The 59,073-nt window shown below is 47.4% G+C and overlaps 1 protein-coding gene across 1 annotated transcript; it reads right to left on the reverse strand.

The window, feature by feature from the left end:
- Positions 1-14,003: 14,003 nt before the first annotated feature.
- Positions 14,004-36,037, reverse strand: LOC142582209 (carboxypeptidase inhibitor-like). The gene is made up of 3 exons (XM_075691628.1): positions 35,884-36,037; positions 19,155-19,271; positions 14,004-14,279 (listed from the first exon to the last, which is right to left on the reverse strand). Exons 1-3 carry the CDS (start codon positions 35,924-35,926, stop codon positions 14,155-14,157), a joined length of 285 nt encoding a protein of 94 aa, XP_075547743.1. The 5' UTR covers positions 35,927-36,037; the 3' UTR covers positions 14,004-14,154.
- Positions 36,038-59,073: the final 23,036 nt, after the last annotated feature.

The following is a 59,073-nucleotide window of genomic DNA, read 5'->3' on the forward strand; positions in this document are numbered from 1 at the left end:
CTGATAGGTCAAAGCGGCTTGCCACTTCCCTCATGCTTGCTTTATTGGCTGCATACCAGCAAATATTCAGCAAAATAAATGAATTTGCAGGGAATAATAGAACGCCGGACTAAATTACGATGCTTTTGCTATGCAGTCTATTAACGCGGAATGAATTTTCGATCTTTTCACTCTGCTTTGCGAGGCTAAACTCTTCAACGTTTGATATTCCAATTGTGCAGCTTCTGTGAACAGTAACGTAGACATTACGGGAATGGCATACACGTTAACAATATTTCCACCCTGCTTCAATGTACAAGTGATTACGCAATAAGCGTGAAAAATACTCGAAGAGAAAGTAACTGCGAAACTAGCGTGAGCGGCATTAGCGCAAGCGGCCGGGACGCTTCGTTACAGCGGGACCATTGTTTCGCGGCTACAAGGCGGATGGGCTGCAGCCTAATCTACGTCCCATCATGGCGACAGACCTGGACCGTAGACCACTGCGCCTCGGCCGCCTCACAACACTAGTAAGCACATTCTCGACGAGAAGCAGCGCGTTTATGCCTCGCCTCCCGAGTGCGCCGGATGGCGACCTCCGCGATCAGGCAATAAACCTTTTTTCAATCAATGAACAGCGCGAGAATTGGGCACAAGTACGTAAACATAAGTGAACTCACCATATGAAAGTCAGCACGTGAGTTTCTGCAGACTTTGCGGGCACTCCGCCGCGGCTGCTTGACGGGCACGCCGGCGAAGCAGCAAATCTCGCACTCAGTTGCTCCGCTACTGAGTGCGAAACTAGGAACTAGGGAAAAAGATAACATTGCACGAAAAGGTTTTTTTTTGTTGTTCAGACTAGTACGACTTTGAACTGTACGGCACCTCGTCGTCCGAATATCGCCGAACGACGTCCTCAACGAAGCCAATCACTTTAGGCCTCTTTGCAAGCAGGCGGAGCATCACATAAAATGCCCGTTGTCACACAGCAGCGTCACACTCACTATCTTTGTCGGAAGAATCATCACTGGATTTGGAAATTGTAGAGACTGAGTCGGAGCTGTCACTATCTAGGAGCACGAACAAAAGCGCACGGCGCGACACAGCTTTCATGTTTTCCATGTTGTCTACAGGTGCTCGCGACCGGAAACTGGCGACCTTGACAGGAAACAGAGGCAGGTGAAAGAAATGCGTCAAGCAGACTTCCGGTAAAATCTGCTGGTTTCGGTGGAGCAAATATTTTTGCTCCACGGAGCGATCCAGGACCGACGGCTGGCCGCCGTCTTGTACACGTTCGAAAAGCCGACGTTCGATTTCGCCACAGCCTGGACGCCATTGTCCAGGCTGTGCCGATATCGCGGCCTAGGCCAATCTGGTCCAATCGCGTGAGGCGAAATCGAACGTCGGCTTTTCGAACGTGTACAAGATGGCGGCCCTGGTCCCAATCTGTCATTGGAACACACAACTCACGCTCCCATTCTGCAATCGGAATAGGATTGCTCCATACAGAGCAGAAAAACTTGATCTGGATCTGCCATTGAAATTGAACATAATCTAGAATTCCAATGGCAGATCGCAGTAAACCACGACATGTGAACAGCGAAGGGCGGTAGGAAAAAGCAAAAAATATCGGAGCAACCAAAGGCATTACAAACAGACAAGAAAATAATAATAATAATAATGATAATAATAATAATAATAATAATAATAATAATAATAATAATAATAATAATAATAATAATAATAATAATAATAGTTTAAAATTATAATATTATATTATATAGCAATAATAATAATTATTAGTATTATTAAACTATAATAGCGCGGCGGGGGCATGGAAAAACGAAAAGGTAAGAAGTAAAACAAGCATAACTGCGAGTCGGCCTAGTTGGAACATATTCATATTTATACTTTTTGTGCGCAAACAAACAGGGACGAAGAATAGGTCCTTGTGTTGTCCTTGTGTTGCCCCTATTCTTCGTCCCTGTTTGTTTGCGCACAAAAAGTATAAATATGAAGTAAAACAAGTACCACCAAAAGCTATGGGATAGAAGAAAGATAAAATGAAAAGAAAAAGTTGATAAACAGCTACACAATGAGCGACAATAAACGACACAAAATTGAGAGACGTAGTACATGTACGGAAGGAGAGAGAAGACAGGAAAGGAGTGCCGCTAGAAAGACGGCTCAAGACAAAGTGCGAAGCTCGAAACAAAATGAAAACAACACGTTTTGAAAGTCATCAAGATGGAGTAAGTGACTGTCGTAAACAATGCATTCTGTGAAGAGGCGAGTGTTTGCAGAAAGAAGCAGGAACCTGAGAGGGTCCACGTTTCCTGGTAGTCTCCTGCGAAACCCGCACAGAAACAGAAGCTAGCAGTTCTGAATATGTAATAACTCCATCAATGATTTTGTATAAAAAGAGGACGTCGGTACGACTACGTCTGCATCTAAATTCTTGAAGTGGAGCCTGTATGACTGGCAAAGAGAGAGTAAGAGAAATTACTTTATTTAAAGTCCGAGTAAGACCTTTAAGGTGCTGCTCCGCTTAGCGGATAAGAGCTAAGTCGCCGAGGTGAGCCGCAGAGGCCAGCCGCGCCTGCCAGTGCGTAGGAGGTGTATTTGGGTAGCGGGGAGATCTGATGACTGTGGGGCCGATGAACAAAAGATGTTCCTCGGCCGCGTAGGGGTAGGGACAATTGAGGCAGTGCGGGTGAGAATGGAAGCGGAACAGGAAGATTCGGGCCGTGGTGATGGACGCATTCAGTTGTATGGCTCTTAGTTTACGTGTGTGAGGTAGTTAGTTGGTCGGAGAGGGAGGCGGTGAAGGTAGTCTCTAAATTGAGTGTTGAAGGTGGACGTAATGTTGTTTGAGTATCTTCTTGTAAAGGTACGCCTTGTCTGCCATGGAAGGCCAGGAGATTCTCGGCGCACGAATACGAGTGGCGCGGACAACCTGATTAGTCAATTCATTACCGGCAGTCCCTGCGTGACCTGCAACCCACACCACCGTAACCTAGGCAGGAAAAACTTGTGAAAGGGCAGAGGAACGGTCATTGCGCAGATTTTGGGGAAAGCGGCACGCGCGGTATGCCCTAATCACCTCCAATAAATTGGAGCAAATGCGCACACGCACACACGCGCGCACACACACACACACACACACACACACACACACACACACACACACACACACACACACACACACACACACACACACACACACACACACACACACACACACACACACGCACACACACAAACACTCACATACACACACACACACACCCGCGCGCGCGCACGCACGCACGCACACGCACGCACGCACGCACGCACGCACGCGACCTCCCTACATTAGCCTTTTGAAAGCTGCAATTATCCGTGTGCGACACTACGGGAGCGATCACACGTCAAGTCAACACTTCTGTGCTCGCCGCGATACCTTTGCGGCTATGACATTGCTCGAGGTCGCGGGTTTGACCCAGATCGCGGCAGCTGCGTTTCGACGGGGGCGAAATAAGAAACGCTGGTGTACTTAGATTCAGGGACAGGTTAAAAAACACCACGGTGCCCAAATTAATTCGTAGTTCGCCACTACGGCGTGCCTCATGATCCGATTGTGGCTTTGGCACGTACAGCCCCATAATTCAGTTGATGTTTAATATTTCTGCGAATATACAATACAATATACAATGTGCCATGTGAGGCAATGAATATGCTCAACCCTCTTAGAGGTTAAGTATGGCGCACAACAATGCCTCAAGCAAACACGCCTCCCTGTGTATTCTGTGTACTGCGCAGACAAACAGCAGTGGCGCACGCAAGGTAACGTTTAACATCAACTCATCACTCTTGTGTTGGACGCTGAAGAAATTAAACATTGGGCGTCAACATCATCGCTAATTATCGTCAAGCAAACAGCCCAGAAAGCTTCGCTTAAATCGATTCCCACATGATCCGCATTTTTTTTTACCGTGCCTTTGAGCCGATAACAAAACTCACAATAAAACAGGGAAGCAATTATTCTTTCGTTGTACAGGTCATCTCGTTGTAGAAGCGTTCGTTGTAGAGACGGTCGACTATATATAGTCCGAAATCGTCAATTCTGTAAAGGCCATGTAATAGGTGCAACATCCAAACGGCAGAGTGACGATGAAGTCGCCGTAAAGGTAACAGAGGTCTTTATCCTCAATTTCGGTTTCGAACCATACGCCCCATCCCGTTCCCGCCCTCAGAATTCATTCTGAATGCATAACGCCAATGACCGCAAGGCTTCTCACATGTTATGGAACCGGCGCCATCTACTTACTCTGTGTAGGAGAAGCGCAGCTTCCTTTACCTAGATACTTCTGCCAGCGGCAAAGCATGGTGACCCAATTAGATGCGGACAACCTTTTCCGGCCGGCGCCTATCGGGGCAGTGAAATCTTCTTATACGCATGCTGAATCAGCGCGCCTTGAAGAAGTGTACACCGACGCACATGCCTCGAGACGGAAAGCGGGTAAGAAGAAGAAGAAGAAGCCATGGGCCGCAGGAGAAAGCTGGCCGACCTGTCGCCGCAGCCCGTGTACTGGGACCCCCGGTACCAGCGCTTCTTCTACGCGGGCCTGCTGCCCCCGTGGCCGCAGGAGACCCCGGTGTCCCCGAGAGTGGAGCTGGATCCGATGAAGCGCACCCGCCGACCCTCGATCCTCGTCACCGGAGGCGACCAAACGCCCGGGTCAGTGCGTGTCCTTGCGAAAGTTTGGCTGGCGCGAGAAGCGTAACTCAGATGCCTGTCGAGCGTTGCACGCAAAGCACAGAACAAATTGTTAACGCAGACGAACATGAAGTGATAACGTCAAGGATCGCTTAGTCCTAATGCGCGCGTACACACTGCTTACAGGTATCGATATTATAGTTAATACAGAGGCGAAATACAAATAATGCTTTTTACGAGTGTGTGCACACGCCAATGCACATGCATGTGCAGGTGGAACGTACCTGAGATGGCAAAAGACAAACAACAAAACAAAGAAAGATTGAAAAACGACAGAACAAAAGGGAAACACTCGCGTCAAAAAACAATTGACCGGGTGTCCCAACCATCATGCAGCACGATTCAAGTATATGCAAATGCCATGCAGCTGGACAGAACCAAGGTAACGTTGTTTGCCGTCGCTTGGAGATACTCAGGTTATTCTCTTTTTTTTTTTGCATTCCGCCATATAGTTAGATGATTGGTCTTAATTAATTATTCAACTTCTCAAATAATATAATTATTTAAAAAGTGTCCATGACAAAATTGTAGAGCAACATGAAAGACTCCCGACACAGTTTTCTGTTGCTTAATACGCGCTAAATCAAAGTGTTTTTCCGAGCGTGAAAGAAGACCGCGAACACACCCAAAATGCCGCGCGACGGGCCTCTCGAGGCACTTTCGCACAGTATGCGAAACGTTGCACATCCGTTAGATAAATGCAGAGGAAATCGCGTAGCCATGTGCTGTGGTTGTAAAGGGTTCTTAGCAACGTACGCCTGCTCGCACCAAAGTTATGAAGCGTCGTGGGAGCTATATATAGGGCACAGGTGCTAACTTGTTTCGCAGATATAGAAACGACCTTTCTAATTAGAGTAATTACAGTACGCGTTAGCCAGGCGCTGATCAATCGCACCTGTAAGTTCTGCATGCGAACTTTCTTGCGAATTAATCAGAAATGGGCCTTTATTTAAGTATTTATGCCTCGCTATCGTGCTTCTCTTCCTGGCATAAGCGCGATGAGCCATCGTAGCGGTGATCGGTAAACAACAGCTTCAGATTTCGCGGCGGCACCCGGTCGTGCACTTGGTCCCCCGGCCACAACATATTACCGACCGTGAAATCTGAGAAAAAGTTGTATATCTCTGCAACCTCACAACGCAGCCTGGTGTTTGCGCTTTGGGCCTCGACTAGAATATGCTAACAGCATTGTCGATATTTATTTATTTATTTATTCATTTAAAATACTTTCAAGGTCGGAGGCCATTATAGAAAGGAGTTGGTGAACGTAAAAAAGATTGTGCAAGATACAAAGACATAATCAACGGGGTGTTTCATGAATGGTGGTATTGAAAACGTCGGTATCCAGGATGGCTGCAACGGTGGCGGGAAGGCGGTTCCAATCTTTGCTTGTGCTAGGGATGAATGCATTGCTACAAAGTTTAGTACGTGAAGACGGCACACCAACTTTGAAACTGTGGTCAGAGCGAGATGATATGTATGATGGTTGGGTGATAAGCAGTTCTTTCAACAAAGGGTTGTGGCAGTAGATTTTATGGAAGAGCGAAAGGCGGAATCATCTACGACGAAAAGAAAGTTCTGGCAAGTTATTTTCATTGAGGTAACGCTAGCATATCGGGAGTAGTTTAATAAGATGAAACGCGCTCCGCGATTTTGAATGGCTTCTGTGCTTTTTGAGTGTAATGTTAGCCGGGTCCCGAATGGCGCATGCGTATTCTAGTTTGAAGCGAACTAATGTTTTGTAGAGAGTTAGTTTCGCCAAGTTCTACTGGCTACTGCTACGGGCTGCTGGGGAAACGTTGTCTGAGATCCCGTGGTCCATAAACGTGGCCGGGTGTACCTAAATGGCATTACCTATATGGTGACTCATCTGTGCGTCTCACGGTCGCTGCTACTTATAGGGCTTGTTGCATCTGGGTCGCAAGCCCCAAGGGTAGCGTTGGCCTGGCGGCCTGGGGCACAACTGGAAGCATCCGAAGGTCCTGGCAAAGCACGAGTCGACTGCTAACAGAACAACTTGTTTATTCTAGCATCGCAAAAGAGCGGCCGGTCAGGTCGACCGAAGTGGAGAGACGGGAGAGCACGTTACTCGACGGAAGAATTCGGAGCCTCTCTCTTGGCGTCAGAGGGCAGCTGCTTTTATACTCTCGGAGCTGAGGCCAAGAAGGAACGGCTCTGGATGGGGCGCACGTGACGGCGGGGCACGGACACGCTGAGAGACACGTTGAGACAAGAAGTGACGCATCCGCCGGGCCGGCGCCGCTCAGACCTCCTCGCTTCACAGTTGGGGAGCTCCTCTCCCCGGCTGCCGCGCTTTGACAAGCGTGGGCACCAACATGCACACACACTCACACACACACACGAAGACACGTGGCATTGAAACATGCCTGGACGCGCTTGGCAGGAAGCGTTACGGCAGCGCTGAACGGGCCAAAATGTCCGCCGCTTTGAACGAAGCCCCGGCGTCCGTTGCATCCGCGCCGGCTATACCGCGCGTCGTAGGCGAAACGTAACAGGCTGCTGTAATCAGCGCTGGTTAAACTTGAGTGTCGTTCCACCAATCGTGCAGGCGCGAGGAGCGGCGAGAACGCCACATCTCGTGGAGTTCCCTGGACGACGACGACGAAGGAGCGGCCGAGGACGACCCGCGAGGCGCCGGCGTAGCTCCTGCGTGGCGCCCCGTCGCTGGCGCCATGAGCCTGCTGGTGGTCCTCTCGCTGCTGTCGCTGCTCGCTGTCGCTGCCACGCTGTGGGCCACGGGCTCACTCGAGTACGCAGGGCGCGGTGCGCAAACCACCGGGCAGGACGTCACCGCGACGACGCCGATGTTCGGAACGACCGCTCCAGGGTCAGCCGCCGAGGCATCCGTCCGGGATCGCGCAGACTTCGAGACTGGCGCACGGGCGCCCGCTGGAAAAGCAGGAAAACCAGCCAGAAACGCCGGCGCGCCCACGACGACGCTGACCGGCGACGCGGAGGCGTACACAGACACAAAGGCCGGCACGACGCGAAGTCGCGAACGGCGGTGGACCTATCGGCGCAGCTCTCGTAGAGAAACGCTCAGGACGACTCGAGTGGCGACAGAAAGTGCCAAGCGGAGACGCGCGCCTCGCGACAAGCAAGGCGACCGCGTTGCGTCGCTCTCATCCACGACGCCTTACCGCGATTTACGACGACGGCGGCGACCACCAGACGTAATTTCATCGAACAAACGACCTCACAAGAGAAAGGGCTGACTCGTTTAGCAGGTCTACTAATCAGTCTGCGCTTAAGTAAAGCAACCTGTATCCGCGTCGTGTCTGCGTATTCCGTGCAGGAAACAGTCGCGTTTCATCTGCACCATAATCGCCACCCGTTGCATACGCAGGTTATTTTTTTTCGAAGCGTCCTCGCTACCTTTCGAGGCTCCGGAGCAGTTTGCCGGCCGTAAGCATAAGAAGTAAAAGGCCTTGTCACAACAAAACGACATTTAATCAATAAGCTTTCAAATAGTTACATACGTAACAACTTTGAGTATGGAATAAACGCAAAGGCAGGCAACTTTATTCCTCAGCGCGGCACATTGACAGGTCATCTTCATATTGCACGCCACGTGGCTTTAGACGTTACAGTTGGGAAATGTTTCACAAAAGCGTCAACGCTTTTCTGAAGAAGCGCGAACGCCTAACAATGTATTGCTCTGAATCGTGCATGTGGAAATTTCTTTGAAGTAATGCATGTAGTTCCCGGAACTTCTACCTCTAATTAAGCGTACCATAGCCACGTATACGAGTTCACTTTTAATTCAGTGGTGTCCGCACTTGCACTGGTAGTTTCCTATATGTTTAAAATCTTCGTATACCTTTGAGGCAGTTGCCATTCTCGGCAGTGATGTCGGTTATTCGTGAATGTATGGTCACACTGGTGAGGCGCACCGCTTTTTCGAGTGTGGCTCCTCTTACTCAGACACCACCAGGACACGATACGCCCATATTTATCTGATGTTTAAAGCAACTTGGGTACTTTCTTACTGCGATTAACGTTATTTTCCTACTTCGGGCGTCTGGAGCTTATCCTTTGAACTTTAGCCGTGCCATCTGTAAAGTTAAATAGAGGGTATGGTATGGTACGGTAAAACTTTACTCTGGTCCTTTGGAACGCGCGTCAGCACGTAGCAGGCCGCTCTCACGTCGGTACAGGAAGGCCGAGCCTCTCTGCTACGTCGCGGGCCCGATGAACAGAAAGTGAGAGAGGCAGAATGAAGAGATGCCTCAACCTGGCCCGATGGACAGCCGATAACTGCGCTTTAAGATCGGAGTGCTTAGGGCAGCCTCCCATTTGGACGACGTGACGCCGTCGCGTAACGCGGGGCACCGCCAGAACACGTGTTCTAAGTTAGCTACGTCTGAGCATAGCTCGCAAATATTGGTTGATTGTATCTACGGGCAGATTCCGTGTAACAGTGTGGAGTTAGAGCATGTCCATACCAGGAGTAACCTGAGTGTTAAAGCATGTGGCGGAGGATATCGTCTCCATCCCATGTAAAAATGTTTGGTAAGTTCGTTACATGAGGAGGGAGGGTGCTGATTGTCCATAACCTCAGTGCAGCGCCATCCGGTAGCTACGCGGTCGACGACTCCTTGTGCAGCTCTGTGGGCCGACTCGTTGAGGTTTGGTGGTGCGCCCTCGACTTGCCCCATGTGTGCGAGGAACCAGATAATCGTGTGGGACTTGATGTCCTTGTCCCACAGAATCCCAGGACCTGCTCCGAAACGGTGCCTTTGGCGAACGCTCAGACAGCCGTCTTCGAGTCGTTGTACATCGTGGTCCTTCTGTCGTCCAGCAGGGTCAGTGCTATTGCCACCTGCTCCGCCACCTAGGCCACCTAGTTCGTGATTTTCCCATCGTGATCGATGCCCTCCGCTACGAACGCCGTCCCGTCGGAGTACCGGGCAGCATCGACAAAACAACAATCCCGAGCCTGTTTGTGAGCCTCGACCAGTAGAGCCTTGGCCCTAGCTCGTCTCCGAACAACGTTATGTTCGGGATGCACGTCGCGTGGAATTGGGGCGACGACGATGCGTTTCGGCTGTTCCCGAGGGAGACCGCAAAAGCGAGAGTCTATTTCCGCCGGAGGAACCTCCAGCTCCCGCAGGATGCTCCTAACCGCTTCGGTGGTGGACAGACAGCCTAGCGTATTGGGCTCTCTCGTACGCTTCCACAACCTCTTTCAGCATGTTGTGCATGCCGAGACGCATTCGTCTCTCCGAGCTTGTGTACATGGGGAGCCCGAGGGCACTCTTGATAGTCTTCCTGATCAATGTGTTGAGCTTGACTCTCTCCGATCTTTGCCAATTGTGCATGGCCGCCACGTAGGTACAATGACACATCACAAAGGCGTGCATCAGTCTCACGTGATTGTCCTCTGCAAGACGCTGCTGCCAGTTGGCAACTCTCCGTACGAGTCTGATGACATTATCCGTTTTCTTGGCTAGTTTAGCTGCCATAAGTTTATTGGAGCCGTTCGATTCGATCGTCCTACCCAGGACCTGGAGGAAGTCGACCCTGTGGATGACACCGCCTTCACTTGTCCGTAGAGTGATGTGGACGTCCTCTACCAGCTTCCCACCCTTCTGTTTCGGCCCCTGCGTCTGGGTCTGTAAAGTTCTCATCTCCGCGGTGAACACCGAAGACCGGTAGGCTTGAGATATTCTTCCGTGATCTCGATGGCTTCCCGAAACGCAGCCTCCACCCGTCCGTCACTGCCTGCGGTACACCAAATGGTGATGTCTTCCGCATATATTGTGTGATTAATGCCGTCGATTTCGGAGTGTCTCCTCGACTGAGCGATCATGGCAAGGTTATAGAACATTGGGGATAGGACAGACCCCTGTGGCGTCCCTCTGCAACCCAGCTAAGAGTCCGAGACGAGGTCTCTCGCCCTGAGAGTGGCTTCTCCGTTCGCAAAGAGCGATCTCGTGTAGTCATGGAAGTGCTAGCTCAATCCGAGGTTGGAGATTTGGTTCAAGACAAAGGAGTCGAGAACGTTATCAAAGGCCTTCTCCAGGTCTAATCCGAGTATGGCTCTCGAGTCCCTGGTGTTACGGTCAATGACTTGATCTTTGATCAGCTTCATGGCATCGTGCGTTGAGAGTCCAGGCCGAAAGCCTATGATACTGTGTGGGTAAATATCCCGGTCTTTCAGGTATTGCGTGACCCTGTTTAGGATTGCGTCTTCGGGCACCTTGCCAATGGACGAATTTAGTGAAATCGGTCGGAGGTTGGGGGGTCGAGACTGGGGGGCTTGCCCGGCTTGGGCATGAGGATGGTGGCAGCCCTCTTCCACATTTCCGGCACTTTTCCGTATTTCCACATCTGGTTGATGACGTCAGTCAGATACTCCACCGACTTTTCATCCAAGTTGCTGAATGCCTTGTTTGTAACTGAATCCGGATCCGGGGCCGACCTGCCGTTTAAATCTTGCAGGACCCGCCGAATCTCCTCGACACCAAACTCCGCATCCAGCTCCGGATACACAACGCCTCCCTATTCTAGGACGGGGGACGCCGTACGGAGGCTACCGGTAAATACTTCTCGATCAACCTTGCCGTCACCTCTTCGTCCGAGGATTCTTGCCTGGCCCTGTGCAGCACTCTTCCCAGCATGCTCCGCTGGTTCGACTTGGTGTTGGTCTCATCCAGCAGATGTTTGAGGAGGTTCCAAGACCCCGCTCCGCATATGGCCGTCAATCGAGTTACATACTTCGTCCCACTGCTGTCTGGAAATGACCTTGCAGTGCACTTCGATGCTTCTGTTGACTTCGGCAACCTTCTTGTGGAGCCTTCGATTGAGCCGCTGGCCCTTCCACCTAGCCAGAAGCGATTGCTTGGCCTCGAGTAGGCGGGCCAGCCTGTCGTCCATCTTCGCCATCGGGACGTCCGTGCTAACGTCCTTGGTGGCGCACTCAATGTCTTTACTAATCTGTGCAATCCATCTAAATTTACTTTGATATTCAATGAGATCAGTATCACACTTGCGCTAAGCGGAGGGCCTATGAGAACAAGAATGCATGCTTCACTTCCACACACGTGCGTGCGTGCGCGCGTGAAGTACATGTACACAAAATGTATCTCTCCTTGATGCGTGGTCGCTCTGCCCGTTGCATCTGTCACACAGTGTGTGCTGCGACCGTAATCGACATTACGGCAAATACTGTCCAAAAACTGCATCTCCGCCTAGCGGCTGCGGCCACTCAAACAGACCTCAAACAGCAGCTGGAAAAGGCTTTGAGTTCCCGCGTAAAAGAAATGTTTTCTCGTATATTTGAATTACAATCCGAAGTTATCATTTCTGCAACTTGTGTGTTAGCGATAATTTACGAATTCTCCGACGCAATTTACTTTGAAAAATTGAATTCGTTCAATAAGGCCTAGAGGAGTGAGCATGTATGCTGCACTTCCGCACATATGCGTGCGCGTGTGACGTACGTCGCTTGTGGTGGTGGTGCTTGTCTAACGTATGCAACAGCTTCGCTGTACATCCACTTTCACACGTTGCAATGGAGGCGGTTTGTTTTAACTGCTTGGCCCGCGTTAGCAGGGTCACACGTACATGTCCGATGTTCGTACACTGGCGCTTTTAGGAGGAACCGAGGCTGCCGCGCATTCCTCTGGTTTCGATGCCTCGAAAGTGCAGGCGCATGTGCCGTAGTCATTTTTTTTATCCATGCCTCATCGTTGGCTGGAATGGCGCGCGATATACTTGGAAGTGCACTCGCGAAATACGATTTCAGCGCGGAGACGATGGAATGCTTTCTCGACGCCATGTTGAGAAACAAGACTAACGTTTATCCAGGCAAGGTTAACCTCGAGCCGACTTCAGTGACAAGTCGCTCGTATTTATCATACAGAGCCGCTATTGCGGTAGCGCACGACTTCGAGAACACGTGCCGTATTCTCGAAATTTCGCATTCTTTCTAGTCAACATTTTGCAAGTGCATTCTATTTGCCAACATTTGTATTATGCCAGCTGCGCTTGAATGCATCTTCCTACAACTCAGGTTTCTGGGCCTAGCCGCAGATGTATTTTTACGCTTTATTCAGGCTGACGGTTTGGTGCTTAAAACTAAGTAGAGAAACACACATATCCAACGCAATGTTACAATATAAATGACGCGAAGGTTGTTTGAGTTAGCGAGGTAGCAGCTGTACCGCATGACCCGAGCACAGCCTCGTTAGCCGTCTGCGTGCCCGGTGGCGATGTGTGGCACTTGTCGATCGAAGAGTCTTCGTGAGAGGCGTATGGGGAAGGCACTAGGAAGTACGACATGTCTAAGTACATTTACGGCGTCATAGCACTTGTGTCAATGAGGCACACACACCCTGGCGGACTGGCCAAGCATGGCCACAATACACAGTGACAAGTTGCGTATGGGCCTGACAACAGCAAGCACTGTTTGGCCACATATCCAGTGACCAGAATTGTACATCAGCATCACCACACTATTTCTTTTATGTGCACGGCAGGACGAAGACCTCTCCCAGCGATCGCCACTTAACCCTGTCTTGCGCTAGCTGATTCCAACTTGCACCTGCAGATTTCCTTATTTCATCCCCCCCCCCCCGACCTAAATTACTGCCGTCCTCGAATGCACTTCCCTTCCCTTGGTACCCATTCTGTAGCTCTTATGGTCCACCGGTTATCTAACCTACGAGTTACATGGCCTGCCCAGCTCTGTTTCTTTCTCTTAATGTCAACTAGAATACCGGCTATCCCCGTTTGCTCTCTGATCCACGCCACTCACTTCCTGCCTGTCTCGTAACGTTACGGCTAACATTTTTCGTTCCAACGCTCCTTGCGTGGTCCTTAAGTTGTTGCGAACTGTATGTATATAGTATCAAAAATAACCGGGCGAGGAAACAACCACGAATGCCAAACCTCTTCAAAAGGATAATGCCCGTAGACTAAGTCTGCTGCACGCTCAGATTCGTCAGCGTAGACGTGCTGGCATGTTTCGGAGAGCGCGGGCTCCTAGTGCACCTTCTCTGTATCGACCACATTGCTGAGAAGCAACACTTGTGACAGGTCCTATGCAGGTCCTTCCTGACGGCGCATCTCAGACGTCCGAGTAGATTAGTCATACCTTTCTCGTGGTGAAAGAGGAGAAACTCGTATATCCATGTATGGTGATATCATTTAACCTTTACTCGCGGTCACGGCTCTCGGTGCACTGCATTTCCGGAATGCCAGCCGATCTCGAGCAAGGAGCTGAGGAGCCACCGTTCCATTCATCTCATACGTAATTTTTATTCGACACCTTTATTCGTAACTCGTTTTAAGAGTCTTGCGATCGAATGACCATAACGACGACGTTGTAGGCTGCGCCCCCAGCAACCCGAGAGCACGAAGAGCTGGGTGCCGTGGGTGACGAGGCTTCGTTATTGGAGCCATACGCAGCATTTCTGATCCCTGGGGCAGGATGAGCTTTCACTTTCCAGCTCCTTGCAGATGCGGTTGAGAGGGTTGCACTCGCCTCCCTTGCCCTTGCAGCCGGTTAGTTTCGCTGTGCCACGCGCGCGGTGAAAAATAAATAAATAAATAAATAAATAAATAAATAAATAAATAAATAAATAACAAACAAGAAACAGAACAACTTGATTTGGAAAGATTGGATGCGCTTTGCAGACGATCACAAAGAAGAAGACAGGACAGGCGCAAACTAACAACTGAGGTTTATTCGAGGGAAACACTTAAATATCAAATCATGCCAGCGCAGGCGTATCAGGGTATCAGCAGCAGAAAAGAAGAGAAAAAACACAAAATCAGAAAAAAAACCAATGGCGCGGCTCGGCTAATCATATTATCTAGGAAACGTGCCTCCCTATTGTAAAGCATGACCGATGTGTCACTGATGCATGCTTGTCCCTTCTTTCTTATACAATATGCCTCTAGAAGTTCTCGTGCTTTTTCGTTACTGCACTTGCGCAGGATCTTAACCTGTTTGAGCAGAGGCCTGCATTTATGATCTAGGTAATGCATGGGTAAATGACGTTGCACCCGGTTTTTTATTTTACCTTTCGCGTTCTCGGATTCGCACGTTCAAACAACGGCCCGTCTGGCCTATGTAGGTTTTGCCGCATGTCAGGGGAATCTGATAAATAACGCCAACTTGGCAATCTACGTGGGGGTTCTTGTGTTTCACGCCACAGCCACCTTGCTTCTTTCTGGCGTGAAGTCTCCCAATGCGGGCGCATCAGCTTGCAGGTAGCCGAGAAAACGAGTGGGACACCGTGCTTGGTTGCAACAACCAAGCACGGTGTCCAAACACAACCAAACACAAGAACCCCCACGTAGATTGCCAAGTTGGCGTTGTTTATCAGATTCCCCTGACATGCGACAAAACCTACATAGGCCAGACGGGCCGTTGTTTGAACGTGCGAATCCGAGAACGCGAAAGGTAAAATAAAAAACCGGGTGCAACGTCATTTACCCATGCATTGCCTAGATCATAAATGCAGACCTCTGCTCAACCAGGTTAAGATCCTGCGCAAGTGCAGTAACGAAAAAGCACGAGAACTTCTAGAGGCATATTGTATAAGAAAGAAGGGACAAGCATGCATCAGTGACACATCGGTCATGCTTTACAATAGGGAGGCACGTTTCCTAGATAATATTATTAGCTGAGCCGCGCCATTGGTTTTTTTTTCTTCTGATTTTGTGTTTTTTCTCTTCTTTTCTGCTGCTGATACCCTGATGCGCCTGCGCTGGCATGATTTGATATTTAAGTGTTTCCCTCGAATAAACCTCAGTTGTTAGTTTGCGCCTGTCCTGTCTTCTTCTTTGTGATCGTCTACAAAGCGCATCCAGTCTTTCCAAATACAATGTACCGACTTGCCCAACAACGTATTCTGCAGAACAACTTGACACGTGAGGCTTTGCGCGCGTAATTTATATCGCTTTCGTTTTGTCCACATGTTTGGCTGCCGGCCACGCTCAGGTGACAAGACAGCTGGTTATATAAGTATAGAAACTTTACAAAAATAAAGCAAATGCACAGCAAGAAATGGTATATGATAACATAAAGACAGATAACACCAACAAAACGTCAGTGTGCCTATATAACAGGTGCACATTGCAAAGGAAATGTAACATTTATAAAGTGTGCAGGAAAGCAATGCAAACAAGAATGTCGCAAAAAGACAAAACATGCAAGTAGAGACGTTATAGCAGGCTTAGACGTACGGAGGTTGAGTGCGCGCTTTTCAAAAAACGACTTAGGTGACGATATTACTGCGACATAAATGTCCTCATTAAGGGTAACAAGGCACGCCACAAGGAAACACCCGATACCTACGAACACTTCAGACGCTGCAGATGGGCATGCTCAAAAGTAAATCATCCCAGCGCCGCATTTCATAAAAAATCTAACCCAACCTAACCTATGGCATTTCGACGGATGGCTGGAGGCATAAACTCAAGTTGATGAAGGAACTTTAGCGTAGACGTACGTGAGCGGCGTCGGCAGATTATTGCGGCATTTGTTTTGTAAACAAACTCTTCCCCTGTCGGCAAGACCGACGTGCCTTGCGCGTCCGGGAAAGGCATTTGCCGTAGTTGGTATAGAAGGTGTTGAGCATTTGCCGGTGAATACGCTGTGACAAAGGCAGCAAAAGTAAACGGGCGCTATCATACAGAAGTCGTATACACTTGACCCGTATCAAACGCATCGAAGAGCTTGGGCCAAATTCACGCAGCTTTTCTTTCGCAAGTGCCGTTAGCAATTTGTCGGCCGCCTTCGCTAATAACAATGTCGCACATCATGGTCGGCTGACAGCTACTCTTTAGGGTTCGAATTTTATTAAAAGGATACGGTCCCTCTTCTTACTCAAAGGGCGCTGGAGTGCTAGACGAAAAAAACAACAAAAGCTAGGTGTATGTATAATTATTTTGGGATGAATGATTGCCTGAATTGCACACAGACCATTAATTCACAGAAAATGTGCTGCTTTTTATTCTATAAATGTGGGTTATTTTACTTTTTAAGGCATACTGCCTGCCTGAATTTCAAATAGAGTAAGCACAATTTATATAGCCGAAAGTGAGGACATGTTGGGCTAGCTGGCGCTTGCTTAATGACATAATGCAACACAACAATACAAACCACGATGAACGCTGCATAGAAACATGTTAAGGACACTGCTAACATAGACACACAGTCGGCAGCAATATGAAAGGCAACAGCGAATTGCCTTTTTAAATGACGACAATTCGTAATGCGTGGGTTCAAGCCTTAGGAACTTGATACGCAACAATCAGTTTTCCTGTGGAACATTTAGTCTCATTGAATATTTTTATAGAAAGGCATGGCTATGTAGCCACTACAAGCGTTTGAAAAATTATGGGGTTCCCTTTCAGATTGCTGACGACTGTACGTCACAGGTGCTACTAAAGACTTAATTTGCGGAGTGCTTGTGACGTGCGTAGTTTATTCATCGGGCAGGCTTAGTATAAAGCGCACAAGGCGTTTACGAGCTACACTAGGAATCGGATAAAATAACTGGCTGACACTTTGCGACATAGTGCAGCTCGCAGGGACACGGCGACATTGAAAGACAGGCAAACGTCAAAGACGTTACTAACAACATTCAACAAAAGAAGTCGTTAGTAGGGCACGTGGCTTGTTTCTGTGCCGCAGACGCAGCCTACACTAACAACACCTAACAAAAGAAGTCACTAGTGGCGCCTGTAACATGTTTCCATACACGTCTTTCATCTAGCATGGCTGTGTCGTTGCGCCGCCTTATGTCCCAAAGTGCTAGTCGGTTATTATATGCGATTCTTACTATATCACGTAAAGTTCTCGCGGGCTTTATACTCAGCCTGCTCGGTGCCTAGGCTACGTAAGCTCGAATTATATTGGCAGCGCTATAGCGCATATTTTGCTGTGTACCCTCACTTTTGCACCGCGTAGATACCTGTTAAAGCCAGACTATACTTCCGCACGCCTTTACCACATTCATAAAGTAAAAAAAAAAAAAAATCTGAGGACACCTAAGCACTTCTTATGAGTTGTGAGTGCGAAAGCACTAATGTCCAACTGAAGGCCGCCGAACGGTCCCTCGAGTTATGAACACCTCCTTGGCAAGCGAGCGCGTTGAGACGGTTGGCCAACGGTTTCGCCCAGTGGGTAAGACACTCGGTTTCTGAGCGTGGGGTCTTAGGTTCGAAACTCACTACCGCCAACGCTTTCCCTCTCGAATATATTCTGTTTTCATATACGTTCATTTCTTTACAGCGATTAGCGAGGCAAAGTTCGAACGCAGGCAAGAACTTGCGCGGGCAAGGAACGCACGGACAACTCAGGCCTTCGCGGCGATGCCCTCTCCCCTGCTGGACGCGGTATAGCAGGCACTGTTTTGCAGCACCCGCTGCGGTCCCTCGAGGCGCGCGCGTGATGTGGCGTCGCAGGAGAATTTAGGCGCCGTTTCGCTGCCGGCTTTCTCGTTGAATGGCACATTTGATGCTTTCGCTTCAAAAATTGCAAGGTAGGACTGATGTTTTATGCGAAGCATATTACTAGAGCTCCACCCAGCTCCTCAGGCGCGGCGGCGTCGCCTTCAATACCACGTGACACCGTGACGTCACGACAGAAGAGAAACGGGGCTCCAACTCGCGCCGTCGCTCGCGGCGTCGCCTTCAAGGCTGACCACGTGACACCGTGAAGTCACGACCATAGAGTTTCCTACAAAATTGCAGCGACTACGCGCCCCGCATCGGACGCGGTGAGCGTCGAGCAACGCAGCGTTCGGCGCGACAACGAAATGTGCGCCTGAGCAAGCGCCGCACGCCTGAGCCGACGCCGACGACACCGGCTTTTCTGCGACACGAGCTCCTCAACGCTGTCGCGTTAAAATAAAGGCTAGTATGCTTCGCATCCTGGGCTTAACCTTAGCTAAGCCACAGCCAGTTTTTTAGGATATCTTTCTTCTCGAAAACGATCCGTGACTGAAATGGATTGCCGCAACATGTCGTTTGCAATGTCTCTAGTGATGCATTTTTCGCTTCATTAAAATTTGATTCGGTGGTGCATGCTTGTAGTTGTGTAATCTGGGTGTCGTTTTCTTAGCTACATGTTGAGCTTTCTTTTTTTGTTCGCTGTTCCATTTGCATGCGCTTCCTTTTAACGTTGTACCACCTTTTGTAGTGTTTTGAGCTCCCTTTGTTAAGTTCCCACTGTAATTCCACACAGGCGCGATGCGTACTATAATAAATAAATATAAACAATAGCATGCGGTAAAAAATTTTGTGCACCATAGTTATCAGGCAATAATTCACATCCGCGGACACATACCACCATACCCGTTTTATTTGATTTCAGAGGAGCTGCTTTAAAAATTCAGGTTAATACTTCAGAATACTGACGGTGAAGTGTACTTACTCAAGTCACAGCAGACGGTCGAGCAGCCTCGATAGCTCAGGCGAGCCTCCTGCGGGCAGTCGGATTTCGGAAGACAGCCGAAACCCCTTGAAACGCAGTCGTTGGCCTGGCTGAATGCTTCACGCGGATAAAGAAAGGCGATATTTTGAGTGAAAATATGAAATTGCGGGGGTGAATAATGAAATGGATACATTGCAGCAAACAGAGGACGGGTGACCTATTGAGGACGGCGCATATACTATGATACCCGGTGCAAATGTGTCACTTACATGCTTCCACCACGTGGTCATTGTGCTCGAACGCCATTTATATATTTTTAAAAATTGAAGGTGTGATGTGGCGTTACTAGGTGCCCGGTTCCTAAACGCAGTACATAGGCACACTGCCTTCATTAAATATATATATATATATATATATATATATATATATATATATATATATATATATATATATATATATATATATATATATATATATATATATATATATATATATATTTGCGCACATTGGCGAGTGTGGAAACTCAGTAAGACACTTGATAGCCAATCTTGCTATTGCTACAATATGCATATGCGTGGAAATAGCATGATTTGGCGGAAGACATCATAATAAGAAGAGTTTGTAATATTTACGTATCTTGCCTAACAACCATCGAAGAATCCACGCACTGTACCATCGTTACTTAGAGTTGCGAGGTCTGCACATTTTTGCCAAAAAGTTTCGAAACGAGTGCCTCCAGAGGCGATAATTCTAGCGTGGCAGTGTATTGCTCTAAGATAAGCAACAACAGTTCTGCACTATCCGAACGTTTTAAGCGACCTTGGTGATGTCGCGAACGTCCTTGTTCTATCTCTTTTTCTCTCACAAACACTCTATACGACATCGCCCAGTTATCGGCTTCCGCTGTCTACGCGTCGTCAGTGCAGTCATGTATGTCACACTACCGCCTGCCAATTAATTTGTATCTCGCTTGTATAGTTGCTCTTTCGTAATTCAGGCCGTCCTTGGCGTGTTATCGTGTTTCTGCACACCGCACAACGCATGAAACATGTGTCGTCTACGCCTAGAAGTAATAGGAGGATCACTTTCGCAAGACGTGGCTTCATAACCAGTTCACAACAGGTTTCTCTTTCGGCTTGGTTTCTCTGGAAGATCGGGCATAAAGAAAGAAAGAAAGAAAGAAAGAAAGAAAGAAAGAAAGAAAGAAAGAAAGAAAGAAAGAAAGAAAGAAAGAAAGTTGGTATGTAGTATGGCGCAAGATGGCGTTAGTGAACAGCAGCAAGCGCCATTCTCTGCACACACTAACGACAGCGTCACAATCTTACTGGACTGAAATGCGAGCACATATTTCAGCCTATTAGTGGCTACAGTCATAGGCTACATATTTGAGACGGTGCTTCATAGTTGACTTTTCTTACGGCAAGAAGTCTAAAGAGTCAGAACATAAGCAGTCGTAGGGTTATTAGGCGGAGTTGGGACTACAGCGTGAAATCAGCCCATATGACAAGATAATCACCGACAAGGATAAGCGCTGAGTGTCAACTGGCATGGTTTATTTGTGAAATCCCGCAACAAAAGCCAAGAAAAAGCTAAAACAAAGCACAAAACGGCAAAATACACACAATCACCTTCCCCGATTGCAAGCGTTTCTTACTTCAGCGTGTTCGCTAGCGCTGCTACGAAGTTTTATTTTCTTTTGGTTTGACTCACAGTCGAAACAAGTAGAGGCGGTGGCTACATGGCAGCCCAAAGTTGCTTTGCAGGCACTATAGGGTCTAGTATACCTTGTGTCCGTTAGCCAAGCTGTTCAACGAAACATAAAAACAAGATTAAAGCCGGTGCAAGAAACAACTATAAGACCTACGGTCGCTATAGGAGTGACGACCGAACATCGGAGGTCTTAAAATCGTATCTTGCCCCCATGTCATAAAAAATTTTCTTTTCCTTAAACAGCTTAGCTAACGTTAGCCGGGGCGCCCTATATGGTGCATGAGATGTGCTTGACTAACAACCCCGTCAGCAGACAGTGCGAGAATTCGTTCATTCATTCAAAGAAGCCGCATTGCTGTGGTCGGGACGCTGCTCGGCCTGCAAACGCATTATTAAGAGGAAGCTTGAGCTCGGGTGCCCCTGTCTAAATACACGTAGAAGGAGAGCTAGTTTTTCTCGGCAACCACTGCACCAAATTTGACGAGGCTTAATGCATTTAAAAGGAAAACTTAAAATCTAGTGACTGTTGGTTCCGAATATTTTATTTAGGTCGTCAATTTTTATTAAAAATTGGCAAAAATTTAACATGCCGGATGTTGAATGGCGTGACCTATGTCCTGTACAGAATAATAGGTCATTGCTTCAGTCTGCATTTTGCGAGCTAATAATGACCTATGGGCTCTTCCAGTTCGTTGATTTTCCTACTCGTTTTGGATGTACAGACGGAAATGTGTTAGACTTGGTCTTTAGTAACCAGAAAGATATCATAGACTTCATTGCACCAGTACCAGTAATTAGTGATCATGAAGTAGTTGCAGGTACTATTCGTTGCAGAAAAATAGAATTTACCAAAATGCGGCCGAGAAAGGTATTGTTTTATGAAAGGGGTAATTATGAGGCTATTTCTAATGAGTTAAATTATTTCCTGCCTATATTTGTGCATTACAGTTCATTTAGTAGCATCGACAGTGTGTGGGTCATATTCAGGGATAAACTGCTTTCATTGAGCCCAGATTTTGTTCCGTCTAAAGTGGTTTCGACTAAGTGGCGCAAGGATAAACCCTGGATTAATAAGGATTTACGTTCATCAATTCAGAAAAAAATCCCGAACTTACAAGATATATTGCAAAACAAAAAACCCAAGCATGTACAAAAAGCTAAGGGATATCAGCACAAAACTTAAAAGCGAATTGAAGGTTGCGAAGGATGCATATCTACAAGCCTTAGCAGATAAACTAAAAACGAATCCCAAAGAGGTCTGGCGGTATATTAAGAGCAACGAGAAGGATGACACTGGCATCCCGGCCATCACAAATGATGGTAACCTAATTAAAGAAGACAAAAGAAAAGTAGAAGTATTTAACAAGTATTCTCATTCAGTTTTTACAAAGCCATGTAGCATTGCTATCTCTTACACACCGACACCATTACCGGAAATGGAAAACATTGCCGTGAGCAAGGAAGGAGTGGAGGCTTTGTTCTTTAACCTAAACCTGAATTCAGCTCATGGACCCGATGGAATTTCTAATCATGTTTTGAAACAATGTTCGAGACAGATAGCGCCTTTCTTAGTAATATTATCCAACAAGTCACTAGATAATCAAAAACTGCCCGAAGATTGGAAGACAGCCAACGTGACTCCGATATTTGAAGAGGGTGATCGTACACACGTAGGCAATTACAGGCCGATATCTTCCGTTTGCTGTAAGACTCTCGAACATGTCCTGTACTCTAATCTGATGAAACATTTTCAAACAAATAACTTTTTCACTTCGGCTCAGCATGGGTTCCGCTCTGCTTTTTCGTCCGTAACACAACTAGCCGAATTCACTCACGGCATTGCACTCGGCCTGGACCATGGTGAACAGATAGGTGCACTCTTTCTCGATCTGCGGAAAGCATATGATGTCGGCCCGCACAATCTCCTTTGCTTAAAATTATCATTCCTAGGCATTCCTGAACATATTTTTGGCTGGATAAAGGGTTATTTACATCCGCGCAAACAGCAAGTTCTTAATGGGGTAAAGTCGGCTCCAATGCACGTTCTATCGGGAGTGCCTCAGGGCCCTGTGCTTGGGCCACTTTTGTTCCTTGTTTACATAATGATTTTGTAGTAGGCCTTAAATCAACAGTTAGACTGTATGCCGACGACTGCGTCATGTATCGTACAGTGAAATGTTATGCCGATATGTCTGTCTTACAGGACGACCTTGAAAAAGTGCAAACGGTGCCAACGGTGGCAGATGACTCTGCATACTGGTAAATGCTACCATGTGCAGTTTACAAAGAAAAAGAAAAAAATCCCCAGTTCCTATTGCGTAAATAATATTGCACTCAGTATCGCTAAGGATGTTAAGTACCTCGGAGTTACGTTTTCTGAAACGCTTGACTGTACTAATCATGCTAACTCAATTAGCGCGAGACCTTACCGTCTTCTTCACTTTTTCCGACGAAATTTTAAGCATTCTCCTTCATCACTGAAGGCAACCTTGTATTTAACAAACATCAGGCCTGTTCTAGAATATGCATGCGTTATCTGGGATCCATACACTAAAAACCTCACAGAAAAAATAGAACGCGTCCAGAAGCAATTGCAGCACGCTTCGTAACAGGAAATTATAATTTTACTATCAGAGGATCCAGAATACGGGAAGGGTTGGGTTGGAAAACTCTTTCTTCACGCAGGAAAATCCTAAGATTGAAATTCCTTTATAATATATATAAAAGTAAAACTGGTATCGACAAAACACTGTTGATCAAGGAGCTGCATTACGTTTCGTCTAGGAGAGACCAGGCTAACAAAATTAGAGCTTATCAGTGCCGTACCAATGTGTTTAAGTATTAATTTTTTTCTACCACGATTAACGATTGGAATGAGCTCCCTAATGAAGTGATGGCAGCTTCTAGTTTTGAAAATGCTATTGAGAGCCACATTCTTTTATTGTTCTGTTATTCATCTCTGCACGTACGCTACTTTTTTTTGTTAGTTAGTTACTTTGTTACTCACTTTGTTTTGTACTTTGTTAGTTTGTATTCCGCTTTTGCGAATTTCAGTGCTTAAACTATGTTGTATTTACTGACGTATTCTTTTGATGTTGCTGAATGTGTTTCCATTGCGACCACCTGTATTTTAACCCCCCTACGATAATGCCGTACAGGCGATGTAGGTATACCGAATAAATAAATAAATAAATAAGTAAGTAAATAAATAAATAAATAAATAAATAAATAAATAAATAATATGTTCAGCAAACCAAACTATAAAGTTTATGACTATCTAACTCAGCAAGGAAAAACGATAGCACAATTCTGTGAACTGCATCTCATAGTACATCTAAAGCGGACAAAATTGATATGTTACACTAAAATCTGAAAAAAATTCAGCAATATGGGAATACTGCTTTTGCAGAACCCTTGTACACAACGTAACAAATTCACGTAAGTTATAAATTGACATATACAATTTGCCCTCTTTGAAATATCTAAAGGCTGCCGTTTACAGAACCGCGATATCAGTTCCTGATGTAGAGCTATGAATTTGCAAACTTCGTGCTATATTTTCGAACTTTCGAATTTTTGAAAATTCTTGTAACAAAATTCAGGCCTCAAATCATAATTCCGCTTCCAACAGTCACTACAATTTACCTTTCTCTCTCAAATGCAAAAAAATTCATTACAATCGGTCCAGTAGCCGATTGAAAAGCGTTTTTGCGTTTTACATATATTTGAATAGGCCGCGTCGGAGTTGGGCCCGAGCTAAAGCTTCCTCTTACTTAATGCAAAAGGATAACCCGCCGTGGTTGCTCAGTGGCTATGGTGTTGGGCTGCTGAGCACGAAGTCGCGGGATCGAATCCCGGCCACGGCGGCCGCATTTCGATGGGGGCGAAATGCGAAAACACCCGTGTGCTTAGATTTAGGTGCACGTTAAAGAACCCCAGGTGGTCAAAATTTCCGGAGTCCTCCACTACGGCGTGCCTCATAATCAGAAAGTGGTTTTGGCACGTAAAACCCCAAATATTATTAATGCAAAAGGATAGAAAGTTGGGCGAGTTGGTACGGTAACATGATCTTGGATTGTAGCACGAAGTGACACTAGAAAGTTTTAGTTTAGGAGACGCAAGTGGCTTGCGTACGCAAACACAAGGGGGGCGACGGTACTGCGCATGCGCAGACTCAGAGGTCTGCGCATGCGCAGTATCGTGGCCCCTAGTTCTCGCGTACTCAAGCAGCTTGCGTCCCCTATACTAAATCTGTCTACTGTCTGCTTCTAGTCTCTGTCCATGTCACTTCGCGCTACAATCCAAGATCATGCTTACTCTTAAGGCGAAAGCCTTTCTAGGCTCGTGGTGAAGTTTGCGTCAGCAGACCTGACCGTCGGGGTGTCCGCCGAAGCGTCATCACACCATAAGAAGACAGATGAAAGAAAGAAAAATGATTAATAGTGACAGTGAATGATAAGGTTATAATAGAGATTGGTAAAGGTTAACAATGACTAGTAATGAATAATAACGACTACTAATGACTTGTAATGACTACTAACGACTCTAGACCCTGTAATTTTTGTTGGTTCAACCCTGGCCATATATGCGTGCTCTTTATTATTATTATTATTATTATTATTATCATTATTATTATTATTATTATTATTGATTTATTGATTGATTATTGCCTCGACTGCAGAAGCACCGAAGCGGACTTTATTTTCGTATGGTCTCACTGATTGCACAGAAGTATTGAATAACATTAGTATCAAAATTCTAGGAATAATAGTGTCACGTAGTTGTGACGGTGAAGAAAGCAGCAAAACTGTGATTGACGAAACTTGTGTTTTATTGGGCGAACCTGTGGCCTTCAAAAGCACGCTACACTCAAAGAATGGCGATAGCGGCGAACACAGTCGGTGATGATCGAAAATCTGGTCAGCGGGTCAAGCGCGTCGGCTTTTATAGATGTGTCATCGAAGGTTCCAGAGCTGGCGCCCGCGTGTCTTCCAGAGAGTAGTTACGCATGTTACACGAGTGCACGAGGTTCGGTGACAACTGACAGCGGATAGAACCATCGACAACATTCGAGAAACTTCCGATACATGCAGGCGCGTCCTGCACTGAACGATAACATTCGTTAGATGGTGAGGCAACGCGGTCACCCGATAAACAAGCAAAGTGTCGATAGCTGTAGCGTGTCTAGACATTTTCACGTATCTACTTCTGGCGTCGCAAAGAATACTTTGGCAAGGATTCCTTGCGAGGAAGGCGAACCCGCCGTGGTTGCTCAGTGGCTATGGTGTTGGGCTGCTGAGCACGAGGTCGCGGGATCGAATCCCGGCCACGGCGGCCGCATTTCGATGGGGGCGAAATGCGAAAACACCCGTGTGCTTAGATTTAGGTGCACGTTAAAGAACCCCAGGTGGTCTAAATTCCCGGACTCCCCCACGACAGTGTGCCTCTTAATCTGATCGTGGTTTTGGCACGTAATGCCCCATAATGTAATTTTTAACTGAGTATGTGCCAATGTTTACGTGCCACTCTAGGAATCTTTCGCGCCTACGTGGATCACTGGGAATGTGCTGATGGGTGTGTGCTGCCATTCAATGAACGTCTTTGGTGCCATATTGGACAACTAGGTATGATCCGCGATATCTGTTTTTCATGAAGAGCTTTTAGTTTGTAAACGTCGTACTTCTATTTTTTGCACTTTCAAAATTTTCAAAATATTTTAAACAATATTCAGGCCCTAAATAGAACTTCCGCTTTCAAGAGATACTACAAGTTAACTTTCTTAAATTCAACAAATTCCATAAAAATTGTCCCAGGGGTTAATATCTCAGGAAAGCGTTTCTGCGTTTTACATTTATTTGAATAGGCTGCGTCGTAGTTGGGCCCTAGCTAAAGCTTCCTCTTAAACAATTTGTCGAGAGATGAAATACGTGAATAATAACTGCATTGCCGTTGCCAAAAGTGCTGCAAACGAATTCTTGAACGCTACGCACTGTCAATACAAGTAATATATGTATTTTTAAATAAAAAGATATATTCGTATGTGGGAGAAATTGTGCTCAAGATAACTGATATCAATGCTTCCACGTTTTTGTCTATTTAAAAAGTAAAGAAAATATAACATGATCTTTAGAATTATATCTGTTCGAAACCAGCAAAGCAGTGCATGCCACTGATACGAAAAATGTAATGGACATAAATGAACAAGTTGAGGACAAATATGGTAATGAAACTTTGTCATTCAACAACCTTGTTTACATTTTTGTATATATGCAACGGCCAGCGGAAAATCTCAATGACGCTGTCATTTATTCCATTGTATTACGCAGGAGCAGCTGTCACCGGTCGTGTATCGTAATTGCACAGAAATTATTGTCCCAACAGAGCGCACCTGTATAAACCCGTTCTGCAAAATATACGAGGGCGAGTCAAATTAAAGTGAGCCAATGCGAATATATGACAAACGGGGTACTTAATTTAAAAGTAGTCTCCATGAGCATTTAGACATTTATCCCATTGACTAACGAGTCGGGTGATTCCCGTCTCATAAAACTCCTTAGGTTGCTGCTTCAACAAATCTGCAACTGACTGCAATTGTCCGACACTAATCTGTTTCCCTTAAGCTGTTTTTTTTTTCATTTGCCCCAAAATGTGGAAGTCGCAAGGCGACAGGTCTTAGCTGTATGGCGGATGTTGCAGCGTGTCCCACTTGAACTTTGCCAGTTTTGTATTAACCACATCAGCGACGTGGGGACGGGCATTGTGGAAAAACTAAAAATAAAATTATGGGGTTTTACGTGTCAAAACCACTTTCTTATTATGAGGCACGCCGTAGTGGAGGACTCCGGAAATTTCGACCACCTGGGTTCTTTAACGTGCACCTAAGTCTAAGTACACGGGTGTTTTCGTATTTCAACCCCATCGAAATGCGGCCGCCGTGGCAGGGATTCGATTCCGCGACCTCGTGCTCAGCAGCCCAACACCATAGCCAGGTCGTAGAACGAGATGACCCCCTTCGTCAATTTTCCACGTCGTTTGTTCTTGATTGCGACACGCAGCCGATCCGGCGTTTCACAATATCGGAAACGATTGATAGTCTCTCCGGCTTTAGAAAATTCTATCAGTAATGGCCCCTGACGATCGAAAAAAAAAAGTAATTAACACCTTTCCGGCGGAAATGACGGTCTTTCGGAAATGACGGTGAATTCGAATGTTTCCACTGTAAGCTTTGCCGTCGTGTTTCAGGCGCGTAGTAGTGGCACCATGGTTCGTCCCCGATCACAATTGCAAACAAGAAGTCGTCACCCTCCTAGTGATACCGGATCAGACGAATCAAAGCAGCGCAGAACCTTCTTCTGGCGGTGGTTCAAAATCTTGGGCATCCGTTGCGCACACAAGGGCCAATGACCGAGATGTTCATGAATTATGGTGTTAACCGAACCGCGACTGACGTTCACACGCTCTGCCACTTCAACGATGTTTATCCTCCGTTCTTGTCTCCTCAGCTCATCAACTTTTGCACTTGTGTTGGCGGTGATTGCACGATTGCTTTGGCCCAGTCTTGGATCATCTTTGCGACTTTCACGTCCTTTTTCAACCGTTTGCTCCAATGCTTCACAGTGGCCAATGAAATGCAATGTTCAACGTATACGGCAGCCATACGGCGAATAATTTTCTCTTGGGAAACACCTTCAGCTGTCAAAACATTCACGGCACCCCGCTGCTCAACTTCTGAAGTGTCCATTACGTCACGCAACCATGTTCAATCCAGTGTATAAGAGCCTTAAAGAACATTTACCCTCACACCTGCGTGTCACTTTTGTAAATGAAGGATGCCTGTGTGCTACGCGCATGCCTCGCAGATAATGAACCGAACCATTATTGCGCAGGGTCGGTAGACTCACTTTCTTTTAACTCGCCCTCGTTCATTAGAAATCCGAAGATACAATGTAATATACAAATGCTTGATAGCCCCCCCCCCCCAAAAAAAAAAAATGAAGTGTCACTGGAAATAAAGTTCACTGCACGTATATACAAAACCTCGCAACAAGATATTTAAATATACGTATAAGTCTCCAATACAACTACGTATCTAAGAAAATGTCACTGTATATAATTCCTCAAACAAGGCGAATAAACATGTAGCGCAATCACAGATTCACAAAATCCTAGATCCTGCCCCCATTCCATCCACTCCATCGGATGTAACGCGTGCGACGGAAGGCGGCGCGCTTGCTCCTTGCTTTTCTCCTTTGTGCACGCAAGACTGAGCCACCATCGTCGCCTCACCCGTTACACCCCCCTTACTCTTTCACTCGCACATGCAGCATGCGGCGCGCGGTCACGACGCTATTGCCCTGATACTTCACACGAAACATGAGGGCGACGGCGACAGCAGGAATGCGCCTGGAGTCTTCATATAGTTGCTATCACAATAATATAATAATAGTGTCCGGCAACCGAAGCGTGCCGTGGCTGATTACTCTCCCCAAAAGAAGTAACAAACTGTCACCATGCGACAATTCGCTGCGCCGCAACAATGTATCTTTTTTTTTTCCTTTTGTGGGGCGGGGGCACCGAAATGAAAAAAAAAAAAACGCAAAGGACAGTATGTCGGCCACAATCAAATACCTACTTTGGGCACCTAATGTGGCTACCGAATGAATATCGAAGAAAACGTGAGACACTTGGCCCACCGAGAACCATACGCATAGTGCTCGGAATTTTACACCGGCGAGACAAGACTTTCCGAAGAGGTTGCGCTCAAGCGAACAAGGTGTAATCCGTCAAGCCTTTACAGTGATGGCGGTGAGCGATCATTGTTTCTTTTTCTCGTCTGCTAGCCAGAAGGCGTTCAAAACTCTGCCAGGCGAAAATTCACTCGGCCAGAGAAAACCGCATGCGCAACGAAGTATGCCGCGCGGTGGTTTCGGGGCAACACAAGAAAAACGCATGCTCTCTGGCTGGCTCTGGCAGCCCGCGGGTAGGGTAGCGAGAATAAAAAAAATTTAAGAGGCTCAATGTGTCCTCACGAATAAAAGTCATTGTAGAAAAAATAAATAAGAACGTAGTTACCCTGGCTGGCTTTAGTGTCTTGACACGGATGCTTTGGAGTAGGTGAAAAAGAAATGTTTATATTTTTTTATGCGACACGACGGCACAAATCAACCCCCACACGCTTCGTCTCATCGTATCTCACTGTGTGTTTCGTCAACTTGTCTTATAGTGTGTTGATTTGGCTTTATCGTTGTATGTTCCGATCTAAGACTTTAGAAAAGTCAATGCACCTTTGGCGTCAAATGTTTATAACAACATTAAGCCCACAAAGTTCCGGAATTGAAAATCTAAAGCACGACTTTGGAAATATCAATGCACCTTTCGGATCAAATGTTTAGTAGAACTTTAGACCCATAAAGTGTCAGAATTGAAATCCAAGCGCTCCCGATTCCGCGGCCTCAGCGAGGTGCCGCGACGAACACGCCCGCCATGCCTTTGCAACTTTGTGCTCGCAAGGAGCTCCTAGCGTTACGATATGTGACTCCCGGTGCATGGGCGTTGCCGCGAAATCCAGCCCGATTTCGCAATGTTCGCGCTAAAATGTTTTTTTCGAGCGTGAAAAGGACATTCTAGACAAAATCGAGCATGATTTCCGGCGCCAGGGGTTGTTTTGGCCGGCCGCGCATGGACAGCACGAAAAAACTGCGGGCGGGGGGAGGAGGCTGAAGCCCCATAAGCCTTCCCCCCCCCCCCCCACGCCTGGCTACGCCCCTGCTTGGTGTCTCCATGTCCTGCAAGAAATTTCAATTAATGTTTTTTTTATGTTATATATTGTTATTGTGTCTTATGCTATATGTATGTTATATAATGAACCTATTTCTTGTATCCAGCCAAACGCGGGGGACGCTTGACCGGGTGTGCGTGTATACTATATGCCTTCTCTCACGTGCGCAGTAGCAAAACCAACTGGTTGTTCCTGGGCACGTTAATAAAATTGATTGATTGGTTGATTGACATTATTATATAGGAGCACAAAAAAGCCGGTTCTTCTAATGCGCAGCATTCTTTGGCTCATCCCCGGTACATACTTCGTCGTAAGTGTGGGCAAGTTCCTATTTTGCCTCATTTCAGGGCTGCAGTGGGATCGAACCTGCGAGCGTGATCCGGGTGCGCGCGCACTCATCGCTCGTGCGCCACGCAGCGCCACAGCCAGCGGCCAGACTCGCAGCGCGTTCGGCGCCGCATTGCGCGGCCACTTCCGCGTAGCAGACGACACACTGCACCGCCTTCCGGGTGGGAACGGGTCTTGCCGCTCCTTCACCGCAATAGAAAAAAGAGCTCACAGGACGGTTACGAGTGTGTAATGCGATTGTTTAAGCGTTAGGCTGCGATGCGGGCTTGGCGTTCTCGCTGCCAATACCGAGCTCACTGAATCACCCGGGGGTCTGAAGGTCCTGCTTCCTCCATGACATTTCAGGGTACAGATAGTTTTATAGCGTTCTCGTTTAAACCACCACGCCACTCGTTAATGCTCGAGTGCCCGCCGGCTTTCCAAGCATTGACTGGCGCCAGGCACCCCCACCGGCGCTCCTGACGCCCTGACGTTAAACACCATCTGGTTAACGCGACGTGGCAGCTCGCGCCGCTATCGACTCGCGAAGAGAAAGGCGAGGCGTGACCGGCGAAACGGCAATACTTTCACGATACTGCGGGCGCAATCGCCACCCGCGATGCGTGGAGGTGATGTTACCAGGCGCCGAGCTTTGTATCCTGTCAACGAACGCTCCTCTCTCATTGATGGTAGCACTCGCTGACGCCTCCCTCACTCACCCCTCTGGCTGTGGATCGTGCCCGCGGAGTGAAATTGAGCAACGAGCTGAGAAAAGCTTAGAACAAAATTGGCGTGGGGCAGACCGTGTTGCTTCTGTCGTCACACAAAGGCTCGCATAACACGCACAATGGCTTGCTTTACGCCAACACGTTTGTACATCTGGTAACTCTGCGAAGAACCTTATTTGGTAACTCTTTGAAGAAATAAAGCGAAATCTATTGGGATCGGCTTTGTTATTGTACCGCTGAATTCTGCATCTGACATGCACTTTTGCTGTGTCTGCCTCGTAGCCGCGACATGGGCTCCTGTAGAGCTGTTTATGCAGCTTTTTAGCTCAGGTAGCCCGCCAGAGCTATCTGGTAAACAAAGCGGATTGAATTGAATAATCAGCTGCTTGCAAAATTAAGGCTTCAGATAGCATCGATTCCCACAGTCCGGAATCTGCGTAATTTTTGAAGACCGCGCGTTACATTACACAGGCTTTGACAACGACGTTTGATCTTATACAGCTAGTGTTCAGTCAACCCAGTAAGACGCACATGACAAGTTGTGTTCTATGTATCGCCAATGAATACTTTTTGGAACTAAAGGTTCCCGTTCTCTTTCTTCGCCTGTCCTCATCTTCAGCGATGTGCCCATTTCTTGCTGAGAATAACCAGCTCACGCAAGCTCGCATGCACTTGTACAAAATAAGCAATTACTATAGAAGTAGAACGCACAGTGTGCAAAGGAAGCAGTTCATGGATACATTGACGCAACGTAAAAGCGAACAAAGAAGGCACTGAAAGAGATCAGCCGCTTTACTCCGCCGCGACACCGACCGAACTAAAGCGAGTGAGGCGCGAGTCTTGCTTCGAGACGAGCCAGCTATAGCTGTACTACATTTACTAAGCGCTATGCTGCTAAATGTCGAAGCTGCGTGAGCACATTATCCAAGGAGCGTTTTACGCTCTTAGCCATATGGATCAGTTATTGAGTCGACCGGAAAATGAAAGTTACGCACTGCAGTGAACGTCGAAACAACGTCGTGCCTCAGTTTCACTGGCATTTCTCAACGCTTGTAAACGAGACATCGCTGTGTGTCGGCAAGAGATAACGCCCTCAAAAGAAAAAGAAAATGAGAAGTGACGAAAGGGACCCTTCATATCTTTTTTTTTCTTACGCGCATGCGTGTTCGTGGCTTGACGCCGATGATAGTGGCAAAAAGCGGGTCACGCGAGCGGCTGGCCAGCCAAACAGCGAAGAATGTCAAATCTGCGACAGGCAAACATGACTTTCGAATGGGAAGACGTGCCATCTACAGTTGATTGCGTTACACAGCCTCGTGAAGCGCTTTCTTTTTTGAAATGCGTAAGCATATTTATGTTTACCCCCCCCCCCCAAAAAAAAAAAAAAAATCACCCGTCCCTCCGTCATGTAAGAAGACCGCTAAAAGCTGAAGCCCGCAGCAGCGAGCGGCTTTACCTCCTCCGTGCTGTCGCTTCAAAGCGAACGAAGCGGCGAGAACACAGCGCGAGCTCTCAGCACACGCCGAACTCGGCCCGTTCTGCAGATCGCTTTCAAGATGCGGTCCGCGCGGTCGTGCTATACGCAGCCGCCGGCTGAGTAAGTTTGGTCATTGTCCATATTGGTTCGGCGCGGATGGATAAGGCCCTAAAGAGCGATATCGGCTTATAATGAGCATCGCCACCTGCAGTGCTTTGCTTGCGTTATCAATGCACCTTGCGCCGCCGTCAGCACCAGTTCGTGTCGTCAGGGGTGTCGTGTGTACTGGCCTGATCAAGTTTCATAAAATTGATAATGACACCAGGCTGCGTGGAGATCAGCAAGTGGCACAATGCTTACGCATACTTAGCTCCCAGAGGAGCTCCTGCGTGATTCTTTTAGGTCCTGGTTCAGGTGCCAAAGCCAGTGTAGCGCACCGCTGCCTTTTACTTTCCTTCTTTTTTTTTCGCCGATGATAAATTATGCGGTTTTACGTGCCAGTATCACGATATGATTACTACGAACGCCGTAGCGGTTCGGGCACGAGGTTACCTCGCACCTCCACCATAACTGTTAGGGATAATTGCGTGTTTATTTACAAATGAGTGCTAGCAGAGATGATAGATCTGGAGCACAGCCGTCGAAATTCTGCCACGCGCCCCAGAAACCGTCGTCACATTCCTCTTCAACCTCATTTTTCTCGCCGCGTTACAATATATTCACCTTCTGTACACGGAACCCTCACAGAACGCAAGCGTTTGCAAAAGCTCTATAAAAACCAGAATTAAGTGCCGCCGTCGCCAGTCGAATAGTAATGCTCTAGCGTACCATCGTAGGCTTTGAGGAAGTATGAGCACTTTGACGACGTGTTACATGCGTTGTAGAAAATCGCGCCCAAGTTTGTTTAATGTCGTACGCACAGATATCAATGTCCTACTTGAAGTAGGCGACCAAAAGAAAAAAGAAATTGTGGCACAACCCATCTCACCATGACTCTCGACGGTAACGTGATATCATTGAATCAATACAGCGACACAACGTATTGCCATCGTCGAAACGAGTTATGTATGAGGCGTGTGCTGCAGCGGGACTCCTCTTTCGCACTTCCCCAAGAACACTCGGCGTCATCTAGCGCCGCCGCCGCGAAGCCTGGGGTGGCATCCGCAACGAATAACGCAACGCGTCATGCGGCAGCCGAACTCTTCTCTCGCCCGTCTTTCTGACACGCAGCGCCATCTAGAGGCGTTGCCAAGTAGTCCGCGCGTTGCCTCCGAGACGAGAAGCGTGGCGCGCCAGAACACTCCCTCGCTTGCCGCACACTCAGTGGTACATACCCAGCGACTCATGTTTCCATGTGCTTCAATCAATGTCTCACCCCAGTGCACTCATGGCGTGGCTAGCTAAAGCGTTGGCGTGAAATGCGTTCATTGAAAAGCGGCACCTTCCCAGTGCATTTGTGGCACAGCCTGCTAATGCGTCGGGTTCTTGTCCTCGAGGAATCTTCGAGGAATTCTGCCCACATCGGAGAAATCTAGCGGAACTTTTCGTCATTATAGGGTGGCACGTTTCCGTTGGATCATACCTAGTTGTCCAATATGGCACCAAAGACGTTCATTGAATGGCAGCACACACCCATCAGCACATTCCCAGTGATCCACGTAGGCGCGAAAGATTCCTAGAGTGGCACGTAAACATTGGCACATACTCAGTTAAAAATTAAATTATGGGGCATTACGTGCCAAAACCACGATCAGATTAAGAGGTACACTGTCGTGGGGGAGTCCGGGAATTTAGACCACCTGGGGTTCTTTAACGTGCACCTAAATCTAAGTGCACGGGTGTTTTCGCATTTCGTCCCCATTGAAATGCGGCCGCCGTGGCTGGAATTCGATCCCGCGACCTCGTGCTCGGCAGCTCAACACCATAGCCACTAAGCAGCCATGGCTGGTACATACTTCGTGACCCAAGTTGATCTGATGGCTGGTTTAGAACCCTGTTACCTCAGCACAACAGCCCCGATGTGCTAACCATTCAGCCACAGACTATCTAGTGACCGATGTAGGCGGCAAAACGGTTAGATTACATACACGGATGGCCCCCGGAATGCTCGTGAAGTACGCCAAGAAAGTTAACGAATTAATAATAATAAAAAAATAAAGCTATGGCATTCTCCGCTACAGCGCGGGGTCACAGGTTTTGACTCCCGGCCGGTGCGGTCGCGTTCCTATCTGGACGGGATGTGTAAACCGTAATTGTGTGCTCATGTTAGACTGTGTGGCTCAACGCAAAGTGGGACAGGCAAACCAACTAGCCCAAACCATCACCCTTCTAAATGTGTACTCACAAAACACAAAAAAGACAGTAGCTTTTTTGGAAATTGGGCCGAATAGATAGATAGATAGATAGATAGATAGATAGATAGATAGATAGATAGATAGATAGATAGATAGATAGATAGATAGATAGATAGATAGATAGATAGATAGATAGATAGATAGATAGATAGATAGATAGATAGATAGATAGATAGATAGATATAAAATAGCTGTGCAAATGTATGGCACCTGTGCAAATATTGCGATAGCTTTAACGGAAAGCCGGCCGAGAACGTAGCCATAACAAACTCCTTGTGTTAAGCACACCAACATAGCGCGAGGCATAATTGACCGAACACTGTGACGCGTGAAAAGGGCGCGCACAGAGACTCACCTAGTGCCAGGGCAAAGCAGACGACCAAGAGCGGTGCCGCCATGGCTGCCAAGAGTTTTTGCTCCGTAGTCGGCTGGCTTCGAGTCGGAGCGGCGCCTTTTGAATGCTCGTCACGATCGTGCGCGGCGCGTTTTTCTTTCCCCTTTCGACAGGATGTGCCGACCACGTGCTGCGGCCTGTAGAGGGGCGAGCGAAAGTTGTTTTGTTTCCGCGCGTGGCGGCGACTTGGAAAGGAAAAATCGCGCAACCGTCGAAGCCGTGGCCTCCGTCTCCATTACCCTTGCGCCATATTTTTTTTTTTCCTTCCGGCCTCGCAGAGGACAGCAGCCTTCGTGATACACAAGCGCACCCTTGTGTAGTTGGTGATTGGGGTGTTGCGCGCGGCGAATGCAAGTGAACCGTGACAGGCTGCCATTTGAAAATCAACACAAGTTTGTAATATGCGAACTGGCAAGAGAGGTTTTGGGCTGCTTGGTACGCGATGTGAAGTTAAATCGAATAATAGCGCGAGAGACCGGACAGACAGAAGGAAGCGGGCGAAGTGCTGTGGTATATATATATATATATATATATATATATATATATATATATATATATATGGCATAGTAGAGGTAAGGTTTCACATTAAACACGAACGAGGAAAGTGATTGCTCGCTTATCCAGCAAACAGCTGCTGTAGAGCAGCTGGCGCTTGCAATAAGCGGTGAAACTTTGGCGCACGTGGAGCGGCAACACAGCGGTTGCGTTTTGTAATAACATCAAATATGAAGGCGGGAGGAAACACGTGCAATTAGTGGCACGGCGCTCTTTTTGTTATACAACCATGACACAGTGCATGCGGTGCAGACTTATACAGGAGACAACGAGTTGTTATGGGAGCTGGAAGGAAGCTCGTCGTGGTTTGATCGAGGGCGCGTTCGCTGAATGGATGTCTGAATCGGTGGCGACAACGCTTCGACGACCGCCAGCGCGGCCTCGAGAAGAGTCGAAGCCTACGTGGTAGGAACAGCCAAAAAAAAACAGCGCTAAGAACAGGACGTTAGGAGAGTGAGATACAAATGTGGCATTGTTCGTCACCCACTTCGCGTACTGTCCTTAACACTGCTCTTCCCGCTGTTGCGAACCAACCAGACCGCATAAGAATCATCGTTGTTAATAGCCAGCTCCGCACCGACGATCACACAGCGCTCGCCCATGTTTGACAGTATAATGATGCACAGATGCACAACGTGGAGTCGGAACTACCAGGGCTACTGGGGCGTTCGAAGCTGCAGAAGCGATAGCCCGACGTGTAGACCCACAGGCGGCGGTACTTGGACGATCGCGCTGCTGATCGGGCGACAGCAGCTGCAGCAGAAGCTTGCCTCGAGTATGGACGGGCTAAGACGCCAGTATTTCCAGCCCGATCGTGCATGGTACAAAGTGGTTGGTAGGACGTGTTGCACAGTATTCCGCGGCCCAATGCAAACGGGGCCAAGAACATGCACACGAATGAGAGCGCGGTCTCCTTTGTAGATGCTGGCAGACTGTTTCCGCATGCGCGGAGGCCAGTTCTGCAGAACAAGGAACACGCGTTTGATTAAAGAAAGAGATAATCACGGGATTCAGTAATAATATTCTGAACAACGTTGTGGCAACTATGCTGACACAGGCTGCAGCGGGCCCTGCCTTTGCTAGCAGAAGAAACAGGGAAAAATGCAAAAGTGCTTAAGACATTTTCTTAAGACGAACTGTAGTTGGTCGCGCATACTGCAGGATATTCATATTTGAATATATGTTAAGAGTATTCAGAGGTACAAGACTTGGCATTCGTCTTCTATTTACCCCTGTTCTTGTCTGTTTATCGCCGCTGAATATTCTGCCAGAACGTCTGCTCTAGAATGTTACAAGTTGTGATTTCGCCCGACCTGTCTGGAGGCCTAGTTAATATTTAGGATGCAGTTTGAAACGGTGCACACATGCCCGAAAATTACCGAGAGAAGATATTCATTCAGGTGAGCTAGGTTTTTGCGTAACGCTTCAAGTATGACATGCATATTGTCACGATATCGTGACGATGAAAAATAAGACAATGCCAAATGCGTGAATTAGCTCTTTATTGGGCACACTTGTAGGCAGAAAAACAAGTGATACTCCATCAAACAGCGCAAGAACGGGACACCGGAAATGAGCACGCAACACAGGCACTGACTTCCAACAGATATGTTTATTGTGTGAGCGCGAAATATACATAGGCAGAGAAGCATGAATGATACATAAATGGCGTGACAAACATGAGAAGTTGAGCTTGCAGGTGGGCGGAGATGTCCTAAATTTGCAGATACGATATTTCCTTGTCTAATAACTGGATATATGGTGAACTGATGCGTGAAGGACCACATTGGATAATGGCAAATGTCTCGATAATTACGCGTATGCGCTGTTCAGCATAGAGTACTGCACGAGCCCGGGCTGGGGGGGGGGGGGCTGAAGCGTTTTTCGGTGGTGCAGGGCCGGGCTCGGGCTTGAAGCCACAGGGCCGGGCCGGACTTGGTCCAACTCATTAGAGAGCCCAAGTAGTGCCTTCGAGTACACGCGAACATTATGCATTGCGTGGTCGAAGGCATCCTGTGCCAAGCTGAAGTGACACATGCAAAGAGCTTGCTCTTAGTATACCTCAGCAAAAGAAAAAAGAAAACTAATGAAGGTCAATTTTTTTTTCTTTTCCAGAAGAACTAACATTGTTTCCGCGTAAGTAAAAATAAATTATACAGGAGACCGCTCTCCAAACCATTTCTATGTTACCGCTCTTGCGGGTGCACTATTACTACTCTCGATACTACTATATTAAGGCGACAGCCTTAAGCAGCTCACTGCAATAGCTTATACGAGAAGAAAGCGGCGTCTGGTCCAGTGATAAAAAAAAGTAGGCGAGCGGTACAAAATATATCCTCAGCAGTGGCTCATACCTGAAAAAAAGAAACAATCTGGAATGGCTCGTACCCCCCGTAAGTAAGCAAATATACAAGGGCTGAATGTGAAAGAAGAAACGAAAGAAAGAAAGGCAGGAAACGACGGCAAGAAAGAGAGAGCGAAAGAAAGAACGAAAGAACCTTTAGGTAATGCATTAGGTGCTCGCATGTGCTATTGAGGAGATCGACCTACAGCGCAATACGTTTACTTCACACTGCAGCTCGTTATGCCTTGCAAGAAGTCTGACCCTCCGATCGGATAACTTATTGATTACCACGTAGAGTCGGTAATGGGTTTGAGCCACATGTGACGTGGTTCGCTCGCCTCCTGCATTTTGCCAACTTTTCGGATGTTTTTCGAAAGTGCGCCCCTGAACTTTCTACATTTTCGGATCCGTTAAGTCAAGAAGAACACGCCGATACCGGACTTTTATCGGTGGTTGGACTTTTTTTGTTGCCGTTTTGCTATCGACCACGCCGTGATTGTGCGCTGAGCCTAGCCGCGTTAGGGTTAGCGCGGCGAGGCATCGCTCGCCCGCCTCTTCTCATCAGAGGCTTTTCCACGAACTTTGTGATGGAGTGTGAGGTGGAAGGGGAGTTTTTAGCTCCCAAGGACTTCACTAAAGACTCCGGGTGGCAGCTCGTTGCCGCCAGACGTTCTTCAATGAGAATGAGAAACGCAGCCAATGCCAATACGATCGACGTTCAGCATAACACCGGTTCCAACGCTCGGGGCCGCGCCGACCGTACGGGCATTAAAATCAAGATCATTCGAGGGGCCAGGAAGCCTCCGCTGCCCAAGGAGGAGGCAAAGATCGTTGTGCGGCCCAGGGGAGGCCTGTGTATCAACAAGATCGGACCTACAGCAGTCGCCGACGCCATATGGCAGGCTACCGGGCTCGATTCGGCGTCGGAGGACACCGACATGATGTGTCCCAACTTTCAACAATGTATAATGGTGATCAGCACACCCAACAGGGACAACGCTGAACTCTACGTCGGCATCGAGGGCATCTCCATCGCCGGTCAACGCTTTGAGGTGAGCGCTTACGAGGCCAGACCCCCCCCCCCCCCCCCCCCCACTCCACGTGCAAGCATCCGAGGCGCCTCCCTTACCGACGGGACCGCGGTGATCGACAAAGAACTCGTCAACGCGAGAAACCCCACGGCGCTGGGCGCCACAAGAATCAACAACACCGGTACCGTGGTGATCTTGTTCGAGGGGTACAAGGTGCCAAATTGTGTCTCGTACGGCGGCACCATCGTCAGGTGCACTTTATTTCGCAAGCAAATGGACGTGTGTTAAAGCTGTGGCAGACTCGGAACCACTCCGACGTATGCCTTTGCCCAACGACGCCATCGGCAAAGGATGCGGAGAAACGAGCCCTGACGCTCACCATAGGTGCGATCCCAAATGCAAGCTGTGAGGAGGCGATCACCTAGCTTACGGCCGCCAAGGAGTGCAAGCGAAGATTTCAGACGCCGTATCTCGACGGGTGCACACGGGGGAACGCTACCGCGCCCTCAACGCCGAACATTTCCCGCCCATGGAGGGCGCGAATCAAGACCGGCAAGCATAGCCTCAATGCCGATCCGGTCGCAGCCGCTCCCTTTCCAGGGGGGGATCCAGTTCACGTGGCCGCTCCAGGAGTCGCACCAGAAGCCGCTCCGTCTCCAGGGCCAGGTACAGGTCAAGGCCCCGGGTCTGATCTAGGTCCAGGTCCAGATCCGGTTCCAGGGGCCGCCAGGGTTCCAAAACCCAGCCAGCATGCGGACCTCAGCCCGCTTCCACACGTTGCGGGAAGCAGCCGACCTTCGTTTGGGCCAATCTAGCACGTCCCAATCCCGGCGCCAAAACCGAGGCTGCTCCGGCACCTCGCAATGAGCTGCACCGAGAGCAAGCTAGGGACGCGGAAGTCATTCGCTTACAAAAAGAGAACGACGACCTCAAGAACACTATCAAGAGGCCAGTTAACGAAATGACAGAGATCATAAAACCCCTTTCGAATGTGTCTTGTAGCGGTGCGTCAGTCATGGCCACCGAGACTCCAATCCCAGCTCCGGTAGACGATACTGAGACGTCCTGAAACGCAGGGCAGTTGTGAAACAAAATGTGAATCGCGAGCGTTGTGCGCAGAAGTCAGCGAGATTAAACAAACTCTCATTGGGCTGGTAGACGGCTTCAAACAGGTCACCGCTAGCGTCAGTTTCCCCCCCACCGATAGCGTTCGCCAAATTCAGGTTGCGCTCGAGGGACCCCAAGGGAGGCTGGAGCTCTCACAAATCGCATCGACGCTACTGAGGCGCGAATTTCTTCATCCGTCACCGTCGTAGAACCGCTAACCGTTCCCACCATACTAAAGGAAGCTAGATTTCAGTATCCCACCAGCGCGGCGACAGGAGGTCTCAGTCTTTGCGCACCCCTAACTCCCCGTTAGGCGGTAGTCCGTTCGCTCAGCCATAATGGATAGATCCAAAGAGAGTTTTCGTATTTGGCAATGGGACTGCAGGGGGTATTCTAACAAGAAAGCCCTAGATCGGCAGCAGTTATTTAGGTCTTTCGCTGTCAAACCTCAAGTCATTACTCTCCAGGAAACATTAGTCCCCGCCGCCTCGCTCCAGAGCTACAGGGCTGTGTCGGGCCGGTGCGGAGGGCGAGTGATTTGTACCTTGATCAATAAAAGGCTTACTCATCTCACCCACGACCTCAAGCCCACGAGCGGTAGAACCAAATATGTCATGGTTGAGATCCTTCTCGACGCACCGCAGCGGTATCAGCACAAAAATAGCGTATTCGTCCTCAATATCTATAGCAACCCCAGGGACTCGCGCCAGCAGTTCAAGACCATCCTAAAGAAAGCGACCAACTTGGCCGGCCTTCGACCCTTGGTCCTGACCCTTGGTCGTCGTCGGCGACTTCAACGCACCGAACGGCATCTGGGGTTACATCTACGACACTACCAAGGGGCACAACCTGTGGCAGGATGCCAACGAGAGGGACCTCCAGTCACTGACAAGGATTTTCCTAAGCGCATCGGCCACTCAGTCACCCAGGACTCTACACCCGACCACGCCTTCGTCAGGAACGTCGAGGACGTGGGCTGGGAGAAGACCGCCATGCAGTTCGGCAGCGACTACTACATTCTCGAGACCAAATTCAAGGTGTCTCGGAGTAGGGTCAAGGAATTCACGTTCATCGATTAGGACCATTTTTTGAGATTCTCGAAGAACCCGTGAGAGCCAGGGCACCCGCCACCTTCGAAGAATGGTGCGAAGGCATCCGCAATGACGCTTCCGCGGCCACCAAGAAAGTGGAAACCGATCTCGACGTCGAGCGGATGAACAGCAGACTCGCCCACTTTATCGAGGCCAAAAACGCCCTGCTGCGCCGATGGAAGAGTCAAAAGCTCAATCGCAGATTCCGAAAGAAGATCTCGGAGCTCAACAAGCTCATCGATGACCACTGCAAAGCGCTATGCCAGCAGCAGTGGGACGAGCTCTGCGAATCGGTTGACTGACAGATGCGCAGCGGCAAATCCTGGGGTATGCTGAAGCACCTTCTCGACGAAAGCGGCTCCAAGTCAAATCATATGTTAACGAAGGAACCAGGTCTCACACGGTCGATGAACTCATCTCAAAGCTCATACAGAAGTACCTGCCCGTCTGTCGCAACGGCGATCCCACGAACCAACTCCCGGTCTACCGAGGCCCTCCTCGCCCCGAGCTGGACGAAGGCTTCTCCGTTGCCGAGGTTAGACAGGCCATCTTCGCGCTCAACCGCAAGTCTGCGCCGGGTCCGGACAGAGCCAGCTACAGAATGTTGAGAAACCTTGACGACACGCCCATTGTCTTTCTCACCAACAAGATCAATGAGTCCTGGAAGAGCGGCGTTGTTCCTGCAGAATGAAAGATGGCTTTCACGGTGCTCATTTCCAAGCCCGGCAAGGCCCACAACATTGAGAACCACAGGCTGATTTCTCTAACCTCCTGCGTTGGCAAGGTCATGGATTACATCGTTCTCAACAGGCTCAACGGGCACCTCGAAGACGACGAGGTTTACACGTACAACCTGATCGGCTTGCGTGCCGGACTCTCGACACAAAATGCCATGAAACTAATCAAGCATAAGATCCTGGGTGGCTGTTCCAGAGATGTCAAGGCTCTGCTCGGTCTAGATCTTGTTCCGGCGCCTGTTTCTTGAAGCCCGACCGGCGTTACTATTGGGTAGCGTGGCGTTGTCGGCAGGCTGCAGGCGTCCGCTAGACCATGGCGACCAGGCAAGAACGAGACGATTTCTAGTGCGAAACTTGCACTGTTTATTCAATCATTGGTGAAGGATAAGATGAAGAGAATGAATGAAGTGAAAAAAGTACATTGTGGGGCCCCTAAAATAGGCCCACTAAAATCGTAGGCAGGATCTTGCTCACGTTAACTTCAGGTGACAGGCACCGAGTCCGCTTGTCGATGGTTAGCGGATCCAAGTGACTTTTCACCAGCTTGCCTCCGCAGGTGGCAACCCACGGAGTCTAGTCGGGGATAGGCGGCGGATCCCTTCTCCCCGGTGAGCTTGCACGGGCCCGCCTCCGCGGATGACAACCCGCAGGCGATCGTAGACGCTTACCCTTTCTTGTAGGCGACGTTGGTTCGTGGAAAGCGTTCTCACCTAGAGTTTGGACAGTTCGTGGAAAAGGTTCTTCTAAAGTCGCACAAACACAAAGGGTAAACACTGCGGTGCGCCAGCCAGACCGGGAACCTTTCGAAACAACCGTAGCAAATTAGGAATCCATCCTTCGTTTCGCTTAGGCATGCACACACACGAAGGGGATTGTAAGTAGTGTGGGGCAACTGCGAGACCTGTAAACACTTGCGACAACCACAGCAAATTACGAATCCATCCTCCGTTCCGGTTGAGCGGGGTCCCCCGAGCATCCTTTTTTCCCGGGGTGTTACACGCCAACCATAACCTCGAGAAGGCTTTCGATAACGTGCTCCACATCTTCATTGTCAATATCATTTCGGATCTTGGTCTCGGTTCCAGATTCCACAGCTACGTCAGCTCTTTTCTAACGGACAGGAAGGCCAAGCTTCGCATTGGAGACTTCCGCTCCGAAGATGTCTCCCTCGGAGGGCGGGGAACTCCTCAGGGCGCCGTCATCTCCCCCACAGTGTTTAACATCTGTCTGTATGATTGGTCTTTCCGAGAAGTTGGCACATGTTGAGGACGTCAAGCACACCATCTACGCCGACGACATCACCATCTGGAGCTCCGGCGGCTGCGAGGGCAGAGTCGAAGTAGCCATGCAGGAGGCAATCGACGGGATCGAGGAGTATCTGCGCCCCACCGGACTTCGATGCTCCCCCGCCAAGTCGTAGCTTCTGCTTTGCAGAAAAGAGAAGGGAGGCAGACCCAAAAATTGAAAGCCAGTCTCTGAAAGCAGCATCAGCCTTCGCACTTCGCCTCCCCTCCCCCCAAGGGGGGAGGGGAGGCGATGCCCAGGGTCGACATTATTCGGGTGCTGGGCATCTTTGTGGCGAGAACGGAACGGCTCTCCTCAAGATCATCACAAAGACGGACAACGCTTTCCGCCTCGTTCGAAGAATCGCACACCGGCACCAAGGCATGAAGGAAAACAATCTCCTCAGGCTGATCAATGCCTTCGTACTGTGCCACTTCGCGTGCACTATGCACAACGTTTCTATGCACAACTGGCTCGAGCGGAGCGAGACAAGCTCAACGCTCTCATCCGCAAAGTAGTAAAGAGGGCTCTCGGGCTACTCATCAGGACAGATACCGAGGATCTCCTCAAGCTGGGGGTACATAACACCACCGATGAGATTGTCGAAGCCCAAGAACGCGCGCAACTCATTCGTCTGACCACCACAGCGGCAGGTAAAGGCATCCTCGAAGGGCTGGGTTAGCACCCTGCGGGATTCTCGATGCATGGTCAGTACCCCGATCCCTACGTGCATTCGAGACAAGTTCGAAGTAGCCCCTGAGCCCCGAAACGTCCATCCCGTCCACAACGAGGGGAGACGCAAGGCCAGAGCAGCAGCTATCCTCAAGCAACAAGACATTAGAGCAAGTTTAGTCTACGCCGCGGAATACGGTGATGGGAAGACCTTTGCCGTCGTTGTGGTCGATTCCAGGGGCAAGGTTTCCAATAACGCCTCAATTCGCACTTCAGACCCCGGAGTCGCCATCGCCCTCGCCCTGCTAGACGGTCGTGGGTCCGGAATTTATAGCGATTCGAAAACGACAGTTAGGGCTTTTCAGAAGGGTTGTATCGCCAAGGAAGCTGCTCGTCGTCTTAGCGGCTCGAGTCCATATGCTCTCAGCATCATTCAATTAACTGGTTTCCCGCTCACGTAGGGTCGGTCGAGGGTGCTCCCCCAAACCTCAATGAGTCTGCTCACGAGGCTGTGCGTGAGCTCAGCGACCGCGCTTCCTCTGTAAGGAGCGCCGACTCCCCTCCTCTCTATGGCCACAGGGACGCACCCGCTACTCACAACGAAGTTATAAAATTCTTCTACATGTCTACATGAGTCTTTCAACCCCCTCACCCCAAGTTTAGTAGGGCGCAAGCCGTTTCGCTTAGACTTCTACAGACCAGCACATACCCCCGTCTGTCCGTTCTGTACGAGGCTATATATATATATATATATATATATATATATATATATATATATATATATATACGCATGCTAAATGACACCATAGGACCAACTCGTACGATCAAGGTACATGCAAGCGCACCAGCGGGAAAATAACAGCACTATATAGGCAACGTTCCATGTCACTGCTGTTTTCATGAGAGAAACGAATATTCCGGTCCTTTATTGCTTGCACACTGCAGCTGATAGACCCTGAGAAGGTGAGGCTGACAAATGCGGTACAATCTGTAAGGGAGGAAATATATTTTTTACTTACAGGCCCGGCCTGGTCATGTACACGCGGGCCCTGGCTATGCTTAGTAATGAACAGCCGGGTCCGGGCTTGGCTCGGTCATGTACGCCCGGGGCAGGACTGGACTTGGCCTTCCTAAAGCGGGCCCGTGCAGCGCTCTAATTCAGCACGCTTTTGGGTCATCATACCTTGGTTGTGAAGCAGCGCACTGACAAGGACAAGGCGAAGACACACAAGAATACACGACACTCGCTGCACTCGCCCCCTAACTACTTTAGTTCAGAACACACACTTCACTTTTACATACCTGCGCGCCTTCAGACGTCAAAAAATGCGTAAGGCAAGATTTAAAGCGTATTAAAATACATTTGCCCGCGCATACTCGGGCGTCAAAGATAGGCAACCTATCTATCGTTGTGTGCGATAGTATCCTATTTGTTGCATCCCTTGCAAACTTTTTTATTACCCATTTTTCTCTTCCTTCCTAGTGTTCTTTCAAGAAGGCAACCTCACCATGGCTCAGAAGAACAGATGGTTACTGATACAACCCTCTCCTTTCTTGCGAATGTGAAAAGCTCCGACTGTTTCCCTGGTCAGCTATCCTTATGGTGCGATAGAACTGCAGTGTCGTTGTACAGCGGCCAGCACCCGTGCTGTGAGCAGTGCCCTTTAATGTGGGAATGAATGTTTCCCCCCAGTGACCTCTTATGCTCCAAAAGTCTTGTGTTTACACAATGACCCGTTTGGCTGATGTATACTTTTCCACAAGATGTGGACAAACAGTATACAACGGACGACCTGCACTTGACAAATTATTTCCTATGCTTGAACGTGCCCCTATAACGATTTACTTTTATTTTTGTTGAAACTCTACGATTCAGTCCGGCGCATATTTTACCGAGTTTGTTAGGTGCTGAAAAAACTACTTGTAGACCATATCTGCCACCTACGCTTTTAAGTTATGCGCCATCTTGTGTACATATGGTATTGATACGATATTTATGCTGTCATTATCTTTTCTATTACGCTCTTTCTGATAGCCATCGCGCACATAACGAATCAACTTATAGGCTGATCTACACAGCATATGTTTTTCGTATTTTAAATTGTTTAGCCTAATAATTTGTTGGCTGAAACTTTATTTCTTCCGGGCAAGATTTAATTAAGGCCGCTTGTAGGCATGAAAAAGCTATGCCGCTTTTTACGACTTTTGAGTGTCCCGAATTGTAGCTACCCAAGAGCCTTTCTGATCATGGATTTTATGACCAGCAAACAGGGTCCGGCATGGTAGTTAAGGCCCCATCTAAAAACTGTAGCTTGCCATTGTTTGGCAATTCAACAGTGAAATCTAGTCCTAGGCTGTTGTCCTTGAACACTTTCAAGACCTCTTCCACTTTTATGTCCAAAACACCATGTTCGACTATAGCCAAAAAATCGTCTACAATACAGAGCACCCTTACTGCAGGACCGTTAGCGTTTGAATCAATTGCTTTGTCAGTGCTACCTAGAAAAATCGCGCTAAGTACCGGAGCTACTTTTGAGCCTATACATGTACCGGACTTTTGTTTATGCATAACATTTCTCCACATTACAAAGGTGGACTCAAGGTAGAAGGTTAATAGTTCAAGAAAGGTATTAATTGATACGCCACATTTGTTGACAAATTCCATCTCATTGTTTTCTTTCGTTGTACTATGCCTGACGCAATGAATCTGAAAATTCGTTTAATCTTGCCTTGCTTATCTATGACGTCTGAGGGCGCGCAGGTTATAAATGCGAAATGTGTGTTCTGAAATAAGTATTTGGCGAGTGCAGCGACTGTCGTGTATTCTTGTGTGTCTTCGCCTTGTCCTTGTCAGTGCACTGCTTCGCCACCAAGGTATGACGATTAATCATAAACTAGCCCAATTTTTCACATTACAAATGCTTTTAGATGAGAGTCACTTGACTAAAATGGGGTATGCATTCACACGACCTGCAATGCAGAGAAAGATTGCTGCTATATGTTTTCTAAAACTGGTACAGCGCAACAACGGAAGGAAGGAAGAAACAAGCCGAGCCGGCCAGAAGAAGGAACAGAGCTCCTAACTTCCAACTCTGACTTCCAAGTTGGAAGTCGGCCCTCTTTTTCCTTCTTCTGGCCGGCTCGGCTTGTGTCTTCCTTTCCATGTTGCGCTGTGCCAGTTTTAGAATGCGATACAAACTCGCCCAATCCTCAACTCTAGTGCTATTTTTATTTATTTATTTATTTATTTTATTTACACATACTGCAGCCCTTTTATGGGGCTACTGCAGGAGTGGGTTAGACAAAAAGAAGACATACAAAAAAACCAGTAAACAATAACATTTAAAAATTCACGAGAAATAAAGCAGATGACACAAATGAAACTCAATATAACAGCAACACTGAGAGTCAGTACAAAAACGAGAATGAGTCAATGCACTGTAACAACAAGAAAATACATAAAATCAGGTGTAGTTAACTTTTAACAGGAAATCGTTTACTGGCAGCAACGTAATTGTTCCGGGAATTAAGTCCATAATGCAATAGTACGTGGGAAAAAAGCCGTATTTAAATTTATTACATTGAGCAAAGTGAGGCTTATTACTAAGGCTATGGTGACTCCTACTTGACCGAGGAATATCTGAAGGAATATATATGGGATGTGAGACATGAAAAGAAAACTTGACGATGCCATGCAGAAACTTCAATGACTCAATGTGACGGCGTATGGATAAAGGGGTTAGGTTCAGAGAAGATAAGGCACGAGAGGGTGAAAAATGGTGATCACAGTGACGATATATGAAACTAGTAGATTTTCGTTGTATACTCTCAATGGAGTTCATGTCGCACTGCTTATGAGGGTTCCAGACAGGAGAAGCATAATCTAGGATTGGGTGAATTAAAGTTTTATACATTACTTAGTTTTCTTTGGAGAATTGTTGAAATTGCGCCGCAAATACCCGAGGTTACTGATTGCTTTAGTGCAAATGAAATTAATGTCTTTTGACCAGGACATGTTAGTAGTAAATATGACGCCAAGATACTTGTATTCCGAGACCCTGTGCAAGGATAACTCGTTGAAATTGTAATTGATCAATGAAGGAGAGGCACCATTAGGAAATGACATTATCACAGTTTTAGTAAAATTTATTTTCATTTGCCATGTGCTGCACCAGGTATACAGAAGCTGACAAATGAGGAATTTAGTTCAAGATGATCATCCGAAGTTTCATCCGAAGATCTCTGGCTATGTCCCCTCCGTCCATCAGGCATACGAAACATACGTCCGCTCTAAAATGGAGTATGCCTCAGCCACGTGGAACCCTCACCAGGTTTACTTGATTCAGCCGCTCGAAGCCATTCAGAACCGGCAGCCCGCTTCATAACTTCCCAGTGCTCACCTTTGAACAGCGTTACTGACACGAAATTGACTCTCGGACTCGAATCCCTAGCTCTCCGCCTGAAACTTGCAATGCTCTGTCTTTTTCATAAATTATACTTTAACTTTCCTGCACTGCTCGAGAACTTATTACATGCTCCGTTACGCTCATCTCACCGTTTGTTTAACTCCCTTAGCATACAGCGTTTGCATGGTTCTTCCAATGCCTTCAACAAATCCTTCCTCCCCATCTCCACAAAAGAATGGAACAATCTTCCTGAAGCCATGTTTTAGAGTCAAATCCCTCCAAATTTAGACAGTTAATATAAGACCATTTTGACCCAAAATAGCCACTTTTCCTCACGTTTCCTCTCCCAGCAATCCGAATTGCTTGTGTCATCGCCTATTTTTCCTTCTCTTCTTTTTTGCCACTTATGTTTAACGTTTTTCGCATTTACGTGCACAGTTTCCTTTTAGTTTATTGCTGCTCAGTTTGAGATAGTTTTATGGTTCTGTTTATTTTATTTATTTCAAGAAACCCCTAAAGGCCCTCACAACGAGGGTATTACATAGGGGGATGACAAAAATTCTATAAACATATTGAGAAGCGTATTAAAGGAATAGGCAACAAGAATAATATAGCAGAACAGCAATACTCAATGAGACATAATGGAAAAACGCAACATAATAAACAGAACAAAAGAAATATTAAAAGTCGAACACATTGCGGTAACGGAACAAAACTAGAAGAAAAGCTACGCATCGCATTCATTATTTAGAAGTTCATGAAATTTAGACGAATTCATTTCAGTTGCGATGAAAGCAGGCAGCTGGTTCCACTCAATAATTGTTTTGAGTATGAATGATTTCGCAAAATATGAAGTGCGGCAAATGATGCGTTTGATCTTGAAAGGATGGTCACAGCGTGGAAAGACCGCCGATGGTGATTGAAAGAAATCGTCATGAAGCAACGGATGATGGTAAATTTTGTGAAAAAGTGTTAAGCGAGCAAGTTCGCGACGATGGGAAAGGTTATCAAGACCAGCACGAGCCTTTAACACTGTGACGCTAGTGAAACGTGAGTAATCTGAAAAAATGAAACGAGCAGCACGGTTCTGCAGGGATTCGATGTTATCTATGAGGTAGGTTTGATCCGGGTCCCATATGGCTGAAGCATACTCGATTTTAGGTCGGATTAGGGTGATATAAGCAAGTTTACGCACAGGCGCCGGAGCCTGTCCAAGGTTACGTTTTAAGAGGCCAAGAGAACGGTTAACAGCTGCTAGAATCAGATCAATGTGATAGTTCCAGGTTAAGTCGGACTGAAGGTGAACTCCTAAATATTTGTAAGTAGAAGCTGTCTCGACTGTTACGTGATTATTAGTGTATGCAGTTGGGATGCGGGAAGAGTTTCTTGTAAAGGAGACCAGCTTTTTCTTAGAGTGGTTTAGGATCATTAGCCACGATGAACACAAAGTGTTAATTGAATCGAGGTAAGTTTGTAAAGATTGGTGGTCAGTTTCACATTTAATGGCTCGGTACACAACACAGTCGTCAGCGGAGAGTCTAATTTGGGAAGATACACAATTGGGTAAATCATTAATAAATATTAGAAAGAGCAGGGGACCAAGCACGCTCCCCTGGGGTACACCGGATTTGACTTGAGCCATTGACGAGTTAGAACCATTAACAGCGGTGAACTGAACGCGAGGTGACAGGAAGTCTTTAATCCATGCTAAAACCTGAGGGTGAACATCGAGATGCGATAACTTGAGTAGTAGTAGCCTATGGTGGGGGACCCGATCAAATGCCTTAGAAAAATCGAGAAACAAAGCGTCGACTTGAATCACGGCGTCTACTAAAGTAAATAAGTCGTTAGTGAATCCAGCAAGCTGAGTGTCGCAAGAAAATTCCTTGCGAAAACCGTGCTGATATTTAAATATAATGTTGTGATCTTCAAGATAATTAATGATATGGGTGTGTATGACATGTTCAAGGGGCTTTGAGAAGGTTCAAGTCAATGAAATACCTGATGTTTTCTACGCAGTTTATTATTTATTTTTCTGTTACCTTTTCTTTAGCTGATGTATGGTACTTTCCCATCGCTGTCTCCCCCCCCTTACGTAATGTCCCTGAAGGGACCCTTAAGGGAATAATAAATGATGATGATGATGATGATGATGATGATGATCATCATCATCATCTGGTGTGTTAATCGCGCGATACAAAAAACACAGTCGTCCGCATAAAGGCGTATGTGTCAAGTGACGTTTCGAGGTAAGTTATTAATGCATAGTAGAAATAGTAAAGGACCAAGAACCGACCCTTGGGGTACACCAGATGACACGTCAACAGAAGACGAATTAGTATAATTATAACATACGAATTGTGACCGAGGAGAAAGGAGACTGGCAATCCAGCTAACCTAGTGAGAATTTTTCAAGATCATGTTAAGCTTTATTAAGAGATTAGAATGCAGTACAGTGTCGAAAGCCTTGGAAAAATCTATAAATATAGTGTTGACCTGGGTGCCAATATCAAGGGCGCAGAGAATGTCGTGTGAGAATTCAACTAGTTGGGTTAAGGTGCTGAAACCTTTCCTAAAACCATGCTGAAAGTTAGAAAGCATGTTATTAGATTCCAAAAATTCCATTATATGTTTGTGAATTATGTGCTCCACCATCTTACATAAATATGATGTTAATCAAATAAGTCTATAAGTAGATAAGAGCTGTTTATTACCAGATTTGAATAATGGATGTACTTTGGCCAGCTTCCATGAGGACGGAACAATGCCGATATTGAGGGACTTCTGAAAGAGGATGGTTAGATAGCGAGCAGACCACAATGAATAACGAACGAGAAAAGAATTGGGTGTACCATCAGGTCTGGTCGATTTTTTTGTGTCTAACTGTAGTGTTAGGTTCAGTATACTATGCTCATTAATCATGATACCAGTAATAGGGGTTGCCACATTAGGAGGGTCAAAGGATAGAACTTCATGGGTGTCTGATGAAAACGCAGATTTAAAGTAGGCATTAAAAGCATCAGCTATTATTAACGGATCATTAGTTGTTTCATCATTGACGATTATAGACGTCGATGTAGACTCTGTTGGCAAGACAGAGCGCCAAAATTTGCGAGAATTAGCTTTTAGATTTCCTAACTCGACATTGAAAAAACGATCTTTTGCCGATTTCGTAATTACTCGCAGTTCTTCCTTTGCCCTACGAAACTTAGTAGCACTATCAAGGTCTGATAAACGCTTCATGCGCCTGAGGCGGCCAACGCGGCGTGATACGTGAAGGATATCACGTGACATCCAGGGTACTTTGAGGTTCTTTTTCATTGTTTTTAGCGGAACGAAACGTTACATTTAGTCACTGACAATAGTTTCGAAGTTGCTGGCTAGTTCATTGATGTCACCCATGTGACTAATCGTGTGAAATGCATCAAAAGAAGAAGCAAGAAAACCGGTGATAGCAATATCATCAGCGCGAGCGAAATCAGGAAACGTGGTGAAAGTCGACAGCGGCGCGAAAACAGGGCAGTTAATATTAACTGCCACAGCCTTGTGGTCCGAAATTCCATCAACAATATCACATTCAAAACCACACTGCTAAATATTTCAACCGAGAAAGACCAAGTCAAGCAGCGAGTTACCTCTTGTTGCTTCGTTAACAATTTGCTTTAGATCGAAGAACAAGGAAATCTTCAACAATTCTTGACAGATGGATGTATCCTAACCAGAAAACGTAAATGATGGCCAATGGATACCTGGAGCGTCGAAATCGCCCATCAAAGTAAGATTAGACAGTTTGAATGTTTGTACGTTCAAATAATCATTAAGGATGTGCACTATATCGACAGATGAACCTGGCAGTGGATAAAGAATGCCGGTTACAGTGGACTGTTCATTACGAAAAATTTTGCACCAGACAGATTGAGTTTCTGCTGGCGCCTTCATGACGGAGACCTTAATGTTAGATCGAACGATAAGAACGACCCCTCCGCCTTTGCTATCCTGCCAATCCGCTTGTATCACCACGTAGCCTGGGGGAGCGAATTCTGAATCATGGACGCCATTGTGAAGCCACGTTTCCGTAATGCCCACACTATGTGGGGAGTGCGAACACACAAGAGACAAGAAGTCAGGAAATTTGCTTATAATACTTCTAGAGTTAATATTCATAATCGAGAGCGTTTCATGCCTGTGCTTAGGAAATCAAACAGAAGACGTAGTAGAATGTCGGCAGTAAAACACGTTGTGGGGCTAGTTGGTGCATAGCTTTCAATAGGTGAAGCGCCAATAGTGACGGCACACAATAAGAAATACAGACAGGACAAGGCGCTACTTGCAACTGTTTATTGAAATCACAGGTGGCTGATTATATAGCCATGAGGAGAGGGGAACGAAAAAAGAGAGACACTGAATATGTGAATGCGCACGTGCGAGAACACTGAGGATAAAGGGAATCACGCTTAATCTAAATCTAAAACTTATCTAAAAACATGCTTTAATTCGTGTATATATTCAACGACGGGGTACTGACACAGTTGTCCCCTCTTTTCTTAATCTCGTTTGCCTCCAACAATTCAAAATTCATGTATAACTCCAACAATTCATGTATAAAAGTAAAGATTCTGTTGCGCGTGAATTTTTGGAGGCCAACGAGATTAAGAAAAGAGGGGACAACTGTGTCAGAACCCCGTCGTTGAATATATACACGAATGAAAGCATGTTTTTAGATAAGTTTTATATTTAGATTAAGCGTGATTCCCTTTATCCTCAGTGTTCTCGCACGTGCGCATTCACATATTCAGTGTCCTTTTTTCGTTCCCCTCTCCTCATGGCTATATAATCAGCCACCTGCGATTTCAATAAACAGTTGCAAGTAGCGCCTTGTCCTGTCTGTATTTCTGCTTGTGAGCCGGACGTCACTATTGGCGCTTCACGTATTGAAAGATTGTCGGGCGTTTGGGGGACTGCCTGTGGTCCTTCTCAAGGGCATCCTTATCAGCGTTCCAGGCATACCGAGATTTATCGACGAGAATGTAATTGTAACGAAGCTTCACCTCAGAGCCATTGTCGCGATATACCTGGGACGCTTCCCAAAGTTTTTGTCGGAGTGCACGAATTTTAAAGGAGAAGTCTTCGGTTGCATGGTAGGCAGTGTCTTTAAATTTGTGAACGTTCTTTAGTACGGTTATTTTCTCGGAGTATTCAAAAATTCTCAGAATAATAGGACGCGGACGGTCCTCGCGTACCCTACCAAGCCTATGACAGCGTTCGATTCTTGGACGTTGGATCGACAATTTATCTGAAATGACATTTGGCACCTTGTTTAATAAGTCCTCCCCATCCTCATTTGGGTCTTCTGGGATGCCATATAAGATTAAGTTATTGCGACGAGATGTATTTTCCAGGTCATCATTTTTCTTATTCAGCTGCGCCACAGCAACAGTCAAGGAATAAAGTTGAGCACGTAAGATGTCGTACTTTTCCGGTGGTGAAGACTGAAGCGCAGTCACACGAGAAACGAGACGTTCGAAACGCTCGTCGACAGTTTTCTGGAATGACTTTATGTCGGCTATGTCACGAGCTAATCGCCTCTGCCCATCTAACAGTTCAGATAGCATTTTGGCAATCATAGTGTCATTAGCATCAACGGCCGTAGCGTCGGCGTGTGACGCGGAAGCAGCGGCTGCCGCGCATCTCGTAAGGCTACTCGAAGCCATTTGAATTTGGGGGCAAGGCTGAAGACCGGGATTTTTTTTTTTTTTTTTGAGGGCCGGGGTTAACTTCCACGTCACCGCTCAACAGAAGGCGATTCAAGCACAACATCATTTGTGAAGAACAGGAAAGAACATCATGTGGGCATAGGAACAGCAGTAGAAACCTATCGTTGGATCCAATACAATGAGCGCCTTTGCGGTAACGTACCTGCACGAAGAAAAATATTCGGATGAGCATCTTGCCAGTACTGCTGTCTCCTAGCCCACTAAAGAAGGGCGCTGGGGGCAACGCTTTTATGTCCTCGGTAGATGACGTAACAGCAGTGCGGAGACCACTGATGACCGCTGATATCTTTGTTTTATGTTGTTGGCGTGCTCCCGAAGACGATCAGTGTGGCAGCGCCCCGTTTTTCCTACTTATGGGCGCCCGCAGGTCGAGAGTATACGTCATAAACGACTCCAATGATGCAGCTGGTGAAGGGAGCTTGCTGATGCTTCTTGTCGCAACCTTTCTTCCTTCTTTTGTTTCTCGGGGGGGGGGGGGGGGAGGAGGGGTCTTGGTTGACTCTTCTGCATAAGGCATTCAGCTTGCCTGGGCTCAAAAAGCAACCGAAACTCCCGCCTTACAGGCGGCTTTCTTCAATCTATGGGACACCCCTGCGCACATAGGGAATGAGAGCCATTTTCGAATTATTGATTTCAGTTTGGTGGGGCTCATGCTTATCACGCCGTTTACGTTTCACTCGTGCGTCTCGGCCTATATATTTCGCCCTCGCGCAATAACCATATATGTTGCAAGTCAGTGTCTGTGTCGTGTGCGCCTTCTCTGTGCCCCGTTTTTGCGTAGTTTGCTGAAGTGAGTGTTCGTACCAACAAGTCCGGCTAGCCACCATTTTGAAGTAAAACTCAGAGCACAACAATAGCCGCCAGCACGATCGTCAGTCGTCAAAAATCTGACCTGCGGTTTAAATTTGGGGGCTATGACTCCTAGTACATTTCAGAGTAATTACTGGTTCTCGCGTAAGTTCCAGAATGTACACCGTCGCGCACGCAATCTGATTAGGTACGATTTTCTAGATATAGAATCAGCTAAAACATTTGAGAAAGTTTCGACATGAAGCGCGTCTTGCGCCAATCGATAATTTTGCAACAGTGTTTATATATGGTGAAAAATGGTCCCCGGGAAAAGATAAATGATGTACACGAGAACAATATATGACTGCCGCCCGATGAAAGTGGTAATTTTTAATGACAGTAAGTACCTGATGGGCCTGAAAACAATGTAATTGTCAAACTCAGCTGGTGACACCGACTTCTGTTACTTTGATTCAGCTCCCCGTACGTGGCTGTTTAATTGCTTATTAAAGATTTGGGTAGGCTGTATAAGGGCATATACAGAAACCAAACACACTACGCATGTGTATTCACGCATTAGGAAGCTTACACACATAACTTATGCTACAGCTTTAGAGGGTCTTCCAGTATAATTTTGCAATCGTGCAAGCTCCCCATTCGTAGTGCGACTGTTTCACTTGCAGAGGCTGTTCGGGAAATAGGGCAGAGAAATTATTCCCTATACTGGCGGTGCGCAAAACTGGAGTCCACTGCACTGGGGGATGATTGAGGCTCCTGCGCTTCCTATGGAGATGGATATGTTCCACCGTGCACGCCAAAGGAGTCGGATAAAGGGGTCACTGCCTAGCTGCCCTAGTCTCTTCGTGCCATTTTTGGACAACTGCTGTCTAATGCAGGGGAGCCGTAGCTGGGCGAGCACGAAATTTCTGCAGCAAACTGCACGTTAGTGGGACTTTTAATTTATCACTCACACTGGCGTACATCAGGAGTTATGACTACTATGACTGAGTGAGCTCTCTCCAATGTGACCAGTCGCGCTGGAATGTACAAACGTACTGCCGAGTTATACGCCTCTGTGAACGCCGCGCACGAGGCTAAAGTTATAGCTGCACTTGCGTCATGCGTGGCGCTCCACATGCGTGATTGAATAATGGCTTATATGCTCTGCACAGCTGTATAAAAGTAAGGTGTGCGGGAAGTACGGTTGTAAAGATATAAGCGACAACAGTATAACATGTTTTAGTTAAATGCGCTTTTAGCAAGCGACCCCCACTGACCGATTTGTAAGATGTTTCACATGCAGAAAACTCACAGGACGGTTACGAGTGTGTATAAAGTGAATGTTTAAGCGTTAGTTGTGGTGCGGGCTTGGCGCTTTCGCTCCCGATCTCGAGTTCCCCAAATCGATTGGGGACTTGAACGGCCCACTTCTTCCATGACATTTCACTGTAAAAGATACTTTATAAAGTTCTCGTTTAAGCGATAACGTCCCTCTCCGATGCTCGTGCGCTGGCCGGCTTTCTAAGCGTACACCGGCGCAGCCGAAGGCGTTATGACGACGGCGGCATAACAATGGGACAGCGTTTCTGAAATGAAAGAGATGTGATGGCGACGACAGTGCGACGGCGTGAGGACGACCGGATGACAATCACCGTATGACGACGACGGCGCTATGACGAGAAGCAGGAGTGACGACCATGGAGCAATGACGACGGCCTCACGAAGGCGGTATGACAACGATTGCATGACAATGCACGATTCTGCAACGACAGTGCAATGACGACGATGAGATGACAACGCCGGCGCAACCGCGAGTGAATGACGACAGCACGACCACAATGAACTGACTAAAAAATTCAGTGGTCATTTAGCTGTGAATGTGAGAAAAGTGCGTTAGCATTACGTCGCACTTATTTTATGTCCTAGATCCACGGGGATATAAACCACGCTCACCGCATTACAAAGTGTTTTTAGGAGCTCACTAGACACGTACATACCCTGCATATTCGAGAAGCGAAGGGCAAATGGCGGTGGTCCGGAGCAGTTCATCATCAGTTGCTATATAGATATACATACACTGAATACGAATAGCGACGTGGTTCAGTTGGTTTAAGTCCATGGCGTAAATTTCCCCAACGCGAAGCACTGAAAAGAAAGGTAAGACGAAGGAAAAATTATTGCAAGGGGACAAACACGAGCACTGACTACCAACCGAGTTTATTGGTCACTGCGGTAACCCATGAACATGACAAGCAAGCTATTTCCTTCAGTGCGCATGTGCGCACTCTGTCTGTCACACCTTCCCTCTCCCCTTAACTTTTCTTTATATTTCCGAGCGTGAATAAACCCGGCGTTCTTCGGCTCGAACGACTGTCTCGTTCACTACGGGAGGGGCGTTGCCTCCGCCCGTCAGCCATCGTAACAGTGGCGACGAGAACCCGCACGGATACGCAACAGCGACCGGGCACCAGCCACGACACGAAGACGCCCAGCCGCGGCCATGGCCCTCAAGCTTCCGGATTTTATAGAGGACACAGATAAGTGGGACGCATATCTCGTAAAAGTCGACGCTTACTTTGAAGCAAACGAGGTTACAGACGACGCCAAGAAGAGAGCCTTGTTGGTTGCGGCGTTAGGATCTAGGACCATGGAGATTCTTTGCGGTAGAGTAGCACCTAGAAAACCGAGCTCGCTAAGCTATGAATAAGTCGTTTCAACCTTGAATGAGTACTATGATCCATCTCCTAACGAGATATCGGAAAGTTTCAAGTTCTTTCATCGAAGCCAACAAGAAGGAGAGTCGATGCAGGCGTTTATCGTAGATATTCATAGAATAGCCCATAACTGCAATTTCTCTTCGATGTTGCAGCGAATGCTGAGGGATCGCATCGTTTGCGGAGTGCGGTCGAAAAACTTGGAGAAACAGCTACTAGCGAAGAAGGATTTGACTTGCGGAAGCCGAAGCACTTGCTCTAGCAGCAGAAAGTGCAGACCTATGTTCGCAACAGATGAACAGTCAAAGTGACGCCATCGATGGGCTCAACTTTCAGCGGAAAGGGCAACCCATAGTATCAAGGAATGAACCGAGTATATCAGTGCAACAATGTAGCTGCTGTGGCAGACAAGGGCACCAAGCCGTTGCGTGCTCGCTGCGAAGGCGCCGGTGTTACAAATGCGGGCGACAAGGTCACTTTGGCGCGAGTATGCTCGCGAACAGTTCCCGCCCATCGAACCTTGGCGATAACCGAGTGTTCAGCTGAAAATTGAAGACAGCGGCAGCAATGCATTGCAAATGTGGTCAGCAAAAAGTAATGAATGTCTGGTTCCGCCCATACAGAAACTTGTCACGTAGAATGGAATC

Source organism: Dermacentor variabilis, chromosome 5 (genome assembly GCF_050947875.1).
Source record: "Dermacentor variabilis isolate Ectoservices chromosome 5, ASM5094787v1, whole genome shotgun sequence".
NCBI classification, from domain to species: Eukaryota; Metazoa; Arthropoda; class Arachnida; order Ixodida; family Ixodidae; genus Dermacentor; species Dermacentor variabilis.

Excerpts from the sequence above, each read along its gene's own strand:
- LOC142582209 (XM_075691628.1), bottom strand. The coding sequence starts at position 35,926 with ATGGCGGCACCGCTCTTGGTCGTCTGCTTTGCCCTGGCACTAG. Across the intron at positions 19,272-35,883 it reads CTGCTTTGCCCTGGCACTAG|CATTCAGCCAGGCCAACGAC; the intron begins GTGAGTCTCTGT and ends ATCCGCGTGAAG. Across the intron at positions 14,280-19,154 it reads GACCGTCTGCTGTGACTTGA|CGAAACTAACCGGCTGCAAG; the intron begins GTAAGTACACTT and ends CGCGTGGCACAG.